General features: G+C 42.9%; 1 protein-coding gene across 4 annotated transcripts; it reads right to left on the bottom strand.

Annotated features, from left to right (window-relative positions):
- Positions 1–15,814: 15,814 nt before the first annotated feature.
- On the bottom strand, positions 15,815–44,044 carry LOC311114078 (NXPE family member 3-like). 4 transcript variants are annotated; one of them, XM_084189358.1, is made up of 9 exons: positions 43,963–44,044; positions 42,208–42,309; positions 36,749–36,834; positions 36,286–36,608; positions 19,415–19,516; positions 18,573–19,333; positions 18,156–18,226; positions 16,930–17,151; positions 15,815–16,822 (listed from the first exon to the last, which is right to left on the bottom strand). In XM_084189358.1, exons 5-9 carry the CDS (start codon positions 19,505–19,507, stop codon positions 16,269–16,271), a joined length of 1,701 nt encoding a protein of 566 aa, XP_084045484.1. In that variant the 5' UTR covers positions 19,508–19,516; positions 36,286–36,608; positions 36,749–36,834; positions 42,208–42,309; positions 43,963–44,044; the 3' UTR covers positions 15,815–16,268. The 4 variants fall into 4 exon arrangements, with proteins under 4 accessions (XP_084045484.1, XP_084045482.1, XP_084045483.1 ...); XM_084189356.1 differs by having other exon boundaries at positions 36,286–36,596; XM_084189357.1 differs by having other exon boundaries at positions 36,286–36,596; positions 43,820–43,969.
- Between the last annotated feature and the right edge of the window lie 8,456 nt (positions 44,045–52,500).

The raw sequence follows: 52,500 nt of genomic DNA, 5'->3' as shown, positions 1-52,500 counted from the left end.
CTCTCCTCTCCTTTCCTCACTTCTGAAGGAGAATCAACATGGTTGCCATCAGATCAGATCTAACACCATCACACTGGGAGGACAGAGGTTGCGTCTGAAATGGCACCCTATTTCCTTTACAGAGCACTATGGGCCCTTGTTAAAAGTAGAGCACTATATAGGGAATAAAGATGGAGGAGCTTAATTGCAGCCAGTCTGCCACAGCAGGAAAATAATCCTGCAGCAACAGGAAATTGAATTTATTATGTGGATTATAATCAATTTACATTTTTGTAGGGGTTTATATATTTTTCGTTAGGGCCAATCAAGTCTGAAGTTTCAAAGTGGAAATTACAAATTTAGAAGCCTTTTTAAAACTCAACATGTTTGCATTTCCTACTGTGCAGGAAGATTCTCAGCAACAAAAGTGAGATCAAATGAAGATCCTACATCTGTAGGATGCCAACAGCAAATGAAAATACCACTACCGTCACAACAGCACAACGCATCAGAACCGCTATAAGCTCCCTGAATAACCACCCTCAGAGCCTCTAAAATACACTATATCTCCCATTTTAAAAACACCAGACAGGAGAGTAGAGAAGAGGATGGTATGACGCATTCATTTATTCAGTAAATAGCGGTGCTCTGGAAGCAGCTCTCCTCCTCAGAGGCAGAGACCCCATCAATATTACATGAAGCATGGGAACACCCTACAGACAGGAGACTGGTGACACTGGCCAGAGACCCCATCATCAGGGGACCCTACAGACAGGAGACTGGTGACACTGGCCAGAGACCCCATCATCAGGGGAACACCCTACAGACAGGAGACTGGTGACACTGGCCAGAGACCCCATCATCAGGGGAACACCCTACAGACAGGAGACTGGTGACACTGGCCAGAAAAATAGTAACAGCTCCCTTTGCATAAAGAACATAATCATTTGAACTGTTTTTGAACTGTTTTTTAATTCGAAATTTTTCTACAATAATATTTCTATATTAAATATAATATATTTGATTTGACATTAAATCAAGTAAAGAAATACTGCATCCACAGCACTAAATTATGGATTTTACACAAGAGGGGAAAAGGATGGATTGGATATCTTTATAAAACAAGTAATAAAGTGCTGTCTTCATAGATAGGGACATTTAATGGTGGAGCGGTGCCAAGCCAGTGGGGTACAGGGCTCTTCTTGTAAATAAAACATATTTGGTCTTCATGTCTTCTTGTCAGTACAGACTGGGGGCTTGTATCCTGGCAACGCGCCATGGACTCCACGTGGTGCAGAGAGAGGCCGGCCCTCAGAGGGGAGACAATCTACTGTAGACCGGTGGAGTAAATATTCTCTCTCTGTAAATATTAGGAACGCTCTATTTCCTTGCTGTTCCTCTCTACGATGATGCATCTCCATATCTGGTCATTCCTTGGTTCATCCATATTGTACTGTCTGATGGCATTGTGTCATACTGATGGCATGTACAGTATATGGGCTGATAGCAGAGGCAGACTACGGTGATTGTATGTCAGAGGCAGACTACAATGATGGCTATATATCAGGGTCAGACAACTGTATGGTGATGGCTGTATATCAGGGTCAGACAACTGTATGGTGATGGCTGTATATCAGGGTCAGACTACTGTATGGTGATGGCTGTATATCAGGGTCAGACAACTGTATGGTGATGGCTGTATATCAGGGTCAGACTACTGTATGGTGATGGCTGTATATCAGGGTCAGACTACTGTGATGGTTTGGTCAGACTGCTGTATGGTGATAGTTGTATATCAGGGTCAGATTACTGTATGGTGATGGCTGTATATCAGGGTCAGACTACTGTATGGTGATGGCTGTATATCAGGGTCAGTCTACTTTATGGTGATGGCTGTATATCAGGGTCAGTCTACTTTATGGTGATGGCTGTATATCAGGGTCAGATAACTGTATGGTGATGGCTGTATATCAGGGTCAGACTACTGTGATGGTTTGGTCAGACTGCTGTACGGTGAGAGTTGTATATCAGGGTCAGATTACTGTATGGTGATGGCTGTATATCAGGGTCAGACTACTGTATGGTGTTGGCTGTATATCAGGGTCAGTCTACTTTATGGTGATGGCTGTATATCAGGGTCAGTCTACTTTATGGTGATGGCTGTATATCAGGGTCAGATAACTGTATGGTGATGGCTATATATCAGGGTCAGACTACTGTGATGGTTTGGTTAGACTGCTGTACGGTGATAGTTGTATATCAGGGTCAGATTACTGTATGGTGATGGCTGTATATCAGGGTCAGACTACAGTATGGTGATGGCTATATATCAGGGTCAGACTACTGTATGGTGATGGCTGTATATCAGGGTCAGACTACAGTATGGTGATGGCTATATATCAGGGTCAGACTACTGTATGGTGATGGCTGTATATCAGGGTCAGACAACTGTATGGTGATGGCTGTATATCAGGGTCAGACTACTGTATGGTGATGGCTGTATATCAGGGTCAGACTACTGTGATGGTTTGGTCAGACTGCTGTATGGTGATAGTTGTATATCAGGGTCAGATTACTGTATGGTGATGACTGTATATCAGGGTCAGACTACTGTATGGTGATGGCTGTATATCAGGGTCAGTCTACTTTATGGTGATGGCTGTATATCAGGGTCAGTCTACTTTATGGTGATGGCTGTATATCAGGGTCAGATAACTGTATGGTGATGGCTGTATATCAGGGTCAGACTACTGTGATGGTTTGGTCAGACTGCTGTACGGTGAGAGTTGTATATCAGGGTCAGATTACTGTATGGTGATGGCTGTATATCAGGGTCAGACTACTGTATGGTGATGGCTGTATATCAGGGTCAGTCTACTTTATGGTGATGGCTGTATATCAGGGTCAGTCTACTTTATGGTGATGGCTGTATATCAGGGTCAGATAACTGTATGGTGATGGCTGTATATCAGGGTCAGACTACTGTGATGGTTTGGTTAGACTGCTGTACGGTGATAGTTGTATATCAGGGTCAGATTACTGTATGGTGATGGCTGTATATCAGGATCAGACTACTGTATGGTGATGGCTGTATATCAGGGTCAGACTACAGTATGGTGATGGCTATATATCAGGGTCAGACTACTGTATGGTGATGGCTGTATATCAGGGTCAGACTACTGTATGGTGATGGTTGTATTTCAGGGTCAGACTACTGTATGGTGATGGCTGTATATCAGGGTCAGACTACTGTGATGGTTTGGTTAGACTGCTGTATGGTGATAGTTGTATATCAGGGTCAGATTACTGTATGGTGATGGCTGTATATCAGGATCAGACTACTGTATGGTGATGGTTGTATTTCAGGGTCAGACTACAGTATGGTGATGGCTATATATCAGGGTCAGACTACTGTATGGTGATGGCTGTATATCAGGGTCAGACTACTGTATGGTGATGGCTGTATATCAGGGTCAGACTACAGTATGGTGATGGTTGTATTTCAGGGTCAGACAACTGTATGGTGATGGCTGTATATCAGGGTCAGACTACTGTATGGTGATGGCTGTATATCAGGGTCAGACTACAGTATGGTGATGGTTGTATTTCAGGGTCAGACTACTGTATGGTGATGGCTGTATATCAGGGTCAGACTACTGTATGGTGATGGCTGTATATCAGGGTCAGACTACTGTATGGTGATGGCTGTATATCAGGGTCAGACTACTGTATGGTGATGGCTGTATATCAGGGTCAGACTACTGTATGGTGATGGCTGTATATCAGGGTCAGACTACAGTATGGTGATGGTTGTATTTCAGGGTCAGACAACTGTATGGTGATGGCTGTATATCAGGGTCAGACTACTGTATGGTGATGGCTGTATATCAGGGTCAGACTACAGTATGGTGATGGTTGTATTTCAGGGTCAGACTACTGTATGGTGATGGCTGTATATCAGGGTCAGACTACTGTATGGTGATGGCTGTATATCAGGGTCAGACTACTGTATGGTGATGGCTGTATATCAGGGTCAGACTACTGTATGGTGATGGCTGTATATCAGGGTCAGACTACTGTATGGTGATGGCTGTATATCAGGGTCAGACTACTGTATGGTGATGGCTGTATATCAGGGTCAGACTACTGTATGGTGATGGTTGTATTTCAGGGTCACCATTAACTGGGATATTCACTGCTGCTAGCTACATACCTGGTTTTCATATATCTCAATAAGTCTAAAGATACATGGTCCAGGAACCTCTGTATTGTGACTGGATGTGTTTAACATCACTTTATTGGACAATCACACAAGGTCCAAACTAAATGTGACTTTTGCTTTTAACCCAACCCCTCTGAAAGACACACATACACGTTTTTGGAGAGACTTTTGGGGTTGCCACACTGCTTGCACGGGTAGTTGTGGTGGGTAAAGTGCCTTGCTCAAGGGCATAACAGCATGCAATGCCATCTAGGTGACTTCCTGAAATATTTTTTCCTGTTGAACCTTGGATTCGAACTGACAACCTTCAGGTTGCTGCCTTGCCTCTCTAACCACTAGGCTACAGTACCTGCTACCCGGTTAGCAGATCTATTGCGGTAGATAGACAGAGAGTCTGAGGTGAAGTATAGGTCTGTGTATGTGTCAGTCAGAAGTCCTTATTTGGTTAGAGTTAACATTTAATCCCAGGTTGAGCCCAGTCTCCTTATATGGTGGTGATTTAAAACAAGGCGAATTAGATTGGCAATGGGATGTTTTTCTTGGATGTTTCTGTAAACCCAGACCACAGAACACCGCTGTGTGTGTGTGTGCGTGCTAGCAGTCTGGGAGTGTGTGTACTGCGTGACTCAGGGTTAGTGTGGTCCCCTCCTGCTGTTGGACCTGGACAGCACCAGTCCGCTATGACACATCAGAGGTCTTTAAAACACCAACATTCTTTCTGTGGTTCAGATAATATGAATAGTGAACTGTGTTGCTGCTCAAACTAGCTCATTAGATGGCATTATTTTGCTTCCACATGAATAATCACCTCACAGGCAGGAGATGTCTACATTCGTTCCATACTGAGTCAGGAAATTGTTCACATTATCACGTATCTGCTAAAAGCAAACGATATCCATTTTTCATCTGATTTGCCAAAAATGCATTTTGCCTGGGTACCACTTTCAGTTCAGCAGTTTCCTGAGTCCTAAGTGTGTAGTAATTTCAGTGATTAAATACTTGATGAAAGGCTCCCAGAAAGCCCCTGTACCCGCCAGCACCGTCCACCTCGGACAAATAGGAAATATTGTTTGTGCTACAGAGTGATTGTGGCGATGGATCTAGCTAATGGGATTATAAATGTGTGTTGGCCTCTTTTAAAAAAAAAAATATTTCACCTTTATTTAACCAGGTAAGCCAGTTGAGAACAAGTTCTCATTTACAACTGCGACCTGGCCAAGATAAAGCAAAGCAGTGCGATAAAAACAACAACACAGAGTTACATATGGAATAAACAAAACGTACAGTCAATAACACAATAGAAAATCTATATACAGTGTGTGCAAATGTAGTAAGTTATGGAGGTAAGGCAATAAATAGGCCATAGTGCAAAATAATTACAATTTAGTATTAACACTGGAATGATAGATGTGCGGAAGATGATGTGCAAATACAGATACTGGGGTGCAAATGAGCAAAATAAATAATAATGTAAATAACAATATGGGAATGAGGTAGTTGGGTGGGCTAATTACAGATGGGCAGTGTACAGGTGCAGTGATCGGTAAGCTGCTCTGACAACTGATGCTTAAAGTTTGTGAGGGAGATAAGAGTCTCCAGCTTCAGAGATATTTGCAGTTTGTTCCAGTCATTTGCAGCAGAGAACTGGAAGGAATGGCGGCCAAAGGAGGTGTTGGCTTTGGGGATGACCAGTGAGATATACCTGCTGGAATGCATACTACGGGTGGGTGTTGCTATGGTGACCAATGATCTACGATAAGGCGGGGATTTGCCTAGAAGTGATTTATAGATGACCTGGAGCCAGTGGGTTTGGTGACGAATATGTAGTGAGGGCCAGCCAACGAGAGCGTACAGGTCACAATGGTGGGTAGTATATGGGGCTTTGGTGACAAAACGGATGGCACTGTGATAGACTACATCCAATTTGCTGACTAGAGTGTTGGAGGCCATTTTGTAAATGACATCGCCGAAGTCAAGGATCGGTAGGATAGTCCGTTTTACGAGGGCATGTTTAGCAGCATGAGTGAAGGAGGCTTTGTTGCGAAATAGGAAGCAGATTCTAGATTTAACTTTGGATTGGAGATGCTTAATGTGAGTCTGGAAGGAGAGTTTACGGTCTAACCAGACACCTAGGTATTTGTAGTTGTCCACATATTCTAAGTCAGACCCACCGAGAGTAGTGATTCTAGTCAGGTGGGCGGGTGCCAGCAGCGTTCGATTGAAGAGCATGCATTTAGTTTTACTAGCGTTTAAGAGCAGTTGGAGGCCACGGAAGGAGTGTTGTATGGCATTGAAGCTTGTTTGGAGGTTTGTTAACACAGTGTCCAATGAAGGGCCAGATGTATACAAAATTGTGTCGTCTGCGTAGAGGTGGATCTGAGAGTCACCAGCAGCAAGAGCGACATCATTGATATACACAGAGAATAGAGTCGGCCCGAGAATTGAACCCTGTGGCACCCCCATAGAGACTGTATGGCAATAAATTATGTATCATTAAGGCAAAATGTTGGGAAATGTCAAAGGTAAAATATAGTAAACATGATTTACATTTTGTAATCCAGATGCATGCTCAAAAACGGAATATAGCCAATACAGTGGGTAAACATAACTTAATGTATGTATGTGTAATGAGATTAGGGAAAGGGTCTGCTACCAATATAATGAGATTAGGGAAAGGGTCTGCTACCAATATAATGAGATTAGGGAAAGGGTCTGCTACCAATATAATGAGATTAGGGAAAGGGTCTGCTACCAGTATAATGAGATTAGGGAAAGGGTCTGCTACCAATATAATGAGATTAGGGAAAGGGTCTGCTACCAATATAATGAGATTAGGGAAAGGGTCTGCTACCAATATAATGAGATTAGGGAAAGGGTCTGCTACCAATATAATGAGATTAGGGAAAGGGTCTGCTACCAATATAATGAGATTAGGGAAGAGGCTTCCTATGGAAAAGCGCCCATGGCCTTTTGAAGTAAACCACATGTGACATCTGGACATTCAAAGATAAGGGTAGAGTGGCACTAAAATGAGTTAATAATTTGCCCTAAGGGGAGGGACTGTATATGCTATGTAACATGATTATGCGTTTGTGTATAAAAGGGAGCTCTAAGCTAAAGGAAGACAGTTGTTCCATGGAGCAAGCTCGGCTTTGTTATGCAAATAATAAAGTATAATTCTTAGCACAAGCTCCGATGTCTTGAGAGACATTTTTGAGTTGACTATTTTTGAGTCAAATATTTCTACGACAACTGCCAGAGGTCCAGACAACAGGCCCTCCGATTTAACACATTGAACTCTATCTGAGAAGTAGTTGGTGAACCAGGCAAGGCAGTAATTTGAGAAACCAAGGCTATTTAGTCTGCCAACAGGAATGCGGTCGAAAGCCTTGGCCAGGTCGATGAAGACGGCTGCACAGTACTGTCTTTTATCGATCGCGGTTATACTATCGTTTAGGACCTTGAGCGTGGCTGAGGTGCACCCATGACCAGCTTGGAAACCAGATTGCATAGCGGAAAAGGTACGGTGGGATTCGAAATGGTCGGTGATCTGTTTGTTAACTTGGCTTTCAAAAACTTTAGAAAGGCAGGGCAGGATGGATATAGGTCTGTAACAGTTTGGATCTAGAGTGTCACCCCCTTTGAAGAGGGGGATGACCGCGGCAGCTTTCCAACCTCTGGGGATCTCAGACGATACGAAAGAGAGGTTGAACAGGCTAGTAATAGGGGTTGCCACAATTTCGGCGGCTAATTTTAGAAAGAAAGGGTCCAGATTGTCTAGCCCAGCTGATTTGTAGGGGTCCAGCCTTTGCAGCTCTTTCAGGACATCAGCTATCTGAATTTGTGTGAAGGAGAAGCGGGGGGGGCATGGGCAAGTTGCAGCGGAGGGTGCAGAGCTGGTGGCCGGGGTAAGGGTAGCCAGGTGGAAAGCATGTCCAGCCGTAGCAAAATCCTTATTGAAATTCTCGATTATTGCAGTGGGTAGCTGGGAGGAGGTGCTCTTAATCTCCATGGATTTTACAGTGTCCCAAAACTTTTTGGAGTTAGTGTTACAGGATTTACATTTCTGTTTGAAAAAGCTAGCCTTTGCTTTCCTAACTGATTGTGTATATTGGTTCCTGACTTCCCTGAAAAGTTGCATATCGCGGGGGCTGTTCGATGCTAATGCAGTACGCCACAGGATGTTTTTGTGCTGCAGTCAAGTCTGGGGTGAACCAGGGGCTATATCTATTTTTAGTTCTGAATTTTTTCAATGTGGCATGCTTATTTAAGATGGAGAGGAAAGCACTTTTATAGAACATCCAGGCATCCTCTACTGACAGAATGAGGTCAATATCGATCCATGATACCCGGGCCAGGTCAATTAGAAAGGCCTGCTCGCTGAAGTGTTTTAGGGAGCGTTTGACAGTGATGAGGGGTGGTTGTTTGACCGCGGACCCATTACGGACGCAGGCAATTTTTTTATTTATTTTATATTTTATTTCACCAGGTAAGCCAGTTGAGAACAAGTTCTCATTTACAACTGCGACCTGGCCAAGATAAAGCAAAGCAGTGCGATAAAAACAACAACACAGAGTTACATATGGGGTAAAACAAAACATAAAGTCAAAAATACAACAGAAAATATATATACAGTGTGTTCAAATGTAGCGAGTTATGGAGGTAAGGCAATAAATAGGCCATAGTGCAAAATAATTACAATTGGTATTAACACTGGAATGATAGATGTGCAAGAGATGATGTGCAAATAGAGATACTGGGGTGCAAATGAGCAAAATAAATAACAATATGGGGATGAGGTAGTTGGGAGGGCTTATTTCAGTGAGGCAGTGATTGCTGAGATCCTGGTTGAAGACAGCGGAGGTGTATTTAGCGGGTAAATTAGTCAGGATGATATCTATGAGGGTGCCCATGTTTACGGATTTAGGGTTGTACCTGGTAGGTTCGTTGATAATTTGTGTGAGATTGAGGGCATCTAGTTTAAATTGTAGTACGGCCGGGGTGTTGAGCATATCCCAGTTTAGGTCACCAAGTAGTATGAACTCTGAGGATAGATGGGGGGCAAGCAATTCACATATGGTGTCCAGGGCACAACTGGGGGCTGAGGGGGGTCTGTAGCAAGCGGCAAAAGTGAGAGACTTATTTCTGGAAAGGTGGATTTTTAGAAGTAGAAGCTCAACTGTTTGGGCACAGACCTGGATAGTATGATAGAGCTCTGCAGGCTATCTCTACAGTAGATTGCAACTCCGCCCCTTTTGGCAGTTCTATCTAGACGGGAAATGTTGTAGTTCGGAATGGAAATTTCCGAATTTTTGGTGGCCTTCCTAAGCCAGGATTCAGACACTGCTAGAACATCAGGGTTGGCGGAGTGTGCTAACGCAGTGAATAACTCAAACTTACGGTTACAGAAGTCAACAAATGATAGCGCCTGGGGGGTAGGAGTGATACTGGGGGTTACAGGGCCTGGGTTAACCTCTACATCACCAGAGGAACAGAGGAGGAATATAATAAGGATACGGCTAAAGGCTTTAAGAACTGGTCTTCTAGTGCGTTGGGTACAGAGAAAGGGGGCAGATTTCCGGGCGTTGTAGAATAGATTCAGGGCATTATGTACAGACAAGGATATGGAAGGATATGAGTACAGTTGAGGTAACCTAAGCATTGGGTAACTATGAAAGAGATAGCGTCACTGGAGGTACCGATTGAGCCGGTCTCCGCGTGTATGGGGGGTGGGACAAAGGAGCTCTCTGAGGCTGGTTGAGCTGAACTTGGGGATCTACAGTGAAATTGTATAATAAGAACTAACCCAAACAGCAATAGGCTAGGCATATTGACATGGGAGAGAGGCATAACGCAATCACCGGTGTTATTCGAGAGGGCTAAGACAACAACTGGTAATGGCGATGAAAGTTTGGGCTGAGGCTAAACAGATAAACAGGATAGAGTACCGTGTAAAGGAACAGTCCAGCAGGCATTAGCTGTGTAGCTGAGTGATCGTAAGGTCCAGTGAACAGCACTAAGTAAGTCCGGGGGCAGTTCGTAGGCTGCTAAAGCACAGGCAAGCAGGAGGCACGGCTGTTGATTGCGCATGCTAGCGGGTCGGGGCTAGCAAGATGGATCTTCGTGGTCATCGCCTGTTGAAACCACATCAGACGTTACGTCGGCAGACCAGATGTGATGGATCGGCGGGGCTCCATGTCAACACTAGGAGGTCCCGTCCGGTTGACAGAGAGGTAGATAGCCGGGAGATGGGCTCAAGGCTAGCTCAAGTCAGCCAGCCGGGATGACTGGCTGGCTGACTGGCTGGCTATCTGGCTGACTGGCTGGCTGGCTGGCTGGCTGGCTGGCTGACTGGCTGGCTTACTGGCTGGCTGACTGGCTGGCAACCTGACAAGGACATCCTGCTGACTGGCTGGCTGGCTGGCTGGCTTGCTGGCTGGCTGGCTGGCTGGCTGACTGGCTGACTGGCTGACTGGCAGGCAGGCTGGCTGACTGGCTGAATGGCTGGCTGGCTGACTGACTGACTGGCTGACTGGCTGACTGACTGGCTGACTGGCTGACTGGCTGGCTGACTGGCTGACTTGCTGACTAGCTGGCTGGCTGACTAGCTGGCTGACTGGCTGACTGGCTGGCTGAATGGCCGGCCGGCTGACTGGCTGACTGGCTGGCTGACTGGCTGGCTGACTTGCTGGCTGGCTGACTGGCTGGCTGGCTGACTGACTGGCTGGCTGACTTGCTAGTTGTTGGAGCTGAGGATAAGAAAGCCTCTGCCTCGCAGCCTCTTGGGTCAGGCTAATTAAAATTCAAATGGCTTCTCAGTCAGATGCAGATTACTTTAATGGGGGAGTTGGAGCTGGGCTGGGGGAAAGGGGGGAGGAGGAGGAGGAGAGCGATAGAGCTGGGTTGGGGGAGAGGGGGGAGGAGGAGAGAGGGGGTGGGGGAGAGGAGGAGAGAGGGGGGGCGATGGAGCTGGGCTGGAGGAGTGGGGGGAGGAGGAGGAGGAGCGAGGGGGAGGGGGAGGAGGAGAGAGCGATGGAGCTGGGCTGGGGGAGGAGTGAGAGAGGGGAGGAGAGAGGGGGGAGGAGAGCACAGGAGGCCAGTGGCACCTTAATTGGGGAGAATGGGCTCGTGGTAATGGCTGGAGCAGAATCAGTGGAATGGTATCAAATACAGCAAACACATGGTTTCCAGGTCTTTGATGCCATTCCATTTGCTCCGTTGCGGCCATTATTATGAGCAATTCTACACTCAGCAGCCTCCTGTGGAGGAGAGGGGGGAGGGAGATGGAGCGGGACTGGATGTCCAGGGGAGGCGGAGGGGTGTCGCGGGGGATGGCATCAGCCAGGGGACCAGGAGCCACCAGCCTGAGGAGGGAAACATGAAGAGGGTGAGATCCGGTAGTTGGCAGGGAGTTGTAGACGATAAGTTACCTCATTGAACCTCCGGCGGACCTTGAATGGCCCCACAAACCGGGGCCTCAGCCCTTTTGGAGAGCCTCCTGGATGTACTCCTCCATGGCCTCGGTCTCAGCCACCGACAGAGGGTAGACGTGGCTGCGCGGCGGCGCGGCGGCGCAGAGCCTTCTAGCAGGTCTATGGCACAGTCCCATGGGCTATGAGGAGGGAGACAGGTGGCTTGGGTCTTGGAGAACACCTCCCGGAGATCCTGATAAACCTCCTGGATGTCGGGCTGGAGGGCAACCACAGTTCTATCAAACAACGTGGAACCGAAGGGCAAGGGAAAGTAAGCATTTCACTGTAAGGTCTACACCTGTTGTGTTCGGCGCATGTGGAAAATAACATTTGATTTGATTTGCAAGCAGGTCCTCCGGCATCCGAGTGACCAGTCTGTGATTTCCATCCTCGACCAGGAGATGGTGGGGTCATGACGTTGGAGCCACGGGAGGCCGAGGATGACTTTGTGCACTGGTGCAGTGGTGATGAGGAAGGGAAGACTTTCCTGGTGCATGGATCCCACGGTGAAAGTGAGTGGTGCTGTGACGTGTGTGATAATGACGGATCCCACTGGTCGATTATCCAGGGCGTGGACCTGAAGAGGAGAGCGGGTACTGAGGAGATATTCATGGAGGAGACGAAGGCCTGGTCGATGAAATTCCCCGCGGCACAGGAATCCACTAGAGCGGTAGAAACGACACAAGGGACAGCCAACCAGTGAAATGGAAACCAGGAACGGTTTGACGGAAAACAATGATGATGGAGTACTCATGCCTTTCCCTTCTGGCCACAATAGGCGACGCTGCTCTGCTGCTTCCACATGTGGAGGAAGTATTCTGTTACGTAAATGCCGGGAGTCAGGACGCAGGCGCAGAAGGTGAGTTAAATAATCATAAATGCAGATAAACAAAAGAAGAGAAGCGTACAGAACGTGAATCAAAGCAGTACTACCTAGTGACTGATGGCTACTGACGGCTAAATAAAGGGAGAGTAATCAAGGAAATAATGATGTCCAGGTGTGCGTAATAATGGGGAGAAGGTGTGTGTAATGGTGGTTGCCAGGGCTGGTGGTTAGTAGACCGGCAACGTTGAGAGCCGGAGCGGGGGAGCGGGATTAGGCGTGACAAACAGTAATGTTCGGGCTTTGTAAACGAAAAGAGCGTAATCATGTGATCTACGTGACTTTAAAATCTGACAAGGACAGCCTTTAGACTCTTCAGCCTGACAAGGACAGCCTTTAGACTCTTCAGCCTGACTAAGACAGCCTTTAGACTCTTCAGCCTGACAAGGACAGCCTTTAGACTCTTCAGCCTGACTAAGACAGCCTTTAGACTCTTCAGCCTGACAATGAAAGCCTTTAGACTCTTCAACCTGACAAGGACAGCCTTTAGACTCTTCAACCTGACAAGGACCGCCTTTACACTCTTCAGCCTGACAAGGACAGCCTTTAGAATCTTCAGCCTGACTAGGACAGCCTTTTGAATCTTCAACCTGTCAAGGACAGCCTTTAGAATCTTCAACCTGACAAGGACAGCCTTTAGACTCTTCAGTCTGACAAAGACAGACTTTAGAATCTTCAACCTGACAAGGACAGCCTTTAGACTCTTCAGTCTGACAAAGACAGACTTTAGACTCTTCAACCTGACAAGGACAGCCTTTAGATTCTTCAGCCTGACAAGGACAGCCTTTAGACTCTTCAGCCTGACTAGGACAGCCTTTAGACTCTTCAACCTGACAAGGACAGCCTTTAGAATCTTCAGCCTGACTAGGACAGCCTTTATACTCTTCAGCCTGACTAGGACAGCCTTTAGACTCTTCAGCCTGACAAGGACAGCCTTTAGACTATTCAACCTGACAAGGACAGCCTTTAGGCTCAGTCTGAAAAGGACAGCCTTTACACTCTTCAGTCTGACAAAGACAGCCTTTAGACACTTCAACCTGACAAGGACTGCCTTTAGACTCTTCAGCCTGACAAGGACAGCCTTTAGAATCTTCAGCCTGACTAGGACAGCCTTTAGAATCTTCAACCTGTCAAGGACAGCCTTTAGAATCTTCAACCTGACAAGGACATCCTTTAGACTCTTCAGTCTGACAAAGACAGACTTTAGACTCTTCAGCCTGACAAGGACAGCCTTTAGACTCTTCAGCCTGACAAGGACAGCCTTCAGGCTCAGTCTGAAAAGGACAGCCTTTAGACTCTTCAGCCTGACAAGGACAGCCTTTAGACTCTTCAGCCTGACAAGGACAGCCTTTAGACTCTTCAGCCTGACAAGGACAGCCTTTAGACTCTTCAGCCTGACAATGACAGCCTTTAGACTCTTCAACCTGACAAGGACAGCCTTTAGACTCTTCAGCCTGACTAGGACAGCCTTTAGACTCTTCAGCCTGACTAGGACAGCCTTTACACTCTTCAGCCTGACTAGGACAACCTTTAGACTCTTCAGCCTGACTAGGACAGCCTTTAGGCTCAGTCTGAAAAGGACAGCCTTTAGACTCTTCAAGGCAGCAGCTACTCTTCCTGGGTTTTATTATGGATCCCCATTAGTTCCTGCCAAGGCAGCAGCTACTCTTCCTGGGGTTTATTATGGATCCCCATTAGTTCCTGCCAAGGCAGCAGCTACTCTTCCTGGGGTTTGTTATGGATCTCCATTAGTTCCTGCCAAGGCAGCAACTACTCTTCCTGGGGTTTATTATGGATCCCCATTAGTTCCTGCCAAGGCAGCAGGTACTCTTCCTGGGGTTTGTTATGGATCCCCGTTAGTTCCTGCCAAGGTAGCAGGTACTCTTCCTGGGGTTTATTATGGCTCCCCGTTAGTTCCTGCCAAGGTAGCAGCTATTCTTCCTGGGGTTTATTATGGATCCCCATTAGTTCCTGCCAAGGCAGCAGCTACTCTCCCTGGGGTCCAGCAAAATTAAGGCAGTTATACCATTTTAAAAACATTACAATACATTCACAACAGATTTCACAAAACTACCACATATCTACAACACAAAATCCATGTGTACATGTGTGTAGCGTGTGTGGCTTATCATGTGTTGTGTGTCTGTGCCTGTGTGTATGTCTGTTCACAGTCCCTGCTGTTCCATAAGGTGTTTTTTAAGTCTGATTTTACTACTTGCATGAGTTACTTGATGTGGCATAGAGTTAGTACTCTGCGCTTCCTATAGTCTGTACTGGACTCCGGGATTGTGAAGAGACCTCTGGTGGCATGTCTTGTGGGGTATGCATGGGTGTCTGGGCTGTGTGCCAGCAGTTTAAATAGACACCTCGGTGTATTCAGCTTGTCAACACTTCTTACAAAAACAAGTAGTGATTAAGTCAATCTCTCTTCCACTTTGAGCCAGGAGAGCTTGACATGCATATTATTAATTAGCTTTCAGTGTGAGGGCCAGCCGTGCTGCCCTGTTCTGTCATTTTCCTAAGTCCCTTTGTGGCACCTGACTATGCGACTGCACAGTAGTCCAGGTGCGACAAAACTATGGCCTGTAGGACCTGCCTTGTTGATAGTGTTGTTAAGAAGACAGAGCAACACTTTATTATGGACAGACTTCTCCCCATCTTACCCACTGTTGCATCCATATGTTTTGACGATGACAGTTTACAATCCAGGGTTACTCCAAGCAGTTTAGGCTCCTCAACTTGCTCAATATCCCATTATGCATTACAAGATTTAATTGAAGTTTATGGTTACGTGAATGATTTGTCCCAAATACATGCTTTTAGTTATTGAAATATTTAGTAGCAGCTTATTTTCTTGCCACCCATTCTGAGACTGACTGCAGCTCTTTGTTAAGTGTTGCAGTGATTTCACTCGCTGTTGAAGCTGACGCGGATAGTCGTGAGTCATCAGCATGCTCAAAGGGGTATTCAATGTCTGCTTTTTTTTTTTTTTTACCCATCTACCAATAGGTGCGCTTCTTTACGAGGCATTGGAACACCTCCCTGGGCTTTGTGGTTGAATCTGTGTTTGAAATTCACTGCTCGATTGAGGGATCTTACAGGTAATTGTATGTGTGGGGTACAGAGATGAGGTAGTCATTCATAAACCAATGTTGAACACGATTATTGCACTTATGTGACATGTTAAGCACATTTTTACTCCTGAACTTTAGGCTTGCCATAACAAAGGGCTTGAATACCTATTGACTCAAGACATTTCAGCTTTTCATTTTTTATTAATTTGTAAACATTTCTAAAAACATAATTCCACTTTGACATTATGGGGTATTGTGTGTGTAGACCAGTGACACAAAATCTCTATTTCATTCATTGTAAATTCAGGCTGTAACACAACAAAATGTGGAAAAAGGGTGTGAATACTTTCTGACGGCGCTGTATATAAAACATAAAGATTTGCATAATAGTCAAAATAAATGGTTGCCTAAAGTCGTCAGGATGTTGTGTCATTTTCTTGATGATGGGGGTGGGGGGGGGCAGACACCTGAGAGGATTGTGTTGATCATGTTCTTGATGATTGGGGGGGGGGCAGACACCTGAGAGGAGTGTGTTGATCATGTTCTTGATGATGTGGGGGGGCAGACACCTGAGAGGAGTGTGTTGATCATGTTCTTGATGATGGAAGGGGGGCAGACACCTGAGAGGATTGTGTTGATCATGTTCTTGATGATGGAAGGGGGCAGACACCTGAGAGGATTATGTTGATCATGTTCTTGATGATGGGGGGGGGTGGGTGAAGGTCATGGGGGAGGTTGTGGGCAAGGGTCATCTCCCAGGCATCCAGCAGCAACACATCCACACCCCTGAACATGGCCTTCAGCACCCTGTCCATCTGCGTCAAGATCCAGTCACTGTTGATGAAGTTAGCCTTCTTTTGGTCGAGGTTGGCAGAGCGCACCACTACTATGGTCCCCGGAGCCCGTTCCAGAAGGCGCACCACCGCCCTTCGAATTTGTCGTAGTCGGCGAATGTAGGCCTGCAGAGGGAAAAAGCTGAAATGGGCCGAAACGCCGATGACTACCACAGTGTCTGATCCCCCGGCCAGGCCGTCCAGCTCATTAGCTACATAGTGTAGCTGACTGACGCTGAGAGGGGGCCAGAATATGGGGGGGCCGTGGCAGCGGTACTTCAGCAGGATGTTGTGGGGGATGTTCACTGCCATGAAGGGCCCCGCTCTCACATGACTTCTAAGGTTGAACTTCTTCAGCTCTGTGACAGAGAGAGAGGGAGATGAATGTTGAGGTAGAGCGAGAGAATTTGAACACACCTGAGACAGCTGGGTGTAAGATGTAATAGGTTTGGCCAACAACACTCACCTGGCACGAAGCTGGTGAGGAAGTCATAGTACTGTCTAACGTTGGAGTCGCCGTACATGTACACCTGCTTGCCCTTCAGACACTGAATAATGGTAGTGGGGTCGTTAAACTGGCGTATTACGACGCCACCCAGCGCCCGCCACGAACCCTGGAAGTAATACCCAGAGGGAGGGGTCCTGATAGGTGCTGCTGCTACGCTGCTGCTTTCCTCCTCTGGTTTGTCTGAAATACGAAAGCTGGCATGATGCACCAGCTACCATCACTTTACAGATACAAAACAACCAGCTACCATCACTTTACAGATACAAATCAACCAGCTACCATCACTTTACACATACAATACAACCAGCTACCATCACTTTACAGATACAATACAACCAGCTACCATCACTTTACAGATACAATACAACCAGCTACCATCACTTTACAGATACAATACAACCAGCTACCATCACTTTACAGATACAATACAACCAGCTACCATCACTTTACAGATACAATACAACCAGCTACCATCACTATACAGATACAATACAACCAGCTACCATCACTTTACAGATACAATACAACCAGCTACCATCACTTTACAGATACAATACAACCAGCTACCATCACTTTACAGATACAATACAACCAGCTACCATCACTTTACAGATACAATAAAACCAGCTACCATCACTTTACAGATACAATACAACCAGCTACCATCACTTTACAGATACAATACAACCAGCTACCATCACTTTACAGATACAATACAATCAGCTACCATCACTTTACAGATACAATACAACCAGCTACCATCACTTTACAGATACAATACAATCAGCTACCATCACTTTACAGATACAATACAACCAGCTACCATCACTTTACAGATACAATACAACCAGCTACCATCACTTTACAGATACAATACAACCAGCTACCATCACTATACAGATACAATTAAACCAGCTACCATCACTTTACAGATACAATACAACCAGCTACCATCACTTTACAGATACAATACAACCAGCTACCATCACTTTACAGATACAATACAACCAGCTACCATCACTTTACAGACACAATACAATCAGCTAACATCACTTTACAGATACAATACAACCAGCTACCATCACTTTACAGATACAATACAATCAGCTACCATCACTTTATAGATATAATACAACCAGCTACCATCACTTCACACTCTGCAATAATTTTAGCACATCTCCTACCTTTCTCCTTAGGCAGCACAGTTACACTGTCAGACCCCATTGCATGAATACGTCCGTTGATGTTGATGCCACTAAAAAAGTTAGAATAATTTTACTTGATTGAAAAGCCTGCAGCAAGCAATACCATTCACCTGAAACACTCTAAAAAAAGGCATTAATACTGCATAGGTCCAAGATAAAACATACAGTACACTTAAGACTCGATTCAATCACCCAAGTTCAGCACTATAGCGTGGTTGAAATTGAAAGGTCAATTCCGATTGAGCCGACATATGCAGCGTTTACCGCGAATGAAGTCTCCACTACCTCGGTAACATTGCCTTTAAATGTCAATCGGGCCACAACGCTGAACTTCAGCGCTACGGATTGAAACGAGTCCTTATTCCCACACACATTATTATTTACCCCCGTACTAACCTCTGGAAGAGCAGTGCATCTTTGTTGGTCAGATGTTGCAGATATGTCTGGGAGCCTGTCGTGAAGTGGTTGATCCGCGTGTCACAAGCCAGCTGCTTAGGCTTGTAGCAGAACCAGGGTTCCCCTGTATGGGGGTCTGTGTAATTGCACAGTGGCTGCTGGTTGGCCGGCAGGCACAGGTTACACCTGGTGGTCTCAGACAATGATCCAGAACGGAACAGGCTCTTGGAAGGCACCCAGTTTAGCCGTTCCTCTTGTAAGCGTCGTAGAAGAGAAACTGCCTCACTAGGATGGACCAGTGTCACCTCCACCCATACAGACCCCTCCCACAGTAATGGAAAAATGGCAGAGTAGGTCCCGTTCCAGTGGTCAAGCACCTGTCCTGCAACGCCCGCCCCCAACTCTGGGGAGTGCAGCCGGGCCAGCAGGAAGTCCCCACCATGGCTCTTGGGACGCCCCTGGAAATCGCTCATAAGGACCAGAGCCTCCAGCTGGTCCCCCACGTGCCTCTCTCTCCCACCCCCTGCTGGCAGGATTGAAAACAGGCTGTGTGCAGGGTCACTGGTCTGGTCCAGGGGTGTAGGCATGGACCGGGGCGGAGGCTCTGGCCCGGCGATGGACTCCAGGAGGGAACGCTCCTCCAGAGCCTCCTCAGGAGACGGCTCCTGGCCCAGGTGGCTACAGAAGCTCTGCTTGCGGTCCAGGGAAGGAGGGCCCTCTGAGTGGATGCTGCTTAGGTCCAATGTGCTGTTGAGCTTCCACTATGGAGGAGAGTAGAGGTCACTAAGGGGGAGGTGTGGTAGACTAATGCAGGTAGATGGTGATAGATGCAAGGTCCTCACCTCCAGAATGTTGATGTTACGGAACAGGAAGAAGAGGCCCGACAGGGCTAGCAGGAGAAAGATGCAGACATATTTGGACTGGCAATCCCACATGGCTCCTGTCTAGGGTTCCAAAGGGAGGGGGTTTTAATGGAAACTTTCTAAGTTTACCAGTAAACTACCTAAATTTGGTATCTTTCAAGGATTTTATGCAATCTATCACAAAATATCTAGTGGCCCTTTGGGGTACTTCAGATTATCACAGGTGTCTGTAATCATCTCTGGCCCTCTGTGTGGCCTTATCACATGTAAAATATGAAATAATTAAATAAGATGATTAAAATAAAATAGAATAGAATGACAAATCTGTAAAACATGATCCTAAATACAAACCATCAATATAGTTCATATAATTGGTGTTTAATATGAGGGTTACAGAATGAAATGTTTTGGCGTCAAACTGGTGGCAGTTGTGAAAAAAGTTAATCGTTGGAAGAGTTGCAGAGTTAATTGAAAAATAATGGCATTGTTGATTAGACTATTTTCTCTTGAACCATATGGTCTATCTACTAGACAATCTTGGACAATATGGACACAGATATAATATTTTAATACTATAAACCATTATTTATTAATTTTTACGTTATTCAAGTATAAATGACCAAAATTATGATAGATTGCAATAGATTCTCTTAATTACCAAAGGATTCTGGTAACTTTGGTAAATTACCGGTAGCTTTGCAACCCTACTCCTGTCTCTAGTCCCCTGATATTGACACATAGAAGCAGGTAACTGTTTATTATCAACTGTTTATTATCAACTGTTTACCTACAACTGTTTACCTACAACTGTTTACCTACAACTGTTTACCTACAACTGTTTACCTACAACTGTTTACCTACAACTGTTTATTATCAACTGTTTACCTACAACTGTTTATTATCAACTGTTTACCTACAACTGTTTACCTACAACTATTTATTATCAACTGTTTATCTACAACTGTTTATTATCAACTGTTTACCTACAACTGTTTACCTACAACTGTTTACCTACAACTGTTTATTATCAACTGTTTACCTACAACTGTTTATTATCAACTGTTTACCTACAACTGTTTACCTACAACTATTTATTATCAACTGTTTATCTACAACTGTTTATTATCAACTGTTTACCTACAACTGTTTACCTACAACTGTTTATCCACAACTGTTTATCTACAACTGTTTATTATCAACTGTTTATCCACAAATGTTTATCTACAACTGTTTATTATCAACTGTTTATCTACAACTGTTTATTTACAACTGTTTACCTTCAACTGTTTACCTACAACTGTTTATTATCAACTGTTTATCTACAACTGTTTATCTACAACTGTTTATTATAAACTGTTTATTATCAACTGTTTACCTTCAACTGTTTATCTACAACTGTTTATTTACAACTGTTTACCTTCAACTGTTTACCTACAACTGTTTATTATCAACTGTTTACCTACAACTGTTTCCCTACAACTGTTTATTATCAACTGTTTACCTGCAACTGTTTACCTGCAACTGTTTACCTACAACTGTTTACCTACAACTGTTTATCTACAACTGTTTACCTACAACTGTTTATCTACAACTTTTTATCTACAACTGTTTACCTACAACTGTTTATTATCAACTGTTTACCTACAACTGTTTTTCTACAACTGTTTATTATCAACTGTTTACCTACAACTGTTTATTATCAACTGTTTATCTACAACTGTTTACCTTCAACTGTTTATCTAAAACTGTTTACCTAAAACTGTTTACCTACAACTGTTTACCTACAACTGTTTACCTACAACTGTTTACCTACAACTGTTTATCTACAACTGTTTATCTACAACTGTTTATCTACAACTGTTTATTATAAACTGTTTATTATAAACTGTTTACCTTCAACTGTTTACCTACAACTGTTTATTATCAACTGTTTACCTACAACTGTTTTTCTACAACTGTTTATTATCAACTGTTTACCTACAACTGTTTATTATCAACTGTTTACCTACAACTGTTTACCTACAACTATTTATCTACAACTATTTATCTACAACTGTTTATCTACAACTGTTTATTATCAACTGTTTACCTACAACTGTTTACCTACAACTGTTTACCTACAACTGTTTATTATCAACTGTTTATTATCAACTGTTTACCTACAACTGTTTACCTACAACTGTTTACCTACAACTGTTTACCTACAACTGTTTATTATCAACTGTTTACCTACAACTGTTTATTATCAACTGTTTACCTACAACTGTTTATTATCAACTTTTTATCTACAACTGTTTATTTACAACTGTTTACCTACAACTGTTTATCTACAACTGTTTATCTACAACTGTTTACCTACAACTGTTTATTATCAACTGTTTACCTACAACTGTTTTTCTACAACTGTTTATTATCAACTGTTTACCTACAACTGTTTACCTACAACTGTTTACCTACAACTGTTTATTTAGAACTGTTTATTTAGAACAGTTTACCTACAACTATTTATCTACAACTGTTTATCTACAACTGTTTATTATCAACTGTTTACCTACAACTGTTTATTATCAACGGTTTACCTACAACTGTTTACCTTCAACTGTTTACCTTCAACTGTTTATCTACAACTGTTTATCTACAACTGTTTATCTACAACTGTTTATCTACAACTGTTTATTTACAACTGTTTATTTACAACTGTTAATCTACAACTGTTTACCTTCAACTGTTTACCTTCAACTGTTTACCTTCAACTGTTTACCTTCAACTGTTTACCTTCAACTGTTTACCTTCAACTCTTTTTCTTCAACTCTTTTTTCTTCAACTCTTTACCTTCAACTGTTTACCTTCAACTGTTTACCTTCAACTGTTTATCTACATTTTACCTTCAACTGTTTATTTTCAACTGTTAACCTTCAACTGTTAACCTTCAACTCTTTACCTTCAACTGTTTACCTTCAACTGTTTACCTTCAACTGTTTACCTTCAACTGTTTACCTTCAACTGTTTACCTTCAACTGTTTACCTACAACTGTTTACCTACAACTGTTTACCTACAACTGTTTATTATCAACTCTTTATCTTCAACTGTTTATTATCAACTGTTTACCTACAACTGTTTACCTACAACTGTTTATCTACAACTGTTTACCTACAACTGTTTATTATCAACTGTTTACCTACAACTGTTTATTATCAACTGTTTACCTACAACTGTTTACCTACAACTATTTATTATCAACTGTTTATTATCAACTGTTTACCTACAACTGTTTACCTACAACTGTTTACCTACAACTGTTTACCCACAACTGTTTATCCACAACTGTTTATTATCAACTGTTTACCTACAACTGTTCACCTACAACTGTTCACCTACAACTGTTCACCTACAACTGTTTATTATCAACTGTTTACCTACAACTGTTTATTATCAACTGTTTACCTGCAACTGTTTACCTACAACTGTTTACCTACAACTGTTTATCTACAACTGTTTATTATCAACTGTTTACCTACAACTGTTCACCTACAACTGTTTATTATCAACTGTTTACCTACAACTGTTTACCTACAACTATTTATTATCAACTGTTTATCTACAACTGTTTATTATCAACTGTTTACCTACAACTGTTTACCTACAACTGTTTATCAACAACTGTTTATTTACAACTGTTTACCTACAACTGTTTATTATCAACTGTTTACCTACAACTGTTTACCTACAACTATTTATCTACAACTGTTTATCTACAACTGTTTACCTACAACTGTTTATTATACACTGTTTACCTACAACTGTTTACCTACAACTGTTTACCTACAACTGTTTATTATCAACTGTTTATCTACAACTATTTACCTACAACTGTTTATTATCAACTGTTTATCTACAACTGTTTATTTACAACTGTTTACCTACAACTGTTTATTATCAACTGTTTACTATCAACTGTTTATTATCAACTGTTTACCTACAACTGTTTACCTACAACTGTTTATTATCAACTGTTTACCTACAACTGTTTACCTACAACTGTTTACCTACAACTGTTTACCTACAACTGTTTACCTACAACTGTTTATTATCAATTGTTTATCTACAACTATTTACCTACAACTGTTTATTATCAACTGTTTACCTACAACTATTTACCTACAACTGTTTACCTACAACTGTTTACCTACAACTGTTTACCTACAACTGTTTGCCTACAACTGTTTGCCTACAACTGTTTGCCTACAACTGTTTGCCTACAACTGTTTATTATCAACTGTTTATTATCAACTGTTTATTATCAACTGTTTACCTACAACTGTTTACCTACAACTGTTTATTATCAACTGTTTATTATCAACTGTTTATTATCAACTGTTTACCTACAACTGTTTACCTACAACTGTTTATTATCAATTGTTTATCTACAACTGTTTATCTACAACTGTTTATTTACAACTGTTTACCTACAACTGTTTACCTACAACTATTTACCTACAACTGTTTACCTACAACTATTTACCTACAACTGTTTACCTACAACTGTTTACCTACAACTGTTTACCTACAACTGTTTACCTACAGCTGTTTACCTACAACTGTTTACCTACAACTGTTTACCTACAACTGTTTACCTACAACTGTTTACCTACAACTGTTTACCTACAACTGTTTATTATCAATTGTTTATCTACAACTATTTACCTACAACTGTTTATTATCAACTGTTTATCTACAACTGTTTATTATCAACTGTTTACCTACAACTGTTTACCTACAACTATTTATTATCAACTGTTTATCTACAACTGTTTATTATCAACTGTTTACCTACAACTGTTTACCTACAACTGTTTACCTACAACTGTTTATTATCAACTGTTTACCTACAACTGTTTATTATCAACTGTTTACCTACAACTGTTTACCTACAACTATTTATTATCAACTGTTTATCTACAACTGTTTATTATCAACTGTTTACCTACAACTGTTTACCTACAACTGTTTACCTACAACTGTTTACCTACAACTGTTTATCCACAACTGTTTATCCACAACTGTTTATCTACAACTGTTTATTATCAACTGTTTATCCACAAATGTTTATCTACAACTGTTTATTATCAACTGTTTATCTACAACTGTTTATTTACAACTGTTTACCTTCAACTGTTTATTATCAACTGTTTATCTACAACTGTTTATCTACAACTGTTTATCTACAACTGTTTATTATAAACTGTTTATTATCAACTGTTTACCTTCAACTGTTTATCTACAACTGTTTATTTACAACTGTTTACCTTCAACTGTTTACCTACAACTGTTTATTATCAACTGTTTACCTACAACTGTTTCCCTACAACTGTTTATTATCAACTGTTTACCTGCAACTGTTTACCTGCAACTGTTTACCTACAACTGTTTACCTACAACTGTTTACCTACAACTGTTTATCTACAACTGTTTACCTACAACTGTTTATTATCAACTGTTTACCTACAACTGTTTTTCTACAACTGTTTATTATCAACTGTTTACCTACAACTGTTTATTATCAACTGTTTATCTACAACTGTTTACCTTCAACTGTTTACCTACAACTGTTTACCTACAACTGTTTACCTACAACTGTTTACCTACAACTGTTTACCTACAACTGTTTATCTACAACTGTTTATCTACAACTGTTTATCTACAACTGTTTATCTACAACTGTTTATTATAAACTGTTTATTATCAACTGTTTACCTTCAACTGTTTATCTACAACTGTTTATTTACAACTGTTTACCTTCAACTGTTTACCTACAACTGTTTATTATCAACTGTTTACCTACAACTGTTTTTCTACAACTGTTTATTATCAACTGTTTACCTACAACTGTTTATTATCAACTGTTTACCTACAACTGTTTACCTACAACTATTTATCTACAACTATTTATCTACAACTGTTTATCTACAACTGTTTATTATCAACTGTTTACCTACAACTGTTTACCTACAACTGTTTACCTACAACTGTTTACCTACAACTGTTTATTATCAACTGTTTACCTACAACTGTTTACCTACAACTGTTTACCTACAACTGTTTACCTACAACTGTTTACCTACAACTGTTTATTATCAACTGTTTACCTACAACTGTTTATTATCAACTGTTTACCTACAACTGTTTATTATCAATTGTTTATCTACAACTATTTACCTACAACTGTTTATTATCAACTTTTTATCTACAACTGTTTATCAACAACTGTTTATTTACAACTGTTTACCTACAACTGTTTATCTACAACTGTTTATCTACAACTGTTTACCTACAACTGTTTATTATCAACTGTTTACCTACAACTGTTTTTCTACAACTGTTTATTATCAACTGTTTACCTACAACTGTTTACCTACAACTGTTTACCTACAACTGTTTATTTAGAACTGTTTATTTAGAACAGTTTACCTACAACTATTTATCTACAACTGTTTATCTACAACTGTTTATTATCAACTGTTTACCTACAACTGTTTATTATCAACGGTTTACCTACAACTGTTTACCTTCAACTGTTTACCTTCAACTGTTTATCTACAACTGTTTTTTTTTTACAACTGTTTACCTTCAACTGTTTATTTACCACTGTTATCTACAACTGTTTATTATCAACTGATTACCTACAACTGTTTACCTACAACTGTTTACCTACAACTGTTTATCTACAACTGTTTATCTACAACTGTTTATCTACAACTGTTTATTTACAACTGTTTATTTACAACTGTTTATTTACAACTGTTTATTTACAACTGTTAATCTACAACTGTTTACCTTCAACTGTTTACCTTCAACTGTTTACCTTCAACTGTTTATCTTCAACTGTTTACCTTCAACTTTTTTTCTTCAACTCTTTTTTCTTCAACTCTTTACCTTCAACTGTTTACCTTCAACTGTTTACCTTCAACTGTTTATCTACATTTTACCTTCAACTGTTTATTTTCAACTGTTAACCTTCAACTGTTAAACTTCAACTCTTTACCTTCAACTCTTTACCTTCAACTCTTTACCTTCAACTGTTTACCTTCAACTGTTTACCTTCAACTGTTTACCTACAACTGTTTACCTACAACTGTTTACCTACAACTGTTTATTATCAACTCTTTATCTTCAACTGTTTATTATCAACTGTTTACCTACAACTGTTTACCTACAACTGTTTATCTACAACTGTTTACCTACAACTGTTTACCTACAACTGTTTATTATCAACTGTTTACCTACAACTGTTTATTATCAACTGTTTACCTACAACTGTTTACCTACAACTATTTATTATCAACTGTTTATTATCAACTGTTTACCTACAACTGTTTACCTACAACTGTTTACCTACAACTGTTTACCCACAACTGTTTATCCACAACTGTTTATCTACAACTGTTTATTATCAACTGTTCACCTACAACTGTTCACCTACAACTGTTCACCTACAACTGTTTATTATCAACTGTTTACCTACAACTGTTTATTATCAACTGTTTACCTGCAACTGTTTACCTACAACTGTTTACCTACAACTGTTTACCTACAACTGTTTATCTACAACTGTTTATTATCAACTGTTCACCTACAACTGTTCACCTACAACTGTTTATTATCAACTGTTTACCTACAACTGTTTACCTACAACTATTTATTATCAACTGTTTATCTACAACTGTTTATTATCAACTGTTTACCTACAACTGTTTACCTACAACTGTTTATCAACAACTGTTTATTTACAACTGTTTACCTACAACTGTTTATTATCAACTGTTTACCTACAACTGTTTACCTACAACTATTTATCTACAACTGTTTATCTACAACTGTTTACCTACAACTGTTTATTATACACTGTTTACCTACAACTGTTTACCTACAACTGTTTACCTACAACTGTTTATTATCAACTGTTTATCTACAACTATTTACCTACAACTGTTTATTATCAACTGTTTATCTACAACTGTTTATTTACAACTGTTTACCTACAACTGTTTATTATCAACTGTTTACTATCAACTGTTTATTATCAACTGTTTACCTACAACTGTTTACCTACAACTGTTTACCTACAACTGTTTACCTACAACTGTTTACCTACAACTGTTTATTATCAACTGTTTACCTACAACTGTTTACCTACAACTGTTTACCTACAACTGTTTACCTACAACTGTTTACCTACAACTGTTTATTATCAATTGTTTATCTACAACTATTTACCTACAACTGTTTATTATCAACTGTTTATTATCAACTGTTTACCTACAACTATTTACCTACAACTATTTACCTACAACTGTTTGCCTACAACTGTTTGCCTACAACTGTTTGCCTACAACTGTTTGCCTACAACTGTTTGCCTACAACTGTTTGCCTACAACTGTTTGCCTACAACTGTTTGCCTACAACTGTTTATTATCAACTGTTTATTATCAACTGTTTACCTACAACTGTTTACCTACAACTGTTTATTATCAACTGTTTATTATCAACTGTTTACCTACAACTGTTTACCTACAACTGTTTATTATCAATTGTTTATCTACAACTATTTACCTACAACTGTTTATTATCAACTGTTTATCTACAACTGTTTATTTACAACTGTTTATTATCAACTGTTTACCTACAACTGTTTACCTACAACTATTTACCTACAACTGTTTACCTACAACTGTTTACCTACAACTGTTTACCTACAACTGTTTACCTACAACTGTTTACCTACAACTGTTTACCTACAACTGTTTATTATCAACGGTTTACCTACAACTGTTTATTATCAACTGTTTACCTACAACTGTTTACCTACAACTGTTTACCTACAATTGTTTATTATCAATTGTTTATCTACAACTATTTACCTACAACTGTTTATTATCAACTGTTTATCTACAACTGTTTATCAACAACTGTTTATTTACAACTGTTTACCTACAACTGTTTATTATCAACTGTTTACCTACAACTGTTTACCTACAACTATTTATCTACAACTGTTTATCTACAACTGTTTATCTACAACTGTTTATCTACAACTGTTTATCTACAACTGTTTACCTACAACTGTTTACCTACAACTGTTTACCTACAACTGTTTATTATCAACTGTTTATTATCAATTGTTTATCTACAACTATTTACCTACAACTGTTTATTATCAACTGTTTACCTACAACTATTTACCTACAACTGTTTATTATCAATTGTTTATCTACAACTATTTACCTACAACTGTTTATTATCAACTGTTTATCTACAACTGTTTATTTACAACTGTTTACCTACAACTGTTTATTTTCAACTGTTTACCTACAACTGTTTACCTACAACTATTTACCTACAACTGTTTACCTACAACTGTTTACCTACAACTGTTTACCTACAACTGTTTATTATCAACTGTTTACCTACAACTGTTTATTATCAACTGTTTACCTACAACTGTTTACCTACAACTGTTTACCTACAACTGTTTATTATCAACTGTTTATCTACAACTATTTACCAACAACTTTTTATTATCAACTGTTTACCTACAACTGTTTACCTACAACTGTTTACCTACAACTGTTTATTATCAACTGTTTATTATCAACTGTTTATTATCAACTGTTTACCTACAACTGTTTACCTACAACTGTTTATTATCAACTGTTTACCTACAACTATTTACCTACAACTGTTTACCTACAACTGTTTACCTACAACTGTTTACCTACAACTGTTTGCCTACAACTGTTTATTATCAACTGTTTATTATCAACTGTTTATTATCAACTGTTTATTATCAACTGTTTACCTACAACTGTTTACCTACAACTGTTTATTATCAACTGTTTATTATCAACTGTTTACCTACAACTGTTTACCTACAACTGTTTATTATCAATTGTTTATCTACAACTGTTTACCTACAACTGTTTACCTACAACTGTTTACCTACAACTGTTTATTATCAACGGTTTACCTACAACTGTTTATTATCAACTGTTTACCTACAACTGTTTACCTACAACTGTTTACCTACAACTGTTTACCTACAACTGTTTATTATCAATTGTTTATCTACAACTATTTACCTACAACTGTTTGTTATCAACTGTTTATCTACAACTGTTTATCAACAACTGTTTATTTACAACTGTTTATTTACAACTGTTTACCTACAACTGTTTATTATCAACTGTTTACCTACAACTGTTTACCTACAACTATTTATCTACAACTGTTTATCTACAACTGTTTATCTACAACTGTGTGACGTCTTCAGCTGACTATCTACTGTATGGCTCCTTACTGTAGCTTGTTTGGCTACTCAGGGTCCCACCTATCACATATTACTAGATCACCACTCTGTCAGGAAGGTTTCTATTGAAGAGGATAGGAGACACCAGTCGTGCAGTGTGGGCGTCGTGTAGACAGAAACAGACTGGATGGGCCTCAGCTTGGCAATGTGTGCCGGATTCTGCATGCACTCCTACGTCTGCCCTCTTTCAATCTCATTCCTTCGCTCTCCTTCTGTCTTCCCCTCGCTCTTCCTCCATCTCTCTCCCATCCAGTCTCTATCCATCTTTAGCTCGCCCTCCATCTCCTTTCTCTCGTGCTCTCCATATTACTTGCGGCAGACCGGCTGTCACGATTCTCCTCCCACTCACCAGCACCCCCTCCTGGATCCCGCGCTCCAGGCTGCTGTCAGCTCTCCTACTCTCCATGTGGTACACTGGATATAATGTACAGTATGGAGCTGTGTGAGTTAAGAACCACTCCAGCCATGATTGAAATTGGCAACGAAAGCATCTAAATGCGAGTGCCTGCATGATTCATGACAGAGAAAGACGTTCTCTTTTCTTCAGTTATTACCTTCAGTTCTCCAGTCAGCGGAGAAAACATTAACAAAAAAATGGCACAATTACAAGAACATTTCTAAACCAACGGCTCATGTTCTGAGAACAGAACATCCATCTCCAGTAGAGGAAAGGAGACACTGATATGTGTTCCTCAGCTCATCAGATACAGTAAGAGAACACTTCTGGAAACTCACTTGGCTCAGAGTCACAGGCTGCACTCCAAACAGCATACTGTGAAGATCCTTGTGTTCATTCCAGGCCACGGACCCTCATGGTCCTAGCCAAGCTTCAGGCCACGGACCCTCATGGTCCTAGCCAAGCTTCAGGCCACGGACCCTCATGGTCCTAGCCAAGCTTCAACCCCTCGTGCCCTTATGGTCCTAGCCAAGCTTCAGGCCACGGACCCTCATGGTCCTAGCCAATCTTCAACCCCTCGTGCCCTCATGGTCCTAGCCAAGCTTCAGGCCACGGACCCTCATGGTCCTAGCCAAGCTTCAACCCCTCGTGCCCTTATGGTCCTAGCCAAGCTTCAACCCCTCGTGCCCTTATGGTCCTAGCCAAGCTTCAGGCCTGGACCCTTATGGTCCTAGCCAAGCTTCAACCCCTCGTGCCCTTATGGTCCTAGCCAAGCTTCAGGCCACGGACCCTCATGGTCCTAGCCAAGCTTCAACCCCTCGTGCCCTTATGGTCCTAGCCAAGCTTCAACCCCTCGTGCCCTTATGGTCCTAGCCAAGCTTCAGGCCTGGACCCTTATGGTCCTAGCCAAGCTTCAACCCCTCGTGCCCTTATGGTCCTAGCCAATCTTCAGGCCTGGACCCTTATGGTCCTAGCCAAGCTTCAGGCCTGGACCCTTATGGTCGTAGCCAAGCTTCAGGCCTAGACCCTTATGGTCCTAGCCAAGCACATGTGAAGCCACAGCCTGTTGTGCAGCCACTACATCTTCTGTCTATACATCAATCAAAGTCCTGTCTTTTTGGTATTATGGTCTAGTCTAAGGGATGGGACAACTTCTGGGCTCGAGGGCCCCATTTGGATTTCGAATTAAAAACTTTATTTTGACAACATCCCTGGCATCCAGCCTGCCAGCCGATTGAAATGCGGCCTGCAGGCGTAGTTTGCCCACCCCTGGTCTGTTCCAGAACAGTCAACTCAAAGCACTCACCACCAGACAGCAGCTATCATACTGTATATGGAGAGATGGGGAGATAGAATCTGATGGCTTTAAGCCTTCGACCTCGGCTCTCTGCAGCATTTCTCTGCAGCTCTCTGCGGTGTGTGCGCGCGTGGGAGGACTGACCAGGCTTCACAGGCCTCCTAGTGATGCTAAGCAGCTGTTGTATGGGATGTCACCAAGAGGCCGGCAGAAACACAGCCTGCGTCCCAAATAGCACCCTATTCCCTATATAGTGCACTAGATTGGACTGGAGCCAGTAGTGCACTGTGTAGGGAATAGGGTGGCAGTTGGGATACAGCTACAGTCTAGCCCTGCCAGGAACAACACCCTCCCAGCCACTATCATTTAATCTATTTACTCCTTCCCACTGTGGCTTTACTGGGGGAACATTAGGGTTGTGTTCACTGTGGCTTTACTGGGGGAACATTAGGGTTGTGTTCACTGTGGCTTTACTGGTGGAACATTAGGGTTGTGTTCACTGTGGCTTTCCTGGTGGAACATTAGGGTTGTGGTCACTGTGGCTTTACTAGTGGAACATTAGGGTTGTGTTCACTGTGGCTTTACTGGGGGAACATTAGGGTTGTGGTCACTGTGGCTTTACTGGGGGAACATTAGGGTTGTGTTCACTGTGGCTTTACTGGTGGAACATTAGGGTTGTGGTCACTGTGGCTTTACTAGTGGAACATTAGGGTTGTGTTCACTGTGGCTTTACTGGTGGAACATTAGGGTTGTGGTCACTGTGGCTTTACTAGTGGAACATTAGGGTTGTGTTCACTGTGGCTTTACTGGTGGAACATTAGGGTTGTGGTCACTGTGGCTTTACTAGTGGAACATTAGGGTTGTGGTCACTGTGGCTTTACTAGTGGAACATTAGGGTTGTGTTCACTGTGGCTTTACTGGGGGAACATTAGGGTTGTGTTCACTGTGGCTTTACTGGGGGAACATTAGGGTTGTGTTCACTGTGGCTTTACTGGTGGAACATTAGGGTTGTGTTCACTGTGGCTTTACTAGTGGAACATTAGGGTTGTGTTCACTGTGGCTTTACTGGTGGAACATTAGGGTTGTGTTCACTGTGGCTTTACTAGTGGAACATTAGGGTTGTGGTCACTGTGGCTTTACTAGTGGAACATTAGGGTTGTGTTCACTGTGGCTTTACTGGTGGAACATTAGGGTTGTGGTCACTGTGGCTTTACTAGTGGAACATTAGGGTTGTGGTCACTGTGGCTTTACTAGTGGAACATTAGGGTTGTGTTCACTGTGGCTTTACTAGTGGAACATTAGGGTTGTGTTCACTGTGGCTTTACTAGTGGAACATTAGGGTTGTGGTCACTGTGGCTTTACTGGTGGAACATTAGGGTTGTGTTCACTGTGGCTTTACTGGTGGAACATTAGGGTTGTGTTCACTGTGGCTTTACTAGTGGAACATTAGGGTTGTGTTCACTGTGGCTTTACTGGTGGAACATTAGGGTTGTGTTCACTGTGGCTTTACTAGTGGAACATTAGGGTTGTGTTCACTGTGGATTTACTGGTGGAACATTAGGGTTGTGGTCACTGTGTCTTTACTGGTGGAACATTAGGGTTGTGTTCCGTCCGTCCGGTAGCATCACATCAGGGTTTCAGTGTGTAACCACCAGTAACAGTCTGTTCTACACAACCTGCCATCTGTCTGCTCTCCCAACGTGTTACTGATCATTACTGTACACACTGCACACATCTTGACAGGCATGGACGTTTTCATTATCCTTGTACCTCCGTCACTCAGTCGCGTCTTGCCATTGTTATGAACGTTCTCAAGCCGCCCTCTGCCGGCGGCGCCATAGTGGTGCCCTAACGTGGCGATAAGACCAGTCATTCTGGACGGAGGTAACTACTGTTTAGTCTAAATTACACTATAGTGCCTGGAAATACCATGACATTGCTAAAGTAGTCAAATATTTACTGTAATAGGAAACAACTTTCCCAGCATTATCATGTTGTCAAATTCACTTTAGACAGATGGCAATGTAATTAGCTAGCAAAGTTAGTCAAAAATAGCTAGAAATACTAACGTTAGCTAGCTAAAAATCAGGTGGTCTCCCTTCAATCTTGGCTAGCTAGCTAACGTTATACTGCATCTAAAGTCAATCTGGTGGCCTCCCCTCAATCTTACCTAGCTAGCTAACGTTACAGTGCATTCGGAAAGTATTCAGACACCTTTACTTTTTCCACTTTGTTACATTACAGCCGTATTCTAAAATTGATTAAATAGTTTTTTTCCCCATCAATCTACACACAATACCCCATAATGACAAAGCAAAAACAGGTTTTTTAGATTTTTTTTCAAATGTATTACAATTAAAAAACTGAAATATCACATTTACATAAGTATTCAGACCCATTACTCAGTACTTTGTTGAAGCGCCTTTGGCAGCGATTACTGCATCGAGTCTTCTTGGGTATGACGCTACAAGCTTGGCACACCTGCATTTGGGGAGTTTCTCCCATTCCTCTCTGCAGATCCTCTCAAGCTCTGTCAGGTTGGATGGGGAGTGTTGCTGCACAGCAATTTTCAGGTCTCTCCAGAGATCATAGATCGGGTTCAAGTCCAGGCTCTGGCTGGGCCACTCAGGGACATTCAGAGACTTGTCCCGAAGCCACTCCAGTGTTGTCTTGGCTGTGTGCTTAGGGTCGTTGTCCTGTTGGACGGTGAACCTTCGCCCCCCGTCGGAGGTCCTGAGCGCTCTGGAACAGGTTTTCATCAAGGATCTCTCTGTACTTTGCTCTGTTCATCTTTCCCCCGATCCTGACTAGTCTCCCAGTCCTTGCCACTGAAAAAAATCCCCACAGCATGATGCTGCCACCACCATGCTTCACCGTAGGGATGGCGCCAGGTTTCCTCCAGACGTGACACTTGGCATTCAGGCCAAAGAGTTTAATCTTGGTTTCCTCAGACCAGAGAATCTTGTTTCTCATGGTCTGAGAGTCTTCAGGTGCCTTTTTTGGCAAACTCCAGGCGGGCTGTCATGTGTCTTTTACCGTCTGGCCACTCTCCCATAAAAGGCCTGATTGGTGAAATCAAAAAGACGACAAAAGGTTTTCCTATTCATCATTTGCCTCCTTTTGAATGTCATTGTATTTCCAAGCAACTGTAATACACTTTTGATGAAATCTTCATCAGCACTCATTGACGATGCATTGAGTAGAATGCTCAGTCGGGCATCAGTCCAAAACAATTTGTGACGAAACATGCATCCCATGAAGTTGAACTACTGGATGATTACGCAGTAATATTTGTGGCATACTTTTCCTGATACATCATACATAAGTACCATTTCTATTCTGCTTGTCCTTCTGACCTATCAACTCTTCTTCTCACCGGTACTCTATGTCATAACTCAGCCCTTTAACTAAAGACTAGTCTACAGAGTCTGAGAAGGAACCTCTGAAAGCCCAGTGTGATTATTGCCACATCAGGACTAGCCTATATGCTTATTATACAAACAATAACACAAGGAGAAGTTCATAACCGCATGCCTGGATGGAACTCCGGTGGATGGAACTCTGTCTGGTGGCTGTTGCTAAGCAGCGAGAGCTCTGTGGCTAATAGAGAATGTCAGAGAGAAGTGAAAGCTTCAGAAAGTTCTGGATGTATGTGCTGCTACCGCTAGATCCTATAGAGCAGTGGTCACCAACTGGTCCATCGCCATTGACTGGTAAAGCCTTGCGATCCTATTTTTATTTTATTCCTCTGGGGCTGTCGGCGGTAGGTGCACCTGATTCAGCTGCCCTGCGCGCCGGGTAGGCCAACTGTTCCCATTTTGAACCATTTTATGTGTCTGAAGGTACAAACTACGCCTTCCTGGCGGCCCCGGGGGGAGCAAATCAAGTGCTCTATAGGCCTACCGCTGGCCAATCGGATGGCTCAGATTACCGTGTCTGCAGTAACGTAGCAGGCGTAAAAAAATATGTGCTACAGCAAAGTTGATACCGTGAGATTTCAAAACGTTTAAAACCATGACTAGAGAGAGACTGTCAACGATTACAGCACCGAGCTTCTGTTTTTATGAGCGAATTCATGTTTAAGTTCTTACTCAGCACTGTCAACACTGTCTTCAACACTTTTATAAGCCATAAAATGTGCTTTCTTCCTTCTTCCACTCTTCCTTTTTCCACGCTACAACCAGCACTGTAGCAGTAATGAGTAGGAAAGTGTATCGATAGGCTTGCATTGTTATTAGCAGCCTGGGTCTTTTTTAATATCAAGGAATTTCACTTTCTCTGAATTTGTGCATGAGGCAGAAATAATGCGGTGTGACTCGAGTTTCACCATGAGCTGGAAGATGGTGTCCCTATTTGGTCAGTGTCACTGGAGGAAAGGGAGAGCGGAGGGCTGTTGAGAGGCGGACCCTCAGTCTGCTGCTCTCTCCCTCTGCTGAGACTGACCATCAGATGCAGGCACCATCAGCCCAGTAAAATATAAAATAAAAACAAAACATAAATGCTACAAAATGATCTGCCACAGCTCCTTGATACACTATCCGGTGCTTTGATGTCAGCCAGTGTCCCGGTCTCTCACACTGTTCTACTAAGAGGTCCAGTCTAGAGCTGGTTATAGCTCAGGACAACAGGCTGATGGGTTTGAAGAGCACAGTGGAATACAATGTCCAGCATATGCACAATAATAACAAACAGTATCAGAATATATTTCTAAAAGCAAAGTACTAGAGGCTCAGAGGAGAGATAGCCAAACCCACAGGTTGGTGGTTAACAGATCTGTGTGTCTGTTCCTTACCTGGTGGAACCCTGGGATACCTTCAGGACAGGAGGATCTGCTGCTCTGGGACTGCAGGTGAGCTGTGACTTCTCTGGGACTGCAGGTGAGCTGTGACTTCTCTGGGACTGCAGGTGAGCTGTGACTTCTCTGGGACTGCAGGTGAGCTGTGACTTCTCTGGGACTGCAGGTGAGCTGTGTCTTCTCTGCTCTGGGTCTTCTGTCCAGGTGAGTTGTGTCTGCTCTGGGTCTTGTGTCCAGGTGAGTTGTGTCTGCTCTGGGTCTTCTGTCCAGGTGAGTTGTGTCTGCTCTGGGGCGGGGCTCTGTCTGTCCTGCGGGTGAGTCTGGTGGGTCAGGTAAGTGGTATCCCAGTATGTAAAATGTATGCACTCACTAACTGTAAGTCGCTCTGGATAAGAGAGTCTGCTAAATGACTAAAATGTAAATGTAAAATGTATCCTCCCTCATCCACAAGTTAGCTCACCTGGATGTTACTGACAACAGCACCTGGTGGAGGAAGAGTCACACCTTATTCCTCAGCTGTCCTGGTTCATAAATGACCATGGTTGGCTGAAAATGAATACAATCCATATTGGTAATACAATACTGAATACAATACATATAGGCTAGACTTCGATTGACATCTATCTGCCTCAGTGTGTCAGGCGATGTTCTGATGTTTGATGAGGTATCTCATCTCTTGGTGAAACAGTATGATGGGAGTTCTAGCTGTGTTCTCTGAAACAGTATGATGGGAGTTCTAGCTGTGTTCTCTGAAACAGTATGATGGGAGTTCTAGCTGTGTTCTCTGAAACAGTATGATGTGGGTTCTAGCTGTGTTCTCTGAAACAGTATGATGGGAGTTCTAGCTGTGTTCTCTGAAACAGTATGATGTGGGTTCTAGCTGTGTTCTCTGAAACAGTATGATGGGAGTTCTAGCTGTGTTCTCTGAAACAGTATGATGGGAGTTCTAGCTGTGTTCTCTGAAACAGTATGATGGGAGTTCTAGCTGTGTTCTCTGAAACAGTATGATGGGAGTTCTAGCTGTGTTCTCTGAAACAGTATGATGGGAGTTCTAGCTGTGTTCTCTGAAACAGTATGATGGGAGTTCTAGCTGTGTTCTCTGAAACAGTATGATGGGAGTTCTAGCTGTGTTCTCTGAAACAGTATGATGGGAGTTCTAGCTGTGTTCTCTGAAACAGTATGATGGGAGTTCTAGCTGTGTTCTCTGAAACAGTATGATGTGGGTTCTAGCTGTGTTCTCTGAAACAGTTTGATGGGAGTTCTAGCTGTGTTCTCTGAAACAGTATGATGGGAGTTCTAGCTGTGTTCTCTGAAACAGTATGATGGGAGTTCTAGCTGTGTTCTCTGAAACAGTATGATGTGGGTTCTAGCTGTGTTCTCTGAAACAGTATGATGGGAGTTCTAGCTGTGTTCTCTGAAACAGTATGATGGGAGTTCTAGCTGTGTTCTCTGAAACAGTATGATGGGAGTTCTAGCTGTGTTCTCTGAAACAGTATGATGGGAGTTCTAGCTGTGTTCTCTGAAACAGTATGATAGGAGTTCTAGCTGTGTTCTCTGAAACAGTATGATGGGAGTTCTAGCTGTGTTCTCTGAAACAGTATGATGGGAGTTCTAGCTGTGTTCTCTGAAACAGTATGATGGGAGTTCTAGCTGTGTTCTCTGAAACAGTATGTGAGTTATAGCTGTGTTCTCTGAAACAGTATGTGAGTTCTAGCTGTGTTCTCTGAAACAGTATGATGGGAGTTCTAGCTGTGTTCTCTGAAACAGTATGATGGGAGTTCTAGCTGTGTTCTCTGAAACAGTATGATGGGAGTTCTAGCTGTGTTCTCTGAAACAGTTTGATGGGAGTTCTAGCTGTGTTCTCTGAAACAGTATGATGGGAGTTCTAGCTGTGTTCTCTGAAACAGTATGATGAGAGTTCTAGCTGTGTTCTCTGAAACAGTATGATGTGGGTTCTAGCTGTGTTCTCTGAAACAGTTTGATGGGAGTTCTAGCTGTGTTCTCTGAAACAGTATGATGTGGGTTCTAGCTGTGTTCTCTGAAACAGTTTGATGTGAGTTATAGCTGTGTTCTCTGAAACAGTATGATGGGAGTTCTAGCTGTGTTCTCTGAAACAGTTTGATGGGAGTTCTAGCTGTGTTCTCTGAAACAGTATGATGGGAGTTCTAGCTGTGTTCTCTGAAACAGTATGATGGGAGTTCTAGCTGTGTTCTCTGAAACAGTATGATGTGAGTTCTAGCTGTGTTCTCTGAAACAGTATGATGTGAGTTCTAGCTGTGTTCTCTGAAACAGTATGATGGGAGTTCTAGCTGTGTTCTCTGAAACAGTATGATGGGAGTTCTAGCTGTGTTCTCTGAAACAGTATGATGGGAGTTCTAGCTGTGTTCTCTGAAACAGTATGATGGGAGTTCTAGCTGTGTTCTCTGAAACAGTATGATGGGAGTTCTAGCTGTGTTCTCTGAAACAGTATGATGGGAGTTCTAGCTGTGTTCTCTGAAACAGTATGATGGGAGTTCTAGCTGTGTTCTCTGAAACAGTATGATGGGAGTTCTAGCTGTGTTCTCTGAAACAGTATGATGGGAGTTCTAGCTGTGTTCTCTGAAACAGTATGATGGGAGTTCTAGCTGTGTTCTCTGAAACAGTATGATGGGAGTTCTAGCTGTGTTCTCTGAAACAGTATGATGGGAGTTCTAGCTGTGTTCTCTGAAACAGTATGATGTGGGTTCTAGCTGTGTTCTCTGAAACAGTTTGATGGGAGTTATAGCTGTGTTCTCTGAAACAGTATGATGGGAGTTCTAGCTGTGTTCTCTGAAACAGTTTGATGGGAGTTCTAGCTGTGTTCTCTGAAACAGTTTGATGGGAGTTCTAGCTGTGTTCTCTGAAACAGTATGATGGGAGTTCTAGCTGTGTTCTCTGAAACAGTATGATGGGAGTTCTAGCTGTGTTCTCTGAAACAGTATGATGGGAGTTCTAGCTGTGTTCTCTGAAACAGTATGATGGGAGTTCTAGCTGTGTTCTCTGAAACAGTATGATGGGAGTTCTAGCTGTGTTCTCTGAAACAGTATGATGGGAGTTCTAGCTGTGTTCTCTGAAACAGTATGATGGGAGTTCTAGCTGTGTTCTCTGAAACAGTATGATGGGAGTTCTAGCTGTGTTCTCTGAAACAGTATGATGGGAGTTCTAGCTGTGTTCTCTGAAACAGTATGATGGGAGTTCTAGCTGTGTTCTCTGAAACAGTATGATGGGAGTTCTAGCTGTGTTCTCTGAAACAGTATGATGGGAGTTCTAGCTGTGTTCTCTGAAACAGTATGATGGGAGTTCTAGCTGTGTTCTCTGAAACAGTATGATGGGAGTTCTAGCTGTGTTCTCTGAAACAGTATGATGGGAGTTCTAGCTGTGTTCTCTGAAACAGTATGATGGGAGTTCTAGCTGTGTTCTCTGAAACAGTATGATGGGAGTTATAGCTGTGTTCTCTGAAACAGTATGATGGGAGTTCTAGCTGTGTTCTCTGAAATAGTATGATGGGAGTTCTAGCTGTGTTCTCTGAAACAGTATGATGGGAGTTCTAGCTGTGTTCTCTGAAACAGTATGATGTGGGTTCTAGCTGTGTTCTCTGAAACAGTTTGATGGGAGTTATAGCTGTGTTCTCTGAAACAGTATGATGTGGGTTCTAGCTGTGTTCTCTGAAACAGTTTGATGGGAGTTCTAGCTGTGTTCTCTGAAACAGTATGATGTGGGTTCTAGCTGTGTTCTCTGAAACAGTTTGATGGGAGTTCTAGCTGTGTTCTCTGAAACAGTATGATGGGAGTTCTAGCTGTGTTCTCTGAAACAGTTTGATGGGAGTTCTAGCTGTGTTCTCTGAAACAGTTTGATGGGAGTTCTAGCTGTGTTCTCTGAAACAGTATGATGGGAGTTATAGCTGTGTTCTCTGAAACAGTATGATGGGAGTTATAGCTGTGTTCTCTGAAACAGTATGATGGGAGTTATAGCTGTGTTCTCTGAAACAGTATGATGGGAGTTATAGCTGTGTTCTCTGAAACAGTATGATGGGAGTTCTAGCTGTGTTCTCTGAAACAGTATGATGGGAGTTCTAGCTGTGTTCTCTGAAACAGTATGATGGGAGTTCTAGCTGTGTTCTCTGAAACAGTATGATGGGAGTTCTAGCTGTGTTCTCTGAAACAGTATGATGGGAGTTCTAGCTGTGTTCTCTGAAACAGTATGATGGGAGTTCTAGCTGTGTTCTCTGAAACAGTATGATGGGAGTTATAGCTGTGTTCTCTGAAACAGTTTGATGGGAGTTATAGCTGTGTTCTCTGAAACAGTATGTGAGTTCTAGCTGTGTTCTCTAAACAGTATGATGTGGGTTCTAGCTGTGTTCTCTGATACAGTATGATGTGAGTTCTACACTATATATACACAAACGTATGTGGACACCCCTTCAAATTAGTGGATTCAGCTATTTCAGCCACACCCGTTGCTGACAGGTGTATAAAATCGAGCAAACAGCCATGCAATCTCTATACACAAACATTGGGAGTAGAATGGCCCGTACTGAAGAGCTCAGTTACTCAATGTGGCACTGTCATAGGATGCCACCTTTCCAACAAGTCAGTTTGTCAAAATTATGCCCTGCTAGAGATGCCCCGGTCAACTGTAAGTGCTGTTATTGTGAAGTGGAAACGTCTACGAGCAACAACGGCTTAGCCGCGAAGTGGTAGGCCACACAACTTAACAGAATGGGATCGGCGAGTGCTGAAGCGCGTAAAAATAATCTGTCCTCGGTTGCAACACTCACTACCGAGTTCCAAACTGCCTCTGGAAGCAACGTCAGCACAAGAACTGTTCGTTGGGAGCTTCATGAAATGGGTTTCCATGGCAGAGCTGCCGCACACATGCCTAAGATCAACATGCGCAAAGCCGAGCGTCGGCTGGAGTGGTGTAAAGCCCGCTGCCATTGGACTCTGGAGCAGTGGAAACGCGTTCTCTGGAGTGATGAATCACGCTTTACCATCTGGCAGTCCGACGGACTAATCTGGGTTTGGCGGATGCCAGGACAACGCTACCTGCCCCAATGCATAGCGTGAACTGTAAAGTTTGGTGGAGGTGAGTTCTAGCTGTTCTTTGAAACATCAATAATTACATTATTGTCTGGTTTTGTGAGAGCGACTGAGTGAGTGACTGCGTCTGAAATGGCACCCTAGTCTCTATTTAGTGCACTAGGGCCCATAGGACCCTGGTTTAAAATAGTGCACTATATAGGGCAGTGGTATTCAAACTTTTTCAGCGGGGACCCATTTTTTTTTCCATCCACCAATAACCTTCAATCTATTACATTTTCATTACATCAGAATGAAAAGAAACCAATAAATACATTTACTCAATTTCTCAAAAACGTTTGTATATTGTCCCATACAATAATCTGCACTATATTTTTTTGCAGTTCCCCCGCAACACCGACTTTGAATACCACTGATTTAGGGGATAGGGTGCCATTGGGTCCTGGTCTAAAGTAGTGCACTATATATAGTGAACAGGGTGCCATTTGGTCCTGGTCTAAAGTAGTGCACTATATATAGTGAACAGGGTGCCATTTGGTCCTGGTCTAAAGTAGTGCACTATATATAGTGAATAGGGTGCCATATGGGACTTGGCCAGTGAGTGATACAGCGAGGTCCAGGTCAGCTGGGCCTGTAGGTCTGACTGTGACCTATTGACCTGGATCCCTGCCCTATTACATGACTAGTGTGTTACGTCAGGCAGACTGATAAGTCTGTTACCAATAACCCCCGTCAGGCAGGGTCAGGCTACGACAGGAGGACAGAGGACAGAGCAGAGAGCACCAACCAACCCCAGGAACGTCAAGAAAAGACAGGTGAGCCTATCGTGTCTTGATGCCATTACAAGCCCAACAGAACACACCTCTACTAGTTTAGCCGCGTGGTGACACTGCTTAGAGGTGACAGGAGGGGTACCACTGTAGCTGACTGGTGTTGTGGAGCAGATGGCTGGTCATCTGTGTGTCTGTAATGAAATGAAACGGAGAAACAGAGATGAGGGGGGAAAGATCTGGCAGCATTCAGCAGTACCACAACACACCGAGGTGAGACCTTGGCTGCGTCCCAGGTGGCACCCTATTATATATATATATATATATATATATATATATATATATATATATATATATATATATATATATATATATATATATATATAGTTCACTACTCTTGACCAGAGCCTGGTCAAAAGTAGTGCACTAAATAGGGAATAGCGTGCTATTTGGGATGCAGCCCTTTAAACGCTCCTGTTAAATAATCAACATGAACCATCCCAGTCCCTACTGTCTCCATCTGCTTGGAATTAGACAGACAACCAGGTGGGACAATACTATGGAACAGCATGGCATATTATGCATGAAGCTAGCTAGAACCAAAGAGTATCTATTATATTGACTTTAACCTTGTCCCCAGGCTAATTGCGCATGGGCGGAAGTGTCTGGGAAGGAGATTAGCCCAAATTAAAGGCCCAGTGGTTGTCATCTTTGCAGACAATCCCAGTTTTACTTGAACAGGTTATCATCAAATCATGTGCATCAACGCTCTAACAGCAACCAACAACCTGCAGTGGTGGAAAAAGTCCCTAATTGTCATACTTGAGTAAAAGTAAAAGACACCTTAATAGAAAATTACTCAAATAAAAGTGAAAGTCACCCAGTAAAATACTACTTGAGTAAAAGTCTTAAAGTATTTGGTTTTAAATATACTTAAGTATCAAAAGTAAAAGTATAAATAATTTCACATTCACGAGTTTCTTTTTATTTACTGATAGCCAGGAGCACACTCCATTGTTCACAAATGAAACATTTGTGTTTAGTGAATCCGCCAGATCAGAGGCATTAGGGCTGACCAGGGACGTTTTCGTGATAATTGCAGGAGTTGGACCATTTTCTTGTCCTGCTAAGCATTCAAAATGTAAGGAGTAGTTTTGTGTGTCAGGGAAAACGTATGGAGTCAAAAGTACATTGTTTTCTTTAGGAATGTAGTGGAGTAAAAGTTGAATTAAAGTACAGATACACCCATAAACGACTTAGCCAAGTAGTACTTCAACGTATTTTGAAGTAAGTACTTTACAGCACTGCCAACTTTGTAAGAGATATGTCAATAACTTTCCAGTCACCTGTTAGTGAATGGATGAGGTCGGATGGCCTGAATACACTCAGTCAATGGCCTAAGCGTTATTTACATACTTTAATGTGGCTAGCTAGCTACAGTGCTCACACTAAACAGCCAGTCATACAACCTGTTAGTTAACCATTTCTGGTGTAACTTATCCAATTCATATTACATAATAAATAAAGAGAGAGGCTTAGAACAATGTGTTCATTAAATGGATATAACAAGCATAACTAGCTAACGTTAACGTTCTTTAGTTAGCCAGCCAGCTAGCTAGCTAGTAACGTTATCTAACAGCCAGCTAGTTTTTTTTAAATCAATCCTCAAACCTGTGAGTTATCATGGAAGAGAAACATAGTTACCTGTGTTTGACTGTTGCCAAATAAAATACTGTTGACAACGCTATTTTCTAGCTTGTTGACAAAGTTAAAATGAACTGCGTGCTAATGTTAGCTAGCTCGGAGAAAACTGATCAGACTAACCAGTTGAAATTCTGAAAACTTACGAAAGTCCCTGTAGATTGACCGCGACACGTCTTCGTCAAAGAGCCAACTGCCTAGAAAACACTTCAACAGACTACAAAGCATGTGGCTTTACAAAAGTTACACAGTCGACTGTTGCTTCTTCTTTGATGAGGTTTAACGGCGGTTGGCATCTAATAAATGTTGCATTACCGCCAACTACTGGACTGGAGCACAACTCCCTTATACTTTGCTTAAAAAATAAATAAATATATATATACCCTACCATCTAACAAAAAAACAAAACAAAACAAAAAAAGAATTACAATAATAATAAAATAACACCACCCTACTCCACTATTTAAATCTATTTAGTCCTCGTCATCGCCTAATTTGCATAATTGGCCATGTGCATGTAATTGTGATGGACGCTGTAGGAGAGAGGCATAATGTCGTGGGAGAGACAAAAAGTGAGTCAAAAACACCCTACATTTACATCCTGCCCTGAATGTAAGCCAGGGCGGGATCAGCCAGCGGCGGCTTCCCGCATGCGCGATTCATTTGCAGTCTGGACGCGTAGGGTTGAACATCTCCTGCTCTGACTGCAGCTGGGAGCGACTGCTGCGCGAGTACTGGGCCGCCTGTGAGTGCTTTGGGACGGGGCCCACGGCAGCACCCGCTGCTCGTTGAGAAGAGTAAGAACGATACGTGCTTTCACGTCAGAGTCTCCAAAAGTCTCCAATAACACCAGAAAAAGTTGCTAGATTTGTCGCTAGTTGCTTTTTTGAAAATGTGTCGCTAGAGGGGTCTGAAAACTCACTAAATATAGCGACAAAGTCGCTAAGTTGGCAACACTGATCACATCAGGGGTGTACTTATGCCGCTTTCAAAACTAAATCCATTGCGGCTGTAGAGGGAAGAAATGGTTTGTGACACTACGATTACACAACAAGCAGCAACAATGTCAACTGGATTCCGGTGCTACGTGCAACGTAATGAGCTACAAAGACAAAATCAATCTGGTGCCTGACACACATCTCTTGCCCAGCGATACTAGACTAAAGCTGTACTCAGGAGAGCTAATGAGCTCTACGGGCATCTTTGAGACCGAATGTGTTATTCGGGGACACAAACACAAACTGGAGTTTGAGATCGTGAAAACCAGTCAACATCCTCTCCTCTCAGGCTCTACATGCGAACGCCTGGGACTGACGCAGTTCACCGTACCAAATGACCTGCACATCGTGGAGCATGTCCAGCATGGACTCCTGTCCAAAGAACAGCTACTCAGCAGATATGACGATGTATTCAACAGGCCTGTTGAATCAGAGTCTGGGGAGGTACACTATGAATTGGATGAGAGCATCACTCCAGTCCAGTGTGCTCCTCACAATGTGGCCCATTGCAATGAAAGTGGCTGTGAAGGCCCAGCTGGACAGGTATGAGGCCGATGGCCACATGACATCAGTGACTGAACCAACTGACTGGATCAGCGACAGAGAAGCTGAGGGTCTGCATCGACCCAAAGCATCTGAACCAAGCACTGAAACACTGAAAACACCCCATTCTCTCGGCCGAAGGCCTGAAGCCAGACCCAGACAAAGTCAGAGCGATCCTCGACATGCCAAAACACGTCTGATGCAAAAGGAGTACGGCATCTCATCGGTTTTGCAAACTATCTTGCAAAGTTCATGCCACACCTATCAGCAGTCTGTGAGCCTCTGCGCCGGTTGCTGGACAAAGACACACCATGGCACTGGCTACCCAAACACGAGGCCGCAGTGCAGGAGATGAAATCTCTGGCTTCATCCATGCCAGTGTTGCGCTACTATGACGTCACGAAGCCTGTCACAATCCAGAGCGATTCCAGCCAAAGTGGACTTGGATGCTGCCTTATGCAGGAAGGCCAGCCCGTTGCGTTTTCCTCGAGAGCACTCACCCCCTCCAAACAAAACGATGCACAAATTGAGAAAGAGTGCCTCAGCATCGTCTTCTCCTGCCAGCGCTTTCATCGCTACTTATATGGTCGAGGGCTGGTCACCGCTGGAACTGACCACAAACCACTCATTGCCATATTCAGTAAACCTCTCCTCAACTTCAAAGCATGCTCTTGACTCTGCAAAACTACAGCCTGAAGGTGTCTATCAGCGGCATGCCATCTGTTCTCTACAGCAGGAACACTGTCTATCAGCGGCATGCCATCTGTTCTCGACAGCAGGAACACTGTCTATCAGCGGCATGCCATCTGTTCTCTACAGCAGGAACACTGTCTATCAGCGGCATGCCATCTGTTCTCGACAGCAGGAACACTGTCTATCAGCGGCATGCCATCTGTTCTCTACAGCAGGAACACTGTCTATCAGCGGCATGCCATCTGTTCTCTACAGCAGGAACACTGTCTATCAGCGGCATGCCATCTGTTCTCTACAGCAGGAACACTGTCTATCAGCGGCATGCCATCTGTTCTCTACAGCAGGAACACTGTCTATCAGCGGCATGCCATCTGTTCTCTACAGCAGGAACACTGTCTATCAGAGGCATGCCATCTGTTCTCTACAGCAGGAACACTGTCTATCAGCGGCATGCCATCTGTTCTCTACAGCAGGAACACTGTCTATCAGCGGCATGCCATCTGTTCTCTACAGCAGGAACACTGTCTATCAGCGGCATGCCATCTGTTCTCTACAGCAGGAACACTGTCTATCAGAGGCATGCCATCTGTTCTCTACAGCAGGAACACTGTCTATCAGCGGCATGCCATCTGTTCTCTACAGCAGGAACACTGTCTATCAGCGGCATGCCATCTGTTCTCTACAGCAGGAACACTGTCTATCAGAGGCATGCCATCTGTTCTCTACAGCAGGAACACTGTCTATCAGCGGCATGCCATCTGTTCTCTACAGCAGGAACACTGTCTATCAGCGGCATGCCATCTGTTCTCTACAGCAGGAACACTGTCTATCAGCGGCATGCCATCTGTTCTCTACAGCAGGAACACTGTCTATCAGCGGCATGCCATCTGTTCTCTACAGCAGGAACACTGTCTATCAGCGGCATGCCATCTGTTCTCTACAGCAGGAACACTGTCTATCAGCGGCATGCCATCTGTTCACAACAGCAGGAACAACAAGATGTTTTGACTTTATGTTTTGTTTACCCCATATGTAACTCTGTGTTGTTGTTTTTATCGCACTGCTTTGCTTTATCTTGGCCAGGTCGCAGTTGTAAATGAGAACTTGTTCTCAACTGGCTTACCTGGTTAAATAAAGGTTTAAAAAAAAGAAGAAAAGTTCAACAGATCAATCAGGCAGACTAATTAAACGTCACAGATCACAACCTAGCCCAGATCAGGCAACACTATGGACAAGGACGAACACCTACAGTCACTGAAGTCCATGGTTCTCACAGGTTGGCCGTACCTGACAGAGGAGACACCTTTCACAGTGAGAGTACTGGACCTTACGAGATGAGATCAGCGTGCAAAATGGCATCTTGTTCAGAGGACAGAAGGTCATGATCCCCAAATCACTACGTCCAGAGATGCTTACCAGCATACACTCCAGTCACATTGGAGGTGACGCATGCTACCGCCAGGCACGTGAAACATTATACTGGCCAAACATGCAATCAGAAATGAAAGACTTTGTCAGCAGCTGTACCATATGCAACGAGTACGCTCATGAACAGCAAAAGGAAACCATAATGTCGCACAAACTGCCCACAAGGGCCTGGCAAATCGTCAGCATGGACTTATTCAGCAACAGACAAAATGACTATCTTCTCGTTGTTGATCACTACTCTGACTTTTGGGGAATTGAACTGCTCCCTGACTTGTCTGCAGAGACGGTCATAAAGCGCTGCAAGGTGCAGTTTGCAAGGCAAGGCCAGCCTGACAAGGTCATCACAAACAATGTCCCACAATTCACTGCACAGTTCAAGCGTTTCGCCTCAGAATGGGAGTGTGACCTCCTCTCCTAGACACCCAAATGGCAAGGCAGAGTCAGCTGTCAAGATTGCAGAAAACCTGTTAAGCAGGGCCTTGCGTGACAGCAACGACCCCTGGAAAGCCATCTTACAGTGGAGGAACACACCCACCGAAAACATGGACAGCTGCCCAGCACAATGCCTTCTGTCCAGACGTCTGAAGACGACCATCCCCGTAGCTAACAAGCTACTTGAGCTAAGTGCTTCTGGGACCGGACTGCTCCAGACCTACCAGAGCTGGAGGTGGGTGAAACGATAAGGATGAAACCGCTGCTGGGAGACACCATAGGACTTTGGAGGCTGGGCACGTGTCTACAGAGAGCTGCACCACGTTCGTACCTGGTGGATGTCGGTGGCTCCCTCTATCGTCGCAATCAGGTGGATCTGCAGAGCAGACAACGAACCAGAACACGCCATACACTCACCTAGATGAGCTGGATCACAGTCCAGGCTTAAGGGCAAGGGCTGCAGAATTGAGACATGAGCCAGCTGAAGATGAGGCTTCTACCCCACCAAGCTCTCCAGCCCGTGGCCTTAATCCCTGTCAGAGCACATACTCACGGGTGGGTCGGCTGTGCAAGCCACCGGACAGGCTTACTCTGTAAGCAAGGGACTGAAGTAAAATAGAAATTGTAATGTTATGACTTGACTGATAAGAACTTAATGTTGTCCCGTTATGTTTGCACTTTCTATTGAAAAGGGTGATGTTACGGAGTCTAGTTGATAGGTAATCGACTAGCTGGGCTGTTCCCCCGGAATCTGTGTGTAGGGACTTGCACAATGCTTGAACAAGGCTATTGAACTTGACATGCATGTCTGTCTTTATTAGTTTATCCAACATATCATACTGAAACAACTAGCTCCGACAGGGGAAAATCGTTTCAAACGGTCATCCAACTCTAAATTCTAAGTCGGGAACTCTGGCATATTTCTAGAGCTCTGACCTGAAGATCACTGACGTCATAATTTGATGTTTGAGTTCCCAGTTTCCCAGAAAGCACCATGAGCTATGAACATACAGAGAAGGAACTGCCAGATGCGTCGCAATAATACGGAAGTAAAGCTGCACTGGGAGCCAAAGTTGAAATTGAATACAAGAATCAGGGTGGATAAAATCGCATTTAAACACGATTTAAATGTATTTTCGGAAGGGCTGTGCTCACCATTCATTTAATACATAAAATATATACATCAGACTGTATTGGGGAGCTATTTCATATTTTTTTCCCATTTAAACATATGGTTGACGTGACTATTATAGGAGGAGCTTATCATCCGATATGCCTTTAAATATGATATGAAACCTGGAATTCAAATTTAAGAGGACCAGTGAAACACATTACATTTTAAATTTTAGCCATTTAGCAGACGCTCTTATCCAGAGCGACTTACAGTTAGTGAGTGCATACATTTTTCATACTGCACATCTCACATCTGTGCAGTTTGCAAGCGATGTTGTTAGGCTACATTGTATCGTTGCTTCTTCTTCTTCAGAGCACACTGGTGAGCAACGACATAATTTGACTTCACCGTTAAAAAGAAATCCACCCTGCTCCACGTATTCAATGCATTCCGTTTCAAATGTGGCTCCCAGTGCGGCTCTACTTCCGGGCTGTTAGCATCTGGCAGTTCCTTCTCAGCAAAGGCTAACTTTTTCAAACAGAAATTTGCATCCTGTAGCACTAACTCCAAAAAGTAAAGTCCATGGAGGATAAGAGCACTTCCTCCCAGCTGCCCACTGCACTGAGGCTAGGAAACACTATCACCACCGATAAATCTACAATAATCGAGAATTTCAACAAGCATTTTGCTACGGCTGGCCATGCTTTCCACCTGGCTACCACTACCCCGGCCACCAGCTCTGCACCCTCCGCTGCAACTTGCCCATGCCCCCCCCCGCTTCTCCTTCACACAAATTCAGACAGCTGATGTTCTGAAAGAGCTGCAAAATCTGGACCCCTACAAATCATCTGGGCTAGACAATCTGGACCCTTTCTTTCTAAAACTAGCCGCCGAAATTGTCGCAATCCCTATTACTAGCCTGTTCAACCTCTCTTTCGTAACGTCTGAGATCCCCAGAGATTGGAAAGCTGCCGCGGTCATCCCCCTCTTCAAAGGGGGTGACACTCTAGATCCAAACTGTTACAGACCTATATCCATCCTGCCCTGCCTTTCGAAAGTATTTGAAAGCCAAGTTAACAAACAGATCACCGACCATTTCGAATCCCACCGTACCTTCTCCGCTATGCAATCAGGTTTCCGAGCTGGTCATGGGTGCACTTCAGCCACACTCAAGGTCCTAAACGATATTATAACCGCGATCGATAATAGACAGTACTGTGCAGCCGTCTTCATCGACCTGGCCAAGGCTTTTGACTCTGTCAACCACCGCATTCTTATTGGCAGACTAAATAGCCTTGGTTTCTCAAATGACTGCCTCGCCTGGTTCACCAACTATTTCTCAGATAGAGTTCAATGTGTCAAATCGGAGGGCCTGTTGTCTGGACCTATGGCAGTCTCTATGGGGGTGCCACAGGGTTCAATTCTTGGGACGACTCTTTTCTCTGTGTATATCAATGATGTCGCTCTTGCTGCTGGTGACTCTCAGATCCACCTCTACGCAGACGACACCATTTTGTATACATCTGGCCCTTCATTGGACACTGTGTTAACAAACCTCCAAACGAGCTTCAATGCCATACAACACTCCTTCAGTAGCCTCCAACTGCTCTTAAACACTAGTAAAACTAAATGCATGCTCTTCAATCGAACGCTGCTGGCACCCGCCCACCCGACTAGAATCACTACTCTCGACGGGTCTGACCTAGAGTATGTGGACAACTACAAATACCTAGGTGTCTGGTTAGACTGTAAACTCTCCTTCCAGACTCACATTAAGAATCTCCAATCCAAAGTTAAATCTAGAATTGGCTTCCTATTTCGCAACAAAGCCTCCTTCACTCATGCTGCCAAACATGCCCTCGTAAAACTGACTATCCTACCGATCCTTGACTTCGGCGATGTCATTTACAAAATAGCCTCCAACACTCTACTCAGCAAATTGGATGTGGTCTATCACAGTGCCATCCGTTTTGTCTCCAAAGCCCCATACACTACACACCACTGTGACCTGTACGCTCTTGTTGGCTGGTCCTCACTACATATTCGTCGCCAAACCCACTGACTCCAGGCCATCTATAAATCACTGCTAGGCAAATCCCCGCCTTATCTTAGCTCATTGGTCACCATAGCAACACCCACCCGTAGTATGCGCTCCAGCAGGTATATCTCACTGGTCATCCCCAAAGCCATCACCTCCTTTGGCCGCCATTCCTTCCAGTTCTCTGCTGCCAATGACTGGAACGAATTGCAAAAATCTCTGAAGCTGGAGACTCTTATCTCCCTCACTAACTTTAAGCATCAGTTGTCAGAGCACCTTACCGATCACTGCACCTGTACACAGCCCATCTGAAATTAGCCCACCCAACTACCTCATCCCTATATTGTTATTTATTTTTGCTCATTTGCACCCCAGTATCTCTATTTGCACATCATCTCTTGCACATCTATCATTCCAGTGTTAATACTAATTGTAATTATTTTGCACTATAGCCTATTTATTGCCTTACCTCCATAGCTTACTACATTTGCACACACTGTATATAGATTTTCTATTGTGTTATTGACTGTACGTTTTGTTTATTCCATATGTAACTCTGTGTTGTTGTTTTTATCGCACTGCTTTGCTTTATCTTGGCCAGGTCGCAGTTGTAAATGAGAACTTGTTCTCAACTGGCTTACCTGGTTAAATCAAGGTTATAAAAAGTATGTTGCCATGTACTGAGGGGTCTCTCTGTGATTGAATGGTGTCTGCTTCCCTCTAGTGGTTGATATGATACACTACAGATTGGCCTTTTCTTTGACCAGCAGACGGTGATAAAGTGCTATACTACTTTCTCTAACTACGGTACCAAAGATTATAATATGATATGCACCAGAGGAGGCTGGTGGGAGGAGCTATAAGAGGAAGTGCTCATTGGAATGGCTGGAATGGTATTAAACACGTCAAACATTTGGAAACCACATGTTTGACTCCGTTACATTTATTCCATTCCAGCCATTTACATTATAGTCATTTAGCAGACGCTCTTATCCAGAGCGACTTACAGTTAATGAGTGCATGCAATTTATTTTATTGTATTATTATTTTTAAAAAATTATACTGGCACCCCGTGGGAATCGAACCCACAACCCTGGCGTTGCAAACGCCATGCTCTACCAACTGAGCTACATCCCTGCCGGCCATTCCCTCCCCTACCCTGGACGACGCTGGGCCAATTGTACGCCGCCCCACGAGCCTGTCCTCCTATAGCTCCTCCCACCAGCCTCCACTGATATGCACCTGATATGCACCTACGGCCATACTCATATAGGATGAACCGGACTCCAAAACATCCACGCAATACTGTACATCTTATCTCACAATGTGGGTCTCTGGGAATGGCCTGAAATGAGTTTTATTAGGTGTAGGAAATGCATTGCAGCAGCATTATGAATACAGATTTGTGTTTATTTGAAGCAAATCCTGGACATGCAAT

This window comes from Coregonus lavaretus (assembly GCF_964263955.1).
Source record: "Coregonus lavaretus genome assembly, contig: HAP1_SCAFFOLD_1786, whole genome shotgun sequence".
Lineage (NCBI taxonomy): Eukaryota > Metazoa > Chordata > Actinopteri > Salmoniformes > Salmonidae > Coregonus > Coregonus lavaretus.
Note: the sequence above shows the minus strand (reverse complement) of the source record. Positions and strands in the feature narration are given on the sequence as shown.

What these genes read in the sequence shown, in the direction of transcription:
- LOC311114078 (XM_084189358.1), bottom strand. Translation starts at nt 19,507, where the DNA reads ATGTGGGATTGCCAGTCCAAATATGTCTGCATCTTTCTCCTGCTAGCC. An exon ending in TGTGCTGCCTAAGGAGAAAG is followed by an intron (nt 17,152 to 18,155) that starts GTAGGAGATGTG and finishes TTCGTATTTCAG; the next exon opens with ACAAACCAGAGGAGGAAAGC. An exon ending in CCTCACCAGCTTCGTGCCAG is followed by an intron (nt 16,823 to 16,929) that starts GTGAGTGTTGTT and finishes TCTCTGTCACAG; the next exon opens with AGCTGAAGAAGTTCAACCTT.